This window comes from Pezoporus wallicus, unplaced genomic scaffold, assembly GCF_028554395.1.
Source record: "Pezoporus wallicus isolate ANWC-B61680 ecotype Strahan unplaced genomic scaffold, APGP_CSIRO_Pwel_v1 contig_7099, whole genome shotgun sequence".
Classification (NCBI taxonomy): Eukaryota; Metazoa; Chordata; class Aves; order Psittaciformes; family Psittacidae; genus Pezoporus; species Pezoporus wallicus.
Genome location: NW_026634982.1, coordinates 222796 through 294884, shown reverse-complemented (window position 1 = coordinate 294884; position 72089 = coordinate 222796). Strand labels below are relative to the sequence as shown.

The window sequence follows — 72089 nt, the reverse complement described above, 5'->3', positions numbered from 1 at the left end:
TATTGAAGAACTTTTCTTCATAAACATACACAGGTAAGGAATGACTACTAGCTTAAAACAGATATTTACATTATTTACTAACATATATCTTTGAATTATTAATTTCTTTTGGAAGTCTATAAAGCTTTATAACAAGACTACTTAACTAAATCTTTTAGCTGTGACCTCAGGCAGAACTTGTTCCAAAGACCATCCTTCCGCTGATGAAGCCTGAAATCAGAACCTCAGTTCTTCCTGGTACTGTAACACTCTTCTAGAGTATGTGAAGAAATTTTTTACTCATTAGCATACTTTTTCATTCGGTTTCTGAAAGGAAAAGTCTCCTTTGCACATGAGATGCAAGAAAACAAAAGCGACAAAAGCTAATTTTTAAAATGCTTCACAAAGCAATTTCACCCAAAGCTATTCTTCCCACACTACATGCACTGAATGGCAATTGCCTGCCAGGCTTAAGCTGTGGTTCAGTCTGTATAACAACATTACATTAGGAAACTGCTTATAGGGCTAACTACAAGATTATAAAGAACAAGCTTTAAAAAAAAAAAAAATCACTGAAGTTAAGCAACAAAAGGATTCTAATTACTCCAGTTGAATAGCTTGATTTTACTTTTACTTGATCATAGTACATATTGTTAGTCTTCAGTGTCTGAACATTTTATTTAGCAAGTAAGACAAAAAGTAACAGAAAAGGGCTTTTGTTTTATCAGTAGCACTATAAAAACAAATTATGCCTTGAGCAGACACAAATAACCATGGCACTCAAATGGGAGGCATGCAATACCACTGCTTCCCCCAAGTAAAACTTCTCTGATACAAGAAATTCATAGTATAAAGATCATTGTAGCAGAACTGGAAAAGTACTTGCTCTTTTCCCCAAATAATCTTGCTTCTAATGATTTGGCAAGTTGACTAAGCAGCTAGGCACCAAAACTCCTACCATCCTGACAAAGAGCTAAGATGATCTTTCTTATTTCTAAGAGAAAATGAGCATGAGCAGGCCGTGTGCGCTTGCAGCCCAGAAAGCCAACCATATCCTGGGCTGCATCAAAAGGAGCATGACCAGCAGGGCAAAGGAGGTGATCCTGCCCTTCTACTCTGCTCTCATGAGACCTCACTTGCAGTATTGTGTGCAGTTCTGGTGTCCTCAACTTAAAAAGGATATGGAACTGTTGGAACAAGTCCAGAGAAGGGCCACGAGGATGATCAGGGGACTGGAGCACCTCCCCTATGAAGACAGGCTGAGGAAGTTGGGGCTGTTCAGCCTGGAGAAGAGAAGGCTGTGTGGAGACCTCATAGCAGCCTTCCAGTATCTGAAGGGGGCCAATAGGGATGCTGGGGAGGGACTCTTCATTAGAGACTGTAGTGATAGGACAAGGGGTAACGGCTTCAAACTTAAACAGGGGAAGTTTAGATTGGATATAAGGAGGAAATTCTTTCCTGTTAGGGTGATGAGGCACTGGAATGGGTTGCTCAGGGAGGCTGTGAATGCTCCATCCCTGGCAGTGTTCAAAGCCAGGTTGGACAAGGCCTTGGGTGATATGGTTTAGTGTGAGGTGTCCCTGCCCATGGCAGGGGGGTTGGAACTTGATGACCTTAATGTCCTTTCCAACCCTAACTATTCTATGGTTCTATGCTCTCTTCACGTCTTCACAGGCTCCCTTCTGAAACCACAATAAAAAAGTGATAATCCCAAGTGCTCCTAAAAACTTTCATGGGACAGGCAAAACCGTGTCTTAAAACCACTAAACTTCTGTAACACAAACCCACAAAACTACACTTATTACAAGCCAAAAATCAGTTACTTGGAAGAGGTTTGCTTAGAAAGCACTGCAATTTAATGCATTAGAAATGGTCTAATGAAAACATAAAAGTGCTCCAAGAGAACACCATCCAATGAAAGTGTTTGCATTGCCTTTGGTGTAAGTTGATCAGAACATGCCATCATTTTCTGCACCCACATTACTCATTTTTAAAGAGGACCTTGTACATGCTCACAAGAAAGTTAAGCCTGACTATATATGCATACAAAATACTGAATTACAACAAAATACAAGTGTCAGTCAGCTTCCAAGTATCCCAAGCATCAGTCTCCTTTTTGATCACTACAGGTTTTCATACGCAAGAAAAACAGAGGACAGGCCTTCTTTTCATGCTGAGAGCTTAACAAAGAGCTACTGGGACTTACCAGAGGACTGCAGAAGTGATAGAGAAATTCAGAGACAACAACCTAGATCAGCAAAACAAAAACTGCAGTAACTAAAGGACAAATAGCTCTTCTTTCACATACTCCATACTTTCACTCTGGCAATGTTCAAGGCCAGGTTGGACAGGGTCTTGAGCAGCTCCGTCTAGTGTGAGGTGTCCCTGCCCATGGCCCGGGGGGTTGGAATTAGACTATTTTAAGATCCTTTCCAACCCAAACCATTTTGTGATTCTATGATACTATAAATGCTGGTTCATTTTGGTTCAGTGTTTTGTTGTTTGTTGGGATTTTTTTTTTAAATTCTGGAAGCCACCTTTCCAATTTGAAAAAATAAGAGTTATGATAGCAGTTAAAAAAGCAACACACAAAGCCACACTGCTTACAGACACCCTCAGTGTCATGCTTTTACTAACGCTTCTCATGGGATTTTTTCCCCAAGAATAGACTGTAATTTCTGTAAAATTTTCAGACTCAGACAATTTGAGTATTCTATGGCAGACAGTTAATACCGTAAGAGGCAGAAGAACTGGACTGTGATCTGTTTTCCAAGAAACCACAGCATATTAAAAAAGTTGTAGGCAGAGTTCAAGCAAAACATTGTATTAGAGACTTGTGATACCAACCAAAGCAGCGTGCTTTGCAACAGTGTCAGTGCTATAATAGTCTGTATTTTTTAAAAAGCAAAGTACTGCTTTACTTCAAAAGTACTCAATCCCATTATTAAAAAACAAACAACCCAAACAAAGCCTTAAAAATAAGGAACTGCTTTTCAGACATCCAGCATCATCTTTTTAGACATGTGCCTAAATGGAATTTGAGCTTCCTCTGCTCTTACACGGATAAAATTATAATTAACTTCACTTTTTGCCTAAGAGACTCTGATGAAGAAATAAAACAGTCGCTAAGTCAGATGCATATTTAGTATATGAATTATTAGAACAGGACTAAATCACTGTGCAAACATCACCATTTCCATGCACAGATGCAAGTTTATAAAGCTTGACCTTTCCTTTAGCACAGTTTCTGAAGTCCCAGGTCAAAAATATAGGTCAAGTTCCATACTGTCTGCAAACCTTCTCAAGGTCAGCTTGAACAGTGCAAGTCTGACCCATTTTAAGTAGGCCTTTCAAAACTAAATAAACACATGAACCAGGTGCTGCATCACTTTTCATAATACATCCTTTCTGCATTAATGGTCCTGCATGCTAAAATTATTAGCATTTGAAGTCCACACCCTGAAGAACATATTGTTGTGAAGAACTCGCATGCATCTTGAGGCTGATTAGCTAGCTCAAGGTCTATTAGTTCTGTGCTTTATTTAATAATCCTTACATAAAGAGTGTTAATATAAAGGTCAAGTACAATGGAAAAATCATTACTTTTTCTGACCACAATGCATTAATTCTACTGAAGAAAATAAACATCAAAAATCAGAAAATATAACGTTACTGATATAATATTATTACTAAACTGCTTCCTTTTTTTGGTAAACTAAGGAATGACAACTCCCATTCTACTATCTTCTTTCATGATTATTTAAAAGAGAAGCACGGAAAGGATTAGGATATGGTTGTGGACAAACTCTTTCTAATTAGTAAAACTGACCTAAATACGATCCCACATGGCAACGTCAATTGGAAAATAAGCTTCTTGCAAATTTCATCCTAAACATTTCAGTCAGAACAAAAATATTTCTTCATTAAAAGTAACATTTTCTCAGGCATTTTTAAAAATACTATCATTCTGATTATAAAATAATTTTATTCTGAAAACCAGTTATCAGATATTGGGGGGAGGGGAGAAAATAAGCCCGCCTTAAATCCAAAGCAACTGTATTTTAGTGCAGTAGAAGGTAGTATATACTAGTTCTCTCCCTAAAAAATCCTGCTAATATATTTCAAAGTGTTATTTCAAGTAAAATAAGCTGAATTTCTTAATATACACAACACAGATTTTCTCTCAGGATAACTATTATGAGAAATTCAGAATTCCACTAATAAGAAGAGCTGCTCAGGTAAAAGGACTTTCATAGCCTGAGAACTGCTATCTATAATCTTGGCTCTTTGATCTCTCAGAATACAAACAAATGCTATATCTGGGGTGTAGCTCATTATTAATAAATTTAAATATCTTTAAATGGAGCAGCTTTGAAGATCACTTCCAATATCAATAGCTTGCATTTATAAGACTTTCATTTTCAAGGACAATGGTACAGGGTCCTTGAATCTGATATACATATGTGTGTATATATAAGCTTCCATTTGCATTCAAACACATTATTAAGATTATAAATATGTATCCGTTCATAAATATAAATGAATAATCTATCAGCCTAACTATAGACTTCAATACATAAGGCTGGATGATAGGCCAAAATATAATCACAGACATCAGTGGAATTATACCAATTAATTGTGGACAACCTCATTCAGTGCTCTGCAGAAAAAGTTACAGCAGAAGGCTTTTGTGCAGAGGATAAACAGAATAACTTTCATTTGTTTTCTGAAACAAGATACCTCTTACAGAGGAAGCTTGGATAAAACACTGTTTGCACTATTTCACTTTGTGCAAAACAGACATTTCAGTCAAATCAGGTTTTCAGAAAGACTTCTGTTGAAAACTCTCTTTCAAGCTCTTAGAAGTTTCTACCAGGTTATCTTTAAATGAGGGACTCAGGTCAGAGACTTTGTATCAGGCAAAACAAACAAACATATATTAAAATAAAAAATGTTTTGTTCAAACATTTCTTATTTAGCAAGCAGCACTAGTTCACCTTCACTGAAATCAATTATGCTTGATATGCAATATTTGAAGGGTACATTGTATTGTAATTTACCTCTTTCACTTCCCTTACACTTCCCTATATTCCCCAGTTGCACAGAATGAATTGATCAGAACATCTAAGGAAGGAAGCTGAGACATAAAACAATTTAAAAAAATACATTTCTAAGCGAGCATAGGTTAACCTTTTCCTGAACACCAGCTCATGACCTCAAACAGGGAGGACAAAATCCCCCTTCCACTGAAGCCAAAAGCAAACTTTAATAACAATTTCAAGAAGGTTGGATACCGTCTGTCAAGCTAAGGAAAGATGTAAGGAGTTCAACTCATTACATATATAAATAGCTAATCTTTTACTAGGCTGTCCAATTTTTTTAAATACTATGAGATTCTTTTTCCATAATTACTGTAAAAGCCTTCCACAACCTAACATTTGCAGTATCTTCTGTACTGCATCCTATTTCCAAGTGTAATGACCCTCAAAATCCAAGATTGATTTCGGCTTCACTCTGATCAATACTAATCTCCAAGATATATTAGACTTTACATTGACCTAACCAAAAAAGTCATTATATGTATATTTGTCAATCTCCTAAACATTTATTAAATTTATTTCAGAGACCACAAAAGGTGTATTGTTACAACCGTTTCTATCTGGGACTTCTATCCATCATCCTTAGTGAGATTTACATGCAACTGATAATTCACATAATCACATAGTCACTAGTGGATTTCTGAAAATGTCTTGACCTGTCCTCTATTATTTTAAGATTAATCTTTTTGTGTGTATCTAATCGGATGAATAACACCGTATTTTACAGTTACTGGACTATGAGAATCCAATCTTACACATATTAAAGTCAATGGGAGCATATATTGCCCCTTGAGTGCCAGAACTGAACTCTTAAAGCCTGAAGACGGGAATAGGGGGGGGAAGGGGGGTGTGTCTGAAATACTACATTAGACTATAAGTCTGCCTAAAAGTAAAGTGAGAGAAGCTTTTCAACCAAAGGACTTTGATCAGCATATTTTTAAAAGAAGAATCACACCACCCAGATGTATATTTATATAAGGACTATAAAACCTATGCATGCATTAAGAGGATAACATTACAGAAAAATTGTTACTGGCTGATCTGATGTAGGCTTCTCAACATTTTTATTCTCTTTCCTCAAACAAAGAAACAAAACCAAGTCTCAAGCTTAGCAAAAACACAAAGAGAAAAATCAATAAATATGTAATTCACCGTTTTTAGAATTAAAATTCTTAAGTTCATTGAATGCCTTTTTGTTCTTACTACAAAATGTAGTATTGCCTCTCCATGACGTTATAGATTTAAAAAAACCTATTTGCATTTCACATAGATAATACAATTTACTCTTTGCATAGTAAAGACCCCATATAGTAAATTATTTAAGGCAATAATCATGTGTTTATTCTCTCCCTCAGGCCATTTGTCCTAAATTAAATGGTTTTACAACCTAGCTGAAATTTTGTTAAACAAAAGCAGTACTAAGGACTGCATGAAATTTCTGTCTAGAAGTCTTAACATAATAAACAACAATATAACACCTTCCATAACAGACTTTTTACTTTGCAAGGTACCCACAGACACTTAAAAACAACACTAGTAAACCCTATATACTTACAAATTTGATACATCAGCAGCATTTGCTTAAAAACTTCAAACTTTCTATTGCCTTAGCTCTGGGAATGCAGATACTAAAAGACACAGGAGCAGGCAGAATAAAGTGATCAGTAACCAAACAAGAGGAGAAGCTGCTTAAAAAAAAAAAAAAGAAAAACTAAAAATGTGAACAGCACTCAAGAGTCAGGACATAAAAAAGCCAGAGAGGAGGCAAATCATTTCATAAGCATAGCGTGATGTTTAAAAAAATACCTCATCCAAGTTTTCTAGCAATGGTTTAGACATGTCTCTCACAGCTCTTTCCATGCTGACCAGAGAGATGATGACAATGCTTCAAACTCAACTGCCTGGTGCCTTTTGGATTTCCACTTCCCATAACACCACAGCCACCACTGATCTTCTAATGCACCAGGGAAGAGGGGGGACTCCATTTGGAATCCATGACATCTGAAACTACTCATGTAATGTATCTTTCTACTAAATAATGTTATACTAGAAGTAAACTCATTTCTGCCCGAAGGGACAGGCAAGTACTCCCAAAGTATATGGGCTCCCTAAGTATCCTCCAAGCGACAGCGCGGTATTTCTCAAACTGCACTGACTTTAAGAGGACACACTGTACACTTTAAACTACAGCATATCCTCTGCAATGGATTCCTCCAAAAGATATATGCAAGGAACAACTGAGAGCTAAACAGAAGCCTGTGCTGTTACCTGAAAGTAGTAATGAGTAGTTCTGCTGAAGATGCTGGCTTGCCACACAAAAGCAAGCTGGAGTTTTCTTGTGCACTACACAAAGACAGAGAGAACACGATTTCCCGAACTAAAGCTCTTCTAAACTTGTCTTCCTTTTTACTTTCAAATTCTCCATCACTGTTAGCACAGTTTCAGCTCAATTATTGCAGACACTTTCTTTGCTGCCCTTGCTATTTTAGGGTGAAAGAAGAATGTCAAAAAATGTTTACATTGCCCATTTTTTCATATTCCTTTTATGAAAGGGTCATGATTGGAAACCATTTTGAATATTACATGTTTTCAGGAGGAATTTACAAGAGGGTGTCAGGCCATACAGAGGGGCAGCCAGTCCAAAGGACCGACTGAGGAATGAGACAAGGGAGTTCTCTCCTGAAGAGAACCTCTCACCTCAGGCAGTCCTGAGGGCTGATGAAGGAAAGGCAAAAGAAACAAGAATAGAGAGACAGGCTGCACACAATGCAGCTTTAAACTGCTAAGGTGCAGACAAGCAGCTCAAACCTGATGTAGAAGAGAAGTCACTTGAGAGGCGCTAAACATTGGCAAGCACCAAAAAAGAATGGCTTCTGAAGCTGCATTTTAAACTGACTCAAGGGGAACTGGACTGGAACATTGAGAGGCATGACATTTAAAGCTTTGACAGAAGTTAAATGCAAACATTTCCCTGGGCCCATGCCACTGTTCAGCATATAATCCCTTCTGGAATATAAACAAGCTCCATCTCAAAACCTCTCCAGTATTTCCCCACCCCTCTCTGTGCCACTGGGTGTTTCAGAACCCACATACTCTAACAGCAGGATGGTTCTCCAAATTTCTGCAAGAAAATTTTATTGGTGTAGTAGATACTCAGTTGCTCTCGTGCCATCAAGGTCCTTTATCACAAGCTTCTGCTTCGCTTCCACTGGTCCCCTTCTGAGTTTGCAGATGGAGTACATACCTACGTAGCTTTCATTTCACTTGACTGGTCAAAGCAGGATCTCCTTTATCTCTGACAAGGCAGGCTCACTGTACATTCAGACCACCCTGTTAGCTCTTCTCAGCACCTCATGCAATTTCAGTTACTTCTGCTTCAAGATGAGTGATGAGGACATTTCAACTCATCATAACTTGTTGTGAGATGACACTAATATTTTCATTAGATCTTTCAGAACCCTCTCCACTTAGGCATCGTAAGGTTAGGTTTTACTTTTTCCACTGCTACATTACTTTGGCAGTCCAGGTGAATATTTCCTTTATTTCCCCCCGAGTTATGAGAACAAATCTTGCATACATTATGTGTGAATATGAGGATTAATTAATTAATTAAAATATCATTCCAAAGCCTCAATTGCATCAATTTGCAATACCAACATTTTTGCCGAATACAGAACAGAGGGGAAAAGGGCAGCTGTGGAAAGAGAGACTGGGTTTCCATTCATGCAAATTTCAAGAAAGCTGCTACACATCCACACAACACCATCAACCATCTGAAAGTTAAAGTGGATTCTCAAATTTTACAATAGTAATTTTCAGTCTGTGATATGCAAATAACTTCCAAGAGGTCTAACATACATAATTAAGAAAAATGGGCCTACTGACAGCCTACTGAAAAATGATTCCACTGAAAAATTATTAGTGGTCTGCAAATTGAAATAAAATTGAGACTCACTTCTTGCCTTATTTGGGTATCTTACTTGCATGTGGTACTTTGAGGACAGGGCACAGTTCTGATAAGCACTCTACTTATGATAAGTAAAACTATCAGCTCAATGAAGTTACTGAATATGTTTAGCTCATGAATAGTTCTACTTTTGGAAGAAAGAGAGTAACTTTTACATCACAACAACCCAGAACAGCAGACCAAAACCTGTAATGTATGTGCATAGTAGCATTCTAGCTCACCTTTTCCTGCATCTCCTTCACCACACATCTAATCCTGGTTTCAAATGCTGCCAGGTAAAAGTCACAAGCGAGGACAGTAATGAAGGAGAGATGTTTTTTTTCATGTTATTTGTCGTGGTTTAAACCCAGCCAGACAACTTGTTCACTCACTTCCCCCCCTTCTTGCCCTCCCCCTACTCCCAGAGGGGCGGACAGGAGAATCGAAAAGAATGCAGCTCCCCCAGGTTGAGATAGGAACAGTTTAGTAACTAAGGTATAACACAAATCACTACTGCTACCACCAGTAATAACAATGATAAAGGAAATAACAAGGGAAGAGAATACAACACCTCACCACCAGCCGACCAATAACTTGCCCCCCCCCCCCCCCCCCCAGCCCAACCAAGCACCGACCCATACCTCCTCCAACCCTGCAGTCTCCCAGCCCTTCCGGGTAACTCCCAGTTACATCCTGGGCATGACATGCTGTGGTATGGAATACCTCTTTGGTCAGTTTGGGTCAGGTGTCCTGTCTCTGCTTCCTCCTGGCTTCCCCTCCTCCCTGGCAGAGCATGAGGCTCACAAAGTCCTTGGCCAAACCAAAACATCTCTATCAGCTCTGTTCCCGAGCCGAAAGTCAAAACACTGCACTGCACCAGCTACCAAGAAGGAGAAAAATGACTGCTACTGCTGAACCCAGGACATTATTAAAGAAAAAAATCCCAGGATATCTCTCTTATATTATCTTCATGTTGTCTTTTCACTCTAAAGAAATAGAGCTGGAGCAGTTAGACTATGCTATGGATAAGAATAATACAGTTTTGAAGCTGTCAAGACAAAAACTAAACTGCTTTCTCTTTCTGATTACATTCTGAATAAATTTTTGATACACTGTTTAAGTTCCACAAAGCAGTGACCTGCACCTTTAGAATTTAGAGCGGTCAAGGAAAAATAAGTGACATTTCACCCCACTCACACTGAGTAGTTACTAAAGGAACTACTAAGAATGGAAAGCATGGGACTGGTCTACTTCAGTTGAATTCATTAATTCAGTAAGATTTTTAGTATCAAGTGAAAACTAAACATTAAAATTATCCCTTTCTCCTCTGACCACATTAATGCTTCAGGATCTAAATAAAAATGTGGCTGTTCTCATGCGGATCTGAAGGAGGGCCTAACTGAGGCAATTCTAGTTCCCTTCCCCCTCCTCCCATGGCTGCTGGGACAATACACTACCTACGACCACTGTAATATATGGTACACTGGCATGATGTATAGCCTACAGAATCACTATGTCAGAATATTACCACTTTGTCAGCTTCCCACTCCTCCCTCTAGTCATAAAATGCACAGTGTGGGAAGATAAATGCAGATCCAAGTGCCTAACCACAACTGGAATTCCTGGTATGCTGTACTGCCCAATAAAATGAATTATAAAACATCAGGAATAAAGAGATATTTAGTTGCTAAAGATATTAGCAACTAAATTCCTCAGTTTACAAAGACTAGTCATGGACAACATTAAGCCTCAATCCATTCCAAGGGGCAAAGTAGAGAGCATGTCATCTCACCAGAAAACCTGCATTACTGCAGACTGGTGCCATAAAAACAGTGAAACTTCTGATAACTTCAGGTAAGAAAAATAAACATCTCTATAGTCCTGCTGAATCTCAAGTCAGAACAGGTCAAATAAAATTAACCAGTCACATAAATCTTGATTTTAGAAAAGAAGTCATAAATTATACAGGAGGATGAAGCCAGGAGGGGTCTGGTCTCTACTCCCAAACTGCCTCAAGCTGCACCAGGGGAGGTTTAGATGGAGATGAGGTGCAGTTTCTTCACCAAAGGATGCTCAGGCATTGGAAAAGGCTGCCCAGGGCAGTGCTGGCTGGAGTCACCATCCCTGGAAGTGTTCACACACTGTGTAGACCAGGCCCTCAGTGCCATGGCTTAGTAGTGGCCTTGGCAGTGCTGGGGTAAGGGTTGGACTTGATGATCTAAGAGGTCTCTTCCAACCTGGTTGATTCTATGATTATATGATTATTATCTAGTATTATACCAGTGACCTTAACCAAAAAAGGTCACTCCAAAATAAAGCCAATACTAGGGCCAAAACAGTAACACATTATGGACAAGGTGTTCCTAAAAAACACCTGCTCCCAAAGCACAGCATGCTGTGCTCAAGCAACTTTGGTAACATTCGTCCCTCACTGTCTTCCAGATGCCCTCCAAGAGACCTTTCAGGATAAAAAGCTTTCTCAACAGGATCTTTGGAAAAGAGGAGTATAGTTATGAAAGGACAGGACAGGTCCTGTGACTTACACGTAAGTGGGAAATAATTTTCATCAGTTTTCTGACAAGCACTAAAACTAAAGATGACCTGATAAAGTGGGCATTTTTAATGAAATACCAGTCTGTTAGAAGAGCTTTTGACAGTGCAGCTCCAAACTCAGCTCTGATTTATAAGCTGATAAATGTAGCCACGTCAGAATTTTAACCCAGAATTAAGCATCCCAACCTGTGTTACACATTAAAATAGCACTTACTACACACAAAACCACATCCATAACCCAGAACTAATTTTTGTCTCCGTATTACCACAGATTTACATTCGACTTCAGTTATTAGAAGAAAACAGCATCAATTTGAATTTAACTTTATGCCAACAGCACTGATTTATTTAGTTAGTTTAATTATACCTTTTTCTTTACTTTCCTTTTGGCTGTTTTAGAGTCCCCCAGAACTCCCAACATATGCGATATAAGCCTGCCCCATCTCCTCTGCTCTCTTCACATGCCTTTTTGCTTCTCTCGCAGCATCTACCCCAGTCCTATTACAAGCCCCCGTAACGGTGTGAGGATCCGTACTGAACGCTCCCAGGCACAGAGTTGTACTTCTGGCAATATATAAAGGCAGCGACTGCATCCCAACTCCTGAAACACGCACAGATTACCCTGACAAACGAGACTTTTTTTAAATCTGATGTCTTTCGGAGACAGCAGTTAATTTGCTTTCACGAAGGAACTTGACAGCTTCACTCCCGAAGCGAACCGTCCGTCAGGGCAGCCTGGCAAACAAACCCTCTCCTGACGGCTTCTCTGCGCCCAGCCTAGTCTTTGCTTTTTATAGACATGGCTTCATGTCATTCTAGTTTGCTTCACCCCTCCACCCCAAGAGTGTAACCGCAGCTAAGCAGCGGCTGTTAAACTCTCCACAACAGCAAGAAAATTCCCGAGCACTTTTCCCAGCTCAACACCCGATTCCCCCTGCACTCCACTGCATTACAAACCCCACCGACTTACAGAGCAAGCCAACTCCGGGCTCGCTCGCACCCCGGACCCTCACTGCCGCCTGGCACCGCTCCGAGCGCCGGGGAGAGGAAGAAGCACACGGAAGCGTAGGTGAGAGCCCGGCTCCGGGACCGCCCGCAAGTTCGGCTCACTGCTGCGCAGTCCTGTGTTCTTCCGCGCCCGCGTAGGGTGAACCCGAGGCAGATGCTCCGCAGAGCGGAACGGCAGCTCCCGCGTTACCCCGACCGCACTCACCGCTCTGCTCCGCTCCTCTCCGCTCCGCTCCTCTCCCCTCCCCGCGCCGGGCCGCAGGGCAGCACCTCCCTCCTTCTATGCCTCGCTCCTTCCCGTTGCGGGGCGGAGGCTCCGCGCCCGCCGGTGCCCCGCACCGCCCCCCCCCCCCCCCCCCAGCATCACGCGGCCTCCCGGCCGCCCCTCCCCAACAGCCAGCGGCTCCATCCGCAATGCAGCTGCGGCCGCGGCTCCTCTTACTCCTCCTCCCGGCCCGAGCGGGCACCTTGCCCCCCCGGATCCCAATTTACCCACGGGCGGACGGAGGGTGAAGAGGCAGCGCGCCTAGGCGCACGGCCAGAGTGTGGTCAGGGAGCTCCTAGCGCTGACTTCTGTTAGGGGTGTGAAACAAGGAAAAGGGATGGGGGGGGGGGGGGAAGTCAAAGAGAAGGAAAAGAAAAAGGAAAAAATAATAATAATAAAAAAGGACAAAAAGGGCGTTATTCCCAAAAGGACTTTCGCGGGCTGCTTCTCTCCCCAAACCTATTACTGCGGCGGACCCATGGGACCCGGCGAGATTAATTGTGATCCGTTATGAAGAAAATGATAGATGCCGTTAATCAGGGAAGTTGTAAGTCATCCGCATTCGTAGATGGAATTCGGAGATTAGCTGGGACAGATGGCAGGCAAACAGAACGCTCTCCAGGTCTGGCGTAAATCACTCAACTTCTGGAATTATTAAAGAACCAGTGACAGAATCTCATGCATTTTCTTAAAGAGAAGTGTTTCTTAGGAAGATGAATATTCACTCTGTATTATGAAAGAGCATTTCCAATCACTGGTACAGTTCTCTTTCTCAATGATGAAAGTACAGGTTTATTTTTCCTGGATGTCAGAAACTTCAAACATGAAAAAGAAACAAAATTTTTCACAGAGATATATTTCAGCCAGGTAAACTACACAAGTACACAAATCACTGCTTTAATGCCCTTTCTGAAATACACATGCAAAGTTGCAAGTTAATAGGTGCATCGTGATATCTCCAGTACATTTATCTTTACTTGCAGCAAATACTGCAGCAAAATATTTATTTTTCAGTTTTATTTTCATGTACATTGAGGGAAGCAGTGAATCAGCACCACTTTTAGTCACTGCTTCTGAAAGAACATTAGACATTCTGCAGGATCTAAATGCTCCAAGTGGAGAGTAGACCTCTTTTCATTAGTCTTCACTAAGTTTTTTTCACACAGCAAAAATGAGTTATGATATGGGCAACTTGAGTCAATCTTTCATGGTATCACATTGATTAATACGTCAAGTGCTTGTCTAAATATAAGCTTAGCACCAATATCTATGACTGAGTAATTGTGAGCTTGATTGCATGCCTGCAATAATGTGATCAATCTAGAGTGACATTCACAGTTTTGCAGAAACCTGCTCTATAAATTCAATAATAGCACCTATTCTAGCACATGAAAGTGTCCACAGTCCAAAACATAATTTACAATAGTTATTAAAAAAATAGTCAAATGTTAACCTCATATGTGTAAACTGTTTACTATGCTAACCAGTTTAATTTTAATAATTAAAAACTTATTTAGGAAAAATCATGTTATTTTTATTCGTTTTAAGAAAAGCAATGTACAAAATATCAAAAGTGCTGCTTTTTTGTTCTTATTGTTTAAATTACTGTCAGCATTTGGATTTGCTGAGGGCTGTACCTTTAGTCATCTTCAAACTCCTTCAGTATCTGATGCAGAAGCAGTCTCGCACACAAGTATGATCTTTTCTAACTTTGGTGGAAAATCAGGCTTAAATTATTTATTTTTAAAATCAAAAGGTCAAAATAACACTTCAAGCGGAGAACCAGGCCATTGTTATGACTTAGAGATATCATGATATACAATCAGAATAATTTAGCTTGGGGAAGACCTGTAGAGATGATCTATTTCAACCCCCTGCTCGAGGCTACACAACTTCAAAGTCAGATCAGCTTCCTCGGCATCTTGTCCAGCCAAGTGTCAAAAATCCCCAGAATGGAGATTCCAAATTTTCTAGAGAAACTGGTCCATTTTGACTACTGCTTATTGTAGAGAATGCTTTGGGTTTTCCTAATAAGAATTTCCCTATCCCTTTTCAATAAATCTCGCTGAATTTAATATTATGAAGTATTATAAAGTAAAACTTATTCTCCATTTCTCCATTACATAAATTCTGTGCTCTTTCTCTCTACATACTGAGATATATATAGGATGTATATATCCTAATAAAAATACATATATACCTTTTAAAGTATATAGTCTTAAGCAGTCATGTTTTAAGGAATGCCCATTTCACACCAGGAACAAGCAGGCAGGTATATCTGAAATCTAATATTTGGCTATAATGAAAAAATCACCATCACATTCTAAACAAATCTAGCAGCCTTGCAAGATGTGTTTGTAATTTGGTTTGTGTGGGCTTTTTCAGGCCCTTTACAGGAAATCAAGGATGAGAATTGAACTTGGCTTCAGTGTTCCAGGAGTGTTTAAGAAACAGGCAAAAAAAAAAATTCTCCTTAAATCTGTGAAGAACTTGTGAAAACTTTCAGAGGTTTTGTAATGATTCAAGAGATACAAGGGAAAAAATCTCCCCTCAGAGAAAATACATGTTCATAGTGAAGGAATTAAACCATTCAACAAATTGGAGTGGGATAAGGGAAGTTTTTGCCTCAGTTCAGCAAAGCTGTGATAAATTGACTGAGTTGTTACTATTTTACATATTCTATGCCTTATGTGACATTAATTAGCTATTTCAGTGGACAGAAATCTACCAAAGAAAGCACCAGCACAGCAGACCCTAATTGGCATTCCAGTTCACAGTCTGTGTAGAAAGCCTTAATTTTCCAGCACTGCGTGACCATGGACAGCACACACAACTATACCATTGATTACAATGAAGCTTTTAAGGCAAAAATGATGGAAGTGCAGATATTGCCCTCACCTATGATGCAACACAGAGCTTATCTGCTGTTTTCCAAACCACAGTCTTCTAGGTTTCCCTTAAAATAAGAAAGAAGTTCTAATTATTTTTCCTTCCTTATTTGAAATGTTATTCCCAAGACAAAGTAAAAGAAAATTAGTAACTTTTTAATTCAAGGACTATTACTTACAACAATAAGCAATAGAGCAGTTTGAAGACATTGCCTTGATACTTTGGCCACACATTCTAGAGCAGAAGAAACACAAAAGAATACCTAATTTTCTATCTATTTAGGGATAACTCTGGTTTTGCAACAGAAACAAAACTCTCTTGTGTCACACCTGAGATATCCAGATTATAATGCCTTCCTCTTGTTAGCTCTCCCAACAGATTTACATCCTTGAAAAGGCTATTGCTGAAGACTTTTCCTAGAACATCAGTTGAACTGTTAACAGTTCATTTGATCTACTAGAAATAGATTATAAAAAATATGCTTGAATGGAAGCCTTTGTACATTCCCGTTCAAATACATTTTTCTGTGTATCCCCTAAAAACCGAACACTTGAAAGTACTGGAATATAAATTTCTCATTGAGGAAAGTTCTACCATACCGTAAAGGATTACTTTTTGTAGAGATACCATCATATTTTATCTCTACCACTAACTCCAGCAATACTATGAAGTTCAAAGCAATAAATATTTCCAGTGGTCAAGAGTTAGAAATCTGGAAAGCTTTGTAGGAACAGGAGGAAATACTGGATTGCACCTGGAGGGAAAGGGGCAAAGAAGAGCCTGAAATCATGTTGCCCAAGAAAGGGGTGGACAGAAGGGCAGAACAGTGATGGGGTGTGCAAAGTAGCTGCTGGAAGCTGAGAATTATATGCATGTAACTAAAGCAAGAAAGTGTTTTCAGGGCAGAACTAGCTAACTTTTTATTTTTTTTAATCCACATGGGGATTCAGCTTCTCAGGTAAATTTATTTTGCCTAAGGCCTGCACGCTCTGCACTTAAAAGCTCTGTTCAACAAGCAGTGAAAATTTTATTCAGATCAATGAGGTTAATAGGACCATTCTAACACTTCATGCTTTAAGAAATTGAAAGAGGAAATAAAGTTATGAGCATCCACTTCAATTTATACCTGTGTTCCTCTGTGCTTGCCATACCAATAAGCACATGTGGTCTCTTAAAGGAAATCTTAGTATTATAGAATCATTGAATGGTTTGGGTTGGAAAGGACCTTAAGATCATCAAGTTCCATCCCCCCTGCCGTGGGCAGGGACACCTCACACTGAACCATGTCACCCAAGGATTTGTCCAACCTGGCCTTGAACGCTGCCAGGGATGGAGCATTCACAACCTCCCTGGGCAGCCCATTCCAGTGCCTCACCACCCTCACAGGAAAGAATTTCCTCCTTATATCCAATCTAAACTTCCCCTGTTTAAGTTTGAACCTGTTACCCCTTGTCCTATCACTACAGTCCCTAATGAAGAGTCCACTGTCACTCATAATATTTTGGATACTTTCCTATGAACAGGACAGGACAACATACAGCTATTGCAGCAGGCCTGTAGGAATATCAATTTTTAGTCATGAGATAGGACAGGTCAAAGTCTACCCTACCTTTTAGGGGTAGGGTACATGGAGCATTGAAATCACAATGCAGAAGACTGCATTGTTGCAGTATAGCATATTGTCCATTCATTCCTCTCTCTGAGATCTCCAAGTTGTAGCTAATCTAGGTGTACCTAAGGAGAGTCACTGAATCTTTTTTCTTTTTTCATGTATAGTATTTTATTAGAAATTACTTTCGAAACATCAGAGCTCTTGTGTGTATACACATTTTTAGGCAATGTACATAGTTCTTTATGAAATATGAATTACTGTCAAATTTGTTAAACTATTAATGTTATTACTTTCATGAAAAACTTGATGCATTTTTACAAAGGGATATATATCCCTGATCATCTATAGAAAATATATTGTTTCATCCCAAGCGAATGTCAGTATTTTAACCCATCTCTCCCCTGCTTTTAGCACAAGGTGCACACTTTAGCACAAGTGTGAGAGGAACATTCCAGTCCTGGATTCACACCCCTGGAACACCCCCTGCACTGGACTCTCTGCTTTATCTGTTACAAATACTTACCTGGAAAGTCAGAACTTTTTCACTGCTCATCCAATATAGACCAAACAAAAGCATGTCAGCTTTAGCATTATAAAAGCTGATTTATGAAAACAAGAACCTTTATTGGACACCCTTATTACACTTGTAATGCCTGTATGGAACCCCAGTTGGATATTACCTTTATTAATGATAATGAACCTTTTTAACATTAGTTAACTAGAGTATTTTCTTGCCAGTTATGATGTTTACACTAGAATTAAACTGACAAAAGATCATTTACTGAAACATTCTTTTTTTTTTTTTTCTTTTTTTTTTCCCCCAATATAGTTTGGAAACAAGAGAAACTCCAGGGACCTGGCAATTCCAAACACAAAGGTCAGTTTCTGTTAATGAAAGCAGAATATACAAAGAAGGAAAGATCTTTCATGAAAAGCTGGCCCACTGTGGACTAGTAGCTCATTACTCTCATCATCCCTTCGGAAACGTAGATAATCCTACTTCAAGACATACAGTGGCCTTGGGAGTAGAAGCAGCATGGTGAGAAAAGATCTTTCGGGCTTTCAATTGTTTCAATTTTTAGCCATGAAGTTGTACTGAGTTATTTCAAGTGGAACAAATGCATGGTATCTATGCAGACACTATATAAGTAGCATATGTTTTACACAATAGATTTATAGGATCTGGTTAAACATAAAGTTTTATGGGGTCTTTTCATTCACAAAAACAGGTACCAGTTCATCCTGTGACTAGCACACACAAACTGACCTTGATCACTAAAAGTAGTCTTTTTTAATGTACTACAATCTAAACAATATAATTTTCAATTTTAAAGTTCATATGTCCTTTTCTGTGTTGGATTGCTCAGGTATGGCAAAACACAGGCTGCATCTCACTGTGATTTTGGCTCGGATAAATGGAAACATCACTGTTCCAAAGGACAGGCTCAAGAGACGCTGCGCCTGTCAAACATAGGAATTTTTTCTCACAGTGAGTTTTCTTTTTGCTCTTTATCATCAATTTCACTGTGTTAATTTTTTTTTTTTTTTTTTTTTTTACAAAAGAGGACAGTTTTCTACTTGTCTGGAACATTGCTTAGCGTACACAAATACTAATTTCATAATATTTCAATACAGCATTATTCTAATACAACATGAAAAGATGTCATGTTGCCTAAACTGACTTGACCAGTGATACAGCATGAACTCCATAAGATATAGAATGGTCTACATAGGGTTATTTTGGATACATTTGGATATAAAGTATTTAGCACATTTTTAGAGTATGTAGAATAGAAAACTATTTTGTTGTGGAAGTCTTCAAAGACACTTTACTATTGTCATGGTTTAAACCCAGTCAGGTAACTTGTTCACTCACTCCCAGTGAGTGGTGCCAAGCTGACAACAACCGAGGTCCGTGTCCGCCCCCCACCGGGATTCTCCCCCACTCCCGGAGGAACGGGGAGGAGGATCGAAAAAATGCAACTCCCACGGGTTGAGACAAGAACAGTCCAGCAACCAATGTACACAAATCACCACCGCTACTATCAACTACAACGATGATAAGGGAAAATAACAAGGGAAGAGAATACGATACCACCGGCCAAGAAAACGAGTTCCACCCGGAAGCCCCTGTCCTTCCGGGTAACTCCCAGTCACCCCCCACCCCGGCCATGACATGCTGTGGTATGGAATACCTCCCCGGCTAGCCCAGGTCAGGCGCCCCATCTCTGCTTCCTCCCGGCTTCCCCTCCTCCCTGGCAGAGCATGAGCCTCACAAAGTCCTTGGTCAGGGTAAACATCACTTAGCAACAACTGAAAACATCGACTTCACCAACACTGTTCTCAGGCTGGAAGTCAAAACACAGCACTGCACCAGCTAGCACAAAGGAAAAAAAAAAACATGACTGCTACTGCTGAACCCAGGACATTATCCACCCCTTATTCCATACCATTCACGTCGTGCTCAGATCCCACATTTTCAATACACCATCGCTCTCCCATATATATACATCCATATACATACAGACCAAGAGGAAAAGATCATTTTCTTAGTGCATGGACCAATCCCTATAATGCTGCCGAGTCCATTCGGTCCATGATGTTCAAAGTTCGTTCTCTGTTGGGATGATGGCTGGAGGGAAGTCAGGGCCAGTCGCTGGTGACCTGGAGACATCTAGTTGATGGGCTATAAAAGCATTACACAGCAGGCAACAGTATACAATTGAGTTCACTGGCTGTTTTCCCCTAAAATCAAATCCCCTTGAGGTATACATCGGACTTCCCCATCTTCCCGCATTACCCACCAAGTATATCCAGGTCCCTGAGCAAAAGCAATCCCACGAGTGGGTTTGACTTTACCTGAAGCAGGAATTACCCAGACTGTCTTCCCCAGCAAATTCTTCATATGCACCACGGGAACTTTGTCCCCCTCTACAATATGTAAAAGTTCTGACTGGGCTGGGCCAGCCCTGTTGGCAGATCCTCTGGTGTTGACCAACCAGGTGGCCTTTGGTAAGTGTGTATCCATCCCAATGCTTGAAAGTTCCCCCACCCATTGCTCTCAGTGTAGTTTTTAACAGCCCATTGTACCGTTCGATTTTCCCAGAGGCTGGTGCATGGTAGGGGATGTGATATACCCACTCAATGCCATGCTCTTTGGCCCAAATATCTATAAGGTTATTCCGGAAATGAGTCCCATTGTCTGACTCAATTCTCTCTGGGGTGCCGTGTCGCCACAAAATCTGTTTCTCAAGGCCCAGGATAGTGTTCCGGGCAGTGGCATGGGGCACAGCGTGTGTTTCCAGCCACCCGGTGGTTGCTTCCACCATGGTAAGCACATGGCGCTTGCCTTGGCGGGTTGGTGGCAGTGTGATATAGTCAATCTGCCAGGCCTCCCCGTATTTATACTTCAACCATCGTCCTCCATACCAAAGAGCCTTTAACCGCTTGGCTTGTTTAATTGCAGCACATGTTTCACACTCATGAATAACCTGGGCAATAGTGTCCATTCTTAAGTCCACCCCTCGATCACGGGCCCATCTATATGTTGCATCTCTGTCCTGATGGCCTGAAGTGTCATGGGCCCACCGGGCCAAAAATAATTCACCTTTATGTTGCCAATCTAAGTCCATCTGAGCCACTTCAATCTTAGCCTCTTTATCCACTTGTTGGTTGTTCTGGTGTTCCTCAGTGGCCCGACTCTTGGGTACATGGGCATCTACATGACGTACCTTCACCACCAGGTTCTGCACCCGGGCAGCAATATCTTTCCACAGTGCAGCAGCCCAGATGGGTTTACCTCTGCGTTGCCAGTTGCTCTGCTTCCATTGCTTCAACCACCCCCACAGGGCATTTGCCACCATCCATGAGTCAGTATAGAGATAAAGTACTGGCCACTTTTCTCGTTCAGCAATGTCCAGGGCCAGCTGGATGGCTTTCACCTCGGCAAATTGACTCGATTCACCCTCTCCTTCAGCAGTTTCTGCAACTTGTCGTCCAGGACTCCATACAGCTGCCTTCCATCTCCGATGCTTTCCCACAATACGGCAAGACCCATCAGTAAACAAGGCATACTGCTTTTCACTTTCTGACAGTTTATTATATGGTGGGGCCTCTTCAGCACGCACCACCTCCTCCTCTGGTGACATTCCGAAATCTTTGCCCTCTGGCCAGTCCATGATGACTTCTAGAATGCCTGGACGACTGGGATTTCCTATTCGAGTTCATTGTGTAATTAGTGCAGCCCATTTACTCCATGTAGCATCAGTTGCATGATGTGTAGAGGAGACCCTGCCTTTGAACATCCAGCCCAGCACGGGCAGCCGGGGTGCCAGGAGGAGCTGTGCTTCAGTGCCAATCACTTCCGAAGCAGCTCGAACCCCTTCATAGGCTGCCAGTATCTCTTTCTCAGTTGGGGTATAGCTGGCCTCAGATCCTTTGTATCCCCGACTCCAAAAGCCGAGGGGTCGACCTCGAGTCTCCCCTGGAGCTTTCTGCCAGAGGCTCCAGGTAGGACCGTTCTCCCCAGCTGCAGTGTACAGCACATTTTTTACATCTGGCCCGGTCCGGACTGGTCCAAGGGCTACTGCATGAACTATCTCACGTTTAATTTGCTCAAAGGCTTGTTGCTGCTCAGGGCCCCATTTAAAATCATTCTTCTTCCGGGTCACATGATAGAGAGGGCTTACAATCGAACTGTAATTTGGGATGTGCATTCTCCAGAACCCCACTGCACCCAAGAAAGCTTGCGTTTCTTTCTTATTAGTTGGTGGAGACATTGCTGTTATCTTGTTGATCACATCTGTGGGGATCTGTCTACGTCCATCTTGCCATTTTATTCCCAAAAATTGAATCTCCTGTGCAGGTCCCTTGACCTTACTCCATTTTATGGCAAAACCGGCTTTCAGCAGGATTTGGATTATTTTCCTCACTTTCTCAAAGACTTCTTCCGCTGTATCGCCCCACACAATAATGTCATCAATGTATTGCAGGTGTTCTGGAGCTTGCCCCTGTTCCAGTGCAGTCTGGATCAGTCCGTGGCAAATGGTAGGGCTGTGTTTCCACCCCTGGGGCAGTCGGTTCCAAGTGAACTGGACACCCCTCCAAGTAAAAGCAAACTGTGGCCTGCACTCTGCTGCCAAAGGAATGGAGAAAAATGCATTGGCAATATCAATCGTGGCATACCACTTGGCTGCCTTTGACTCTAGCTCATACTGAAGTTCTAGCATGTCCGGTACGGCAGCACTCAATGGTGGTGTGACTTCATTCAGGCCACGATAGTCTACTGTTAGTCTCCATTCTCCATTAGACTTTCGCACTGGCCATATGGGGCTATTAAAGGGTGAGCGGGTCCTGCTGATCACTCCCAGACTCTCCAGTCTACAGATCAGCTGATGGATGGGAATCAGGGAGTCTCGGTTGGTGCAATATTGCCGCCGGTGCACTGTTGTGGTCGCAATTGGCACTTGTTGTTCTTCAACTTTCAGCAACCCCACAGCAGAGGGATCTTCTGAGAGACCAGGCAAGGTGGACAGCTGCTCAATTTCCTCAGTCTCCAAAGCAGCAATACCAAAAGCCCACCGGTACCCTTTTGGGTCTTTGAAGTACCCTCTCTTGAGGTAGTCTATGCCGAGGATGCATGGAGCCTCTGGACCAGTCACAATAGGGTGCTTTTGCCACTCCCTCCCAGTCAGGCTGATTTCAGCCTCCAGCACAGTCAACTCTTGGGATCCTCCTGTTACTCCAGAAATATAGATGGATTCCACCCCTTGACAGCTTGATGGCATCAGGGTACACTGTGCACCGGTATCTACTAGAGCCTTATACTTCTGTGGGACTGATGTGCCAGGCCATCTGATCCACACAGTCCAGTAAATCCGATTGTCCCCTACCTCCACCTGGCTGGAGGCAGGGCCCCTCTAATGGTCATCACAGCGTTGGACACTTAAGTCGTGGTGAGAGGGATTATTCTTCGTTATCACAGGAGCTGGAGTAAAATCAGCTCTTCCATTCCATCTGGGAAACTGCTCACCAGAGACTGAAGCCGTAGCTCTCATGGGACGATCAGTCTTGGCCCTTGCTCCCCTCTTCAGTTCACTCACCCGTTCCTCCAAAGCTGAAGTAGGTTTTCCATCCCACTTTGTCATGTCTTCTCCATGATCCAGCAGGTAAAACCATAGGGTACCCCGTGGCGTATACCTCCTGTATCTCCTCTCTTGAACAATAGGACGCCTTTTGTTAATAGCTGAGACGTGTGTTGGTACACGTGAGGAGCTGGATAAATCAGATAGATCATCCCTCAATTGTTCGAGGTCCTGGGACAGTTTTTTCACAGCTGAGATGATGGAAGGGGTGAGGTTGTCTTCGAACTCTCGGAGTTTATGAACCATTTCATCCACTGTTAGTGGTACTATGTCATTCCAGGTTACTGTTGCCAATGAATGGGCATATGATGACGGTGCATTCCGTGTAAGTTTTCGCCACATGGGTCGTGTACATTCAACTTCATCTGGATCTATAGGTGTATCCCCATTATTCGGCTTGATGTGATAGAGCATCTCTACGATGGCCGATTCCCTCAGAGACTGGATGCCTTTGTCTATAGTAGTCCACTTGGCCGAACGACTCGTAACATCGTCCTTGTATGGAAACCTTTCTTTCACAGCTGCCAAGAGCCGCCTCCAAAGGCTGAGGGACTTTTTCTCTCTTGCAATTGCTTTGTCAATTCCCCTTCTCTAGCAAGTGATCCCAGCTGCTTGGCTTCTGTACCTTCTAGTTCGTGACCATCGGCCCCATTGTCCCAGCATCGGAGTAACCAGGTGATGATGTGCTCCCCTGGTTGACGGGTAAAATCTTTTCACATATTCCGCAGCTCGGTTGAGGTCCGAGGTCGAGAAGTTACCTCTTCTTCTTCTTCTTCGTCATGTGATGATGACTCCTGATCAGATTCTGGACCAGGTGGTGAATTCATTGGTTCTTCATCTCGCTTCACCCTTTTTGCCTCCTTTTTACTTGTTCTCTTGCGTACAGGGGCAACCGATATTGGTACAAAGTGGTCCTCTGGTTTGGCTGCAGTGATTATCACTGTGGTTTGAGTAGCAACTGTACTTGTTGCTGGGGGTGGTGTAGCTGCTGTGCTTGGAGCTGGGGTAACCTCGCTGTCTGTTGCAGTTGAAGTTTGAGCAGCTGCTGTACTTGCCACTGGGGTAGCTGCTCTGTTCATTGAGGCCAAAGTTTGAGTAGCGACTGTTGCTTTGCCCTCAGATCCGCCGACATTCTTTTCCTTTTGAAGGTGCTGGATAGTGTTGAGCAAGGCCCTGTAAGCATAGGCCAAGCCCCAGCACGTTGCCATGATTTGTCCATCTCTGGTATGGCCAGAATGACCACACACCTCATTTAAGTGTTTTACTAATTCTTCTGAATTTTGCAGTTGTTCGGTAGTGAAATTCCAAAGTACTGGAGGGGCCCACTGACCTAGATACCTGCCCATACTATCCCACACACCCTGCCACTCATGGCTGTCCAGCCTCAGGGAAAATCTCTCGGTCCTCCTACATCGTCATTTGACCCCAGACAAGACCCAAACCTGACTCTGCTTAACTCTTGAAATCAGTAGTGGGCAAAACACACTCTGTATGCGTGTTAGCATGGTGATTCCCATCACCATCAGCAAACAAGTCTCAACAGCATTAAAATGCCATTCAAAAAATTCAAAACTCTCAAATGTAAATGGTCTGGGGGGACGACTGGGAGGGTAAAAGAATGTCTCCTTCACAGGTTGAGCACCTGAGAAGGAGAAAAAAGATGTGTAATTGCTAAGCACCTCCATCATATACCTCCCAAAGTATAAAGGTGGTGACCACACTGGGAACATAAGCCAGATCAGTTTCATGATCAATGATTCTATTGTATTACAAGTCATCACCATAAAGTACAATGGGACAAAAACCTTAGCTCAAGCCCCACACTTGAACAACACTAATACAGCAAATACCGGATGGACGTAAGATATGATATACTGAAACTGTGAGATCAAGATGAACAACCAGGTAACTTGTTCACTCACTCCCAGTGAGTGGTGCCGAGCTGACAACAATCGAGGTCCGTGTCCCCCCCCCACCGGGATTCTCCCCCACTCCCGGAGGAACGGGGAGGAGGATCGAAAGAATGCAACTCCCATGGGTTGAGACATGAACAGTCCAGCAACAAATGTACAACACAGATCACCACCGCTACTATCAACTACAACAATGATAAGGGAAAATAACAAGGGAAGAGAATACAATACCACCGGCCAAGAAGGCGAGTTCCACCCGGAAGCCCGTGTCCTTCCGGGTAACTCCCAGTCACCCCCCACCCCGGCCATGACGTGCTGTGCTATGGAATACCTCCCCGGCTAGCCCGGGTCAGGCGCCCCATCTCTGCTTCCTCCCGGCTTCCCCTCCTCCCTGGCAGAGCATGAGCCTCACAAAGTCCTTGGTCAGGGTAAACATCACTTAGCAACAACTGAAAACATCGACTTCACCAACACTGTTCTCAGGTTGGAAGTCAAAACACAGCACTGCACCAGCTACCACAAAGGAAAAAAAAAAAACCAAACATGACTGCTACTGCTGAACCCAGGACAACTATCACACAGAGCACTGTCGTTCTTTAAACTGGTATCACAGAAGCTTCACCAGAAGAAGATAAATCATAATAAAAACTGCACATCAGAAATAGTTGCAGAACTATGTATCTTCTAAAACCCCTTAGGAGGAAATGACTGTACATGTTTATTCATATGACTGGGTCTTCAGATACCTTAGGGATTTTCCTTTCCTTGCTATCGAAACATTTGGTGGGGTTTTATTTTTAAGATTTTATTCAGCTCAGAGTTTAATGTTTTTGTTTGTTTGTTTTTAAATGAAGCAATAAAGTCTCAGCATCTAATGAAAGGATAGGTGTAGCTAAGAGGAAAGATGGGAGTAACTGGCTCTCTTACACAAAATCCTGTCTGCAAGCGCTAGAGTTGAAATCAGTAGCATTATCTGAACTTGAGGAAAAGGGTCAAAAAGGGAATTTATAAAACCGAATAAAGAGCAAACAGCCCAATTCTTATCCTCGAGGTTGAAAGCAAAGTTTCCTGTAGCCTCAATGGGGATATTATTTCTTTGTTGCCATGTCTGATGTAATTTACATATTTAAAGCCAGAGAACCTAATATGCCACAAACATGTTTATAAAGGAATTAATAATATAAATTTTATTTTTATGCAGCTAAACTCTGCATTGAGAAACCAAATTATTTTTCAGCATAAATTTCTAGAACTTAAAAAACGAGGGGGGGGGGGGGGTGTAGTTTTGGATTTTTCTAGCTGATTTAAAAATCAAAGGAAAACAAAACCAAACCAAAAGCAGAGTTGAGGAATGAAGAGTTGGGTACTCAGCTGCTTTTTAAGGCTAAAAAGGCTGAATCCTTTCGACTGCAAGACCTCGAGGCTGTAGGTTGCCTGAGCCAAGCTTTGTTTTCTCCACGGCTTCTAAGTGCCCACAGTAACAGTTATCACTTTCCCAGATAAAGAAAAAGAGACTTGTTTGAAAGCTACATTGGATGAAAGTAGAACGTTCTGAGAGCAGCTGGGATTTGGAATTTCAGTTACAGCGTTTTTATTTTTCTTGCACTGGACACAGAGTACCTGCTGACAAGACTGACTACCATGATTGACTTGCACTGTCTACAGCCTCTGAGGTACGCAGAGAATTATGCAACGATTTTTTACTATAAAGTGAAGGCAATATTGGAAGTTCTATATCCCAAATAAAATACATTAAAACTTCTATTCAACTTTGATGTGGTGAATAAAGGTACTAGAGTTATGGCTTAAAAGTTACCAACATGCTATTGGCTAGAAAGTAACAACTTTCAACTTCATATGTTGCTTTTTATTATTGTTCCTCTCTTATAATTGCCTCAGAGCATAGAAAGCTGTTTTATGAGCATGGACAAAACTGACATCATCCCTACAAAGCAGACAAAATCCTCATGCAAGAGGCAGAAAGAAATGTTAAATGAGAGATATCTGGAATCCTATCATCTATTCCACAAAGTACAGTTCATTATATTTTAGGTTTGAATTTATTGTAAGAAGCCTTCAGGGCTAGCAGCTTGTCACTCTAGAGTTATTGTCCCATCACAATATGGAGAGAAGGTAAAAGAAAGGTTATAGAATCAAGCTTAAGTCCTACTTTCAAAAAGCACCTGTAATGGCTACCTGAAAACCCTTTGAAAAACCATACTTAGACCCTTCTGAAAATCAGAAAATTTTTGCGTTCTGTCTAGGCAATGGTTTGAATTTCCACAGAACTATTGGACCTAATCAGAAACTGTTGTTCCTATGCCCTTCCCTTTTCTATAGCTGTACAGTGAAGAGTATGCTTCACAAAGCCCCTAGTGGCACTAATGATGCTATCGCTCCTTTTTGCTGAGCTGTCATTTCTCCTAATTATCATTTATATTATGTTCTGCTACCTTCTAATATTAATATTGCCACATATATACTTTGTTAGGCAACACTGTGCAGTGCTTATTCATGAGAGAATTTCAGCCCCATTCAACTTCCCTGAAGCTTTGAAATGTTGATGAATGTTTTTAAGATGGTCCCTGCTTAATGTTCATTACTAGGGGAAGAGTTAGCTGTCCATAAAACCTTTGATTTGATACATGCAAATGTTCATTGTTTGCACAAAATGGATAATTGATTACCTCATTGGTGAATATCTGCTAGCACACACAATTAGCCAATTTGCAGGAACAGATGCTAGCTTGTGAATATGGTGAAGCTATTTGTAGTGGCATGCAAGTTCCTTTCATAGGTGACTCCCTTTGACCTCTTAAGTTTCAAGATACTGTCCTTTTCCAGAGAAGAGGTGGGGAGGGAAAGGAATGACAGTATGTCAAGTATCCCTTTAGGATTTTATACTTGAAGATAACAGAAATAGAGTAACGGGTCTTAAAAAAAATCTCCAGAAATTCCCTTACCCTTAGATTAGACGCAAACCCTGTCTCCATTATGGTCACAGTGTGACTGGACCAAGTGCGGTTGCTCACTTTTTCTCCTCCATATCATTCTTAGTTAAATGGAAGGGCAGTTGATTTAGCTACTAAGTGCCAAGATCTACTCAAACTAATTCCAGGTTCTATCATACTATTTCAATAAATCCTACAGTATTTTATGGCTGCTTATTTAACCCAATAGGTCACCCTGTTACCATAGGTATAATTTAAGTGTTTCTTCCTCTGGAAGTGGGCTTAATTTGCTTTGTTTCAACCAGTTCATGCTTTACCAAGGAAGTTTGCTGACTATGCTTCCATAGCTTAATTTGATCAATCTCTTTATTTGCCTTCAAAAGAATTATCTTGGTTATTTCACAGAAGAAGATCCCTCTCCTTACTCAGGTATTAGAGTATCTTTACATAACAGATAGAAAGCTAAGGCAAAGAATGGAAGTTCTCCAAAATGTGAAAGCTAAGCCATCTGTCTGGGAAGTGTTATCTATCTCATAGACAAGGATCTGGCAATGCATAATTCTGGCACTTCAAACACAAGAGCCTGGTCCTACAGCTTTCTAGCACTCTTTACATTGCAATCAGACTAACACTTTATTGAAACGCAGAGAAAGGTGCCAGTTCAGGTCACCAGAAGAAATGCTGCACAGAAAGACTTACCCAGCAGGGTCACTGCTGTGAGGCAACCACTGATGTAAGCATCAGCAAAATCTTACTCTTTAGAAAAGGGAAACATACAAACTAGTGGTTTACCTTTGTAACAGTGAGGTGGAACTGTAATTAGAAAACATCCTAATCCTTGAAGAACTTCTGTGAGATGACAGAGCTTTCAAAAAATCTTCCCACTTCAGCTCATCTTAAGCCTTTGCAACAACTGGCTTCCTTACCTCATTGCAATGGATTTATTACTTATCCCTGCCAGAAGTGGGAAACATCTGCTGTATTTTGTAATTTCAAAAATATAATAAACACAATACGCACATCTTTGGAACAATTTGTTGTTGTTTAAAGTAGATTTTGTTTGTGAAGAGAGGTAAGGGGACAGATGCTCTGTTAATTAGTATGAAACAGAAGTAGAGCTTCCCATAACTTTAGGCAGTACTGACTCACTCATTCTACTAATACAAGCCTGATCAATTCTAATGCTGTTTTCTACAGAGATGAATTTGCTGATTACATTTGATTCGCTTGAAGACAACTAAGAACAATAAGTCAGTTTATAACATTACATTGAGGAACCTTTTGAGTTTCTAAAATTAATCTCTTTTTTTGCAAAGCTTAATTCTACCTTTGCTTTCTGATTTACTGAACTAAAAGTTACTCAAAGCAGTTTCCCAAATAGCTATCCTTCTACAATGCCACTCAATAGCCCAACTTGTAAAATAGAGATATTTGAAGACATATTTTGATTTAGTTCTATGTGATATGCTTGCTTAAAAGAAAAAAAAAAAAAGACGACATCTACAAACAAAGCACTGTGTTGCAATAATAAAAAAAGGGGGGGAAAGAAGAGCTGGAGACACAGAACATGATAACATGTTCCAGTTCACACTTACTTAAAACAAAAACAGGTAAAGAACACAGGCAGAGATGGTGCCTTGCAGTAACAGAGTGACTTGATGAATATTAGCCTCTCAGAACGGGGTAAAGCAGCAACACAGCTGCTTGCAACTGGAGAAAGCCATCAGACTGTTCAGCCAGTTAGGGGAGAAGAAGAGCACTTTACCCACCAGTTAGCAAGAGCTCTCAAAAAGTACTGTCAGCAGCCAGTAGGACACTGAAGAAAACCTGTAAATTAGTCAGCAAATGGAGCTGCTATCTCAGGAGGGATGAAATGGGGGTCTTCTAATGTTATCAAGTCAACTGCCCTCCCGGTGTGGAGCAGTGACGTACCTGTTTTGTGCTCAGGCACAGCAAGACCCTTCCCTCCCTATGGACCAAGCAGGTAGCCTGCATTAGAAGCAATTAATAAGGAGAGATGTGGTCTGAAATGGCCTTTTTCCACTTTTAGCTAATCTAGACAATTTATTGGTGATAGCATTAATTTACTGTAATTCATTACTCAGATTTTAGGGTGTTCATTATAATCTGAAGTTTTGACCTTAATGACAGTTTGTATTTTGAAAACAATACTCTTTCTTAAAACACAAAACTGTCACAAAAATCTTGAAAACTGTAGACATTAATCTTCAGTTTAAATTAGCTTCCAAGCATAAAAGGCTGTTTTGTCTCTTAAGAAACGGGATTGTACTACACTTGAGAAACAGCCTTTAGTGGATCTAAAGAGCTGCAAGTCAGTTATTTTCACTAGAAAGTCACCCTTTAACCACAAGCAAATGTATTCTTTATAAAGACAGCCTGCACTGCATCTGCTAAGAACCAATAACGCAATTGCTAGCTTTAGTATATCAAAGATGTTGCTATTTATGCAATCCACGTACATACACCTGTTAGCAAAAACCTTTTCATAGCTTAGCAAACAGTTTCAGTCATTTTATCAGTCATTTATCATCTGTTTTCATTGTCAGTCTTGATCACTTAATTTTAGCAAAGAATTTTAGCAGTGTGCTTTTAAGCCCTGGGAGCAAAATGGTCACCACGTTATTGGCAGTGTGCCAGAGCACTGCTAACATTCATGTGGCTTTCTACACTTTGCCTCCAGCTGATACCCAGCTCAACCATTTTACAGCTACATAAGGCCATAGTTTACTTGGCAAAGAGCAAGTAGAAAATTGTTGTGGGTGCAAAACTTTAACGAGAAAAAAACCCCAAGCAATTTTTTTTTATATAATATTTCAATGATCAGACTAATAAACAGGAAAATAAGCTAATTCACCAGGCTTCAGAATGTAGCTGAGTGCCCCTGAAGTTTTCAGTCATTTCCTCAGACTGCCCATAGCTGTCATTTCCATGTTGTAATTCTGGCCATTTCATTTAACTAGAGAGAAGACTCTCTGTGGATACATGAATGAATTTCTATACAGATTACCTGGTTAAAAAAGGGAAAAAGATCCTGAAGAAATGCCATTGAAAGCCTCTTTTCAAAAACCAGTCCAAAACTCCCATATTGAAACACTGAAAGCTATGCTTCAGTTATGCCCCAAAGGATGGTGCCTGACTCAAGGTGTGACATTGCTGGGAGACGGCTAATACATGGCTAAAGTTATGTTTTGAAGTGTTCATATGCACTACAGGAAAGTATTCATATTTACTTTTTCTGCAGGAAAATAGCTGTTTTCTGTCTGCTCCTTTCCTGTTTCCCACAACATAGGGAGAATGTGCCCTAATCTGCACTCTTACGGGTGTTACATCATGCAATGTATTACACAGAAGACAGACTACTTAGAAACTTTAATACCTGGAAGTCAAGAAAAGCCAGGATTTTATGGTGTTCTTGGAATCCTGACCCTGCTGTGAAGCAACATAAAATAATTTATGATTATGCCCTCCTCAGTCCCTCTACCCCCAGACTCCTCCTTTTCAAGTTAAGTTTGTGTTGAGAAGATTTGTAGGTATGTGCTGCCTCCACTGGGATCCCCACAATGGCTAGTGCATGTTCTCTTGAGTGAGTATTGGCAAACTGAAAAAAAAAAAAATCTATGGTTCTGTCCTTTTGATTCCTGTAAAACTTTGCCTATGCTAGGTCACCTTTCCTTCCAGTATCAGCTGTGGACTTCTAGACCTCCAAGAGTAATAGAACAGGAAAATTAAAATATAATTTAAATAAACCATGTTAACACTGTGACTAAAGGATTTAATTGCATTACAGAGGCTCAGATAGCATGAAATGAAAGTAGAAATACATCAAAAATTACTGTTTCACGCTGAAAAATCATAAAAGTGTGTAAGGGTACACAAGGTAATATTTATTTGGGAACAGATGACAGAGAACTTTATGAGACAGAGCTACAAGGCATGAAAGATATAAAGTGCAATAAAAAAAGAATAAACTCAGCAGGGCTGATAAAAGAAGAAATATACAAATATTAACCCACAAATAACTGACACACCTATTCTTTGTTCTTTCAAAAGTAAAGGATTTTATCTTCAAATTTTAAACCTCTGTGATGATGAAAAAATGAAACAGCCTGATATTAAAATTAAATATCATTTCCTGTATCCAAAGATGAAAATACTATCGGCACAATCTACTTCATCTTTCAATTCATCTTTTCAGAACATATTAGTGTTTTTAATAAAGCTCCAAAGAAAACACATTACAATAGATTTTATTTTGCATTTCTTTAAAGAAACTCATCTACTGATAACTTTCAAGACCCTCTCCTCATTTAAATCTCCAGCTATAAATGTATGCATAATGACCTAATAATATCAAAAGAAAGCACCATCTCCATCTGTGGGCTATTGAATCTAACTGCATCTCCAAACCTCTGAACTTTCTGCCGATGTTCTGAAAGATGGGCTGCTGATGTTACAGTACAAAGAACTGTGGTCAAGATAAAAATAGGTCAGATCATATTAACAGTTGTGCTTACCAATGGGGTGGTTTCTCAAGGGTGATTGACTACAACGATGCTATTCAAATCTATAAAGTATGTTTAGAATCATTTGCAGTATTGTGATCTGAGGTCAGTCTGCATACTATTTTGCAAAATATTAAAAGTCCCTTTGATTTATTCCTAATAGCCTTTTTTTAAATCCTCAAGACAGAAAGTTTCCTCCTAGTTACCACATGCCTTTAGTATCTGTAAAAGATACATAATTTAATTTGTCCAGATATTCAACAACTATTTTTTCTTCTTGTTTTTCCTTTTTGCTCAGATGTTCATTGTCTGTCCAAGACTAGTTTTAGTTTTCTTGAATGACCTTTGTAAACTGAAGACTGGATTTCAACTACAGCTTTTAAAGGAATTTAATTGGAAGGTAGGTCATTACATACCATACATGACTAGACAAGAAGGTAGCACTTGTTTATCCTCTAATGAGTCAGGGTCATTAGTTAGACTGCTGTTTACTGCGCAGGCAAGGAAAAAAGGATAATTGAGTCACACAGAAATAAACTTCAATCTTTTCGAGTCTCCTGGAACAAGAAGTAATGACATCTCATTAAATCAACAACTCATTCCTGCACTTACCTATATTAAATTATATATTCATTCACAATACCTATTCTGCTATAGCATCACCTTATCTCCATATTCATATTAAGCCAGATAATTTTATGGTTGTAACATTTGTATCTTTTAAGAGATGGGATAATCAAACCTCATGCTGCAGGCTGTAAAGGAATGGCCATGGGGATTCCCCCCCACTGCTTCAGTCAGTATCACACAGTGAGGTAGGTGCATCCTTCTGTTTCTGCACCATCTGCCATAAGCCACAGCAGGTGGCAAGATACATCATTTACTAGGCATTTAAGCACTCGAGATGCAGCATAATGTCACATTAGGACATACTTTTGGGATGACACCTGGAAACTGAGGGCTGGCAGAAAGAGAGAGACAGAGAGGGGGAAAGGAAAGAAAAAAAAGATAAAAAAAGAATAAAGAAAAGAAAAAAGGGAAAAGGAAGGGGAAAACAGCACAGGGTTTGCTCCAAAAATCCCTGCCTCAGAAGGATTTAGATGAACAGTGAGCAGGTGGTTGGAAAGAATAAATCCAACCCTAATGCTTTCTGAATTGTGGACATTCCACACTCATGTAACCTTGTGACCACTTCCATAACACTCCTGACCACAATAACATGGTACTTTCTAATTCATCCATTTTAGCCTTGCGCGGTACAGCTTCTCACTGCCATTGGGAAGTACAGCATTGCTTCCAATATATTCACATTCAAATTGCACTAAAACCACTTTCGGGACACTTTTTTCATGCTTGTGTTAAAGTATCATCATGCTGCATTGAGTTAAACCAGCATTATTTTTCAGTTTCTTCTCTTAATCTGGTCATTTGGATTCCAGCAGGCCTAGTCAGACCCTGTAGCTCCTTTGTGACAATTGTGACTCTAGAAAAGTGTACCAGCAGAGAGACAAGGGCCTGCTCCCAAAGAAGCACTAGGTTGATTAGAACAGGAATGAGCGCCTTCCAGGACTATGCAAACAATTCATTGAACAAAGAAGCTTGAAGCCCAGAAAATATCTACTGTCCAGCTCTTGTAACGTAAGATTTCTCTTGAACAAAAGGCATCTGGAGAGGCAAAAAAGCCCAAATTGCCTTATTCTTAACAATCTACAAGATGGAGAATATCCCATTAAGCTCAATGAAGGTCTTAGTTAGCAAGGTTACGCTGCTCACCCATAGAATCATAGAATAGTTAGGGATGGAAAGGAACTTAAGATCATCTAGTTCCAACCTCCCTGCCATGGGCAGGGACACCTCACACTAAACCATGTCACCCAAGGCTCTGTCCAACCCTGGTCTTGAATGCTGCCAGGGATGGAGCATTCACAGCTTCCCTGGGCAATCCATTCCAGTGCCTCACCACCCTCACAGTAAAGAACTTCTTCCCTGTATCCAATCTAAACTTCCCCTGTTTAAGTTTGAACCCATTACCCCTTGTCCTATCACTACAGTCCCTAATGAATAGTCGCTTCCCAGCATCCTTATAGCCCCCCTTCAGATACTGGAAGGCTGCTATGAGGTCTCCACGCAGCCTTCTCTTCTCCAGGCTGAACAGCCCCAACTTTCTCAGCCTAAAATCATAGTTTTGATTTATGGTGTCAGAAAGTAACCTGACATTACTCAGATAATTTGCATCACTTGAATTAGTTTGCCAAGACCAATAATCAAAATTCCTTTTTTGTTTTAGGGCACTTGGTGACCTTTGCTGCTCTACAGGCTGGCATAAAACACAACACCTGTGAGTATAAGCCCATTATTTGCCTGGCTTCAAACCCGATGCCTCAAAACTAGCCTAACAGTTTTGAAACGGATGTGACTGATGAATTGGAATTGTTAAGACACACAGCAATGACTGAAAGCATTTGAACTTTTATTGTGATAGAAACTGCACTTTTAACCTTGGCAGTGCTGCTGACTTACAATATTAAGAAAAACCTTAAATTTTGTAGGGGAAAGCCGTACAATTTGCTGCACACTGAACTCAGTAATTCAATCTCATTAGACTCATTAATTCGGGTATTATTATGATGAAGTAATGCACTAAAATGACTGTTCCTACATAATTACCCTTTCCAAATCGTTCTCCTGAAAAACAGGTTCTTACTTAGCAGCTAGATCCAAACAGCAGCCTCCTCCCACTTGATAAAACCTGCACAAGTGCCCTGCATAAGTACAGGAGTGGTATAAACTCTACACGCTTGTCTGCAGGAGCAGCTCATCCACCAAGTTGCCTTTAGCTAAATCTAGAAATGCTGATTTTAAGTCCAGTATCCTATTGTACACAGGAAAAAAGCCAAGAAATCACAGATTCATAGAATGATGTAGGTTGAAAGAGACCTTGAGGATCATTTAGTTCCAATCTTTTGCCGCAGGCAGGGACACCTTCCACTAGACCAGGGTGCTGAAAGCCCCATCCAGCCTGGCCTTGAACACTGCCAGGGATGGGGCAGCCACAGCCTCTCTGGGCAACCTGTGCCAGGGCCTCCTAACCCTCACAGTAGAAATGCTTCTTCCTAAGGTCTAATCTAAATCTCTTGCTCTTGTTTCCGACTCTGAGCAGATTATCTGGATGTTTTATGCTCCCTGCCGCTCCTCCCCAGGTTCAAAACCATCAGAGACTGCTCCTGGAAATAGCAGAGTTTGGCTCTAAGCAGCTCTTGCAGCTTCTGTGACAATTCTCTTTTACAAATTATAGATTAGGCAGAACATCCTCATAAAGAAAGCAGGCCAAAGTTCCCCACAAAAGAATAATTGTATTGTTAATATATTAATCACTGAGGTCAGTTTAACCTTTTTACTAACCTATATGTATTTTTTTGAGACTGAATTCATGTTTCTCTGCCTAGAGACTGCTGTTGGCTTGGCAGTGGTCATATGGCAGCCCATATGGTGAAGATGATCCTCTCAAATTCATGTTCCCTATGGTAGCGGGTTACCTCTGGAGAAGCTGAGGGACACAACAGCCGCAGCATTGAGGAAGGGAACTCGGAGTGCTCAGCTGCTTCTGCCTCTACCCTTACCACTTCTCTATGGGGGGTGGACCAAAAACCATAAGCCAGAAGAGCACCTCTAGTGCTCATCTCCTGTGTTCCTGGCTTCCTACCTCCTTACAGCTGAGGCTGGAAGTCCTGCAGCAGCTGACTCCCTCCTGACTTCCTTTCGCATGCCTGCTGGGGGTGCGAATGTAGGAAGTCCCTTTGAAAGGAGTTCCCAGGAACTCCCTTCCTGTTGTAAGGAGCTGGGATCATAGCTACATTATTAAATTCAATGCCATTACGCTAGCAGCTTAAAAATGCAATGAAATCATCTAGGCCATTGTATTTGTCTGAGGCCAGTGAAAAAGGAAAGGAGTGGCATGAGTAGTGCCAAGAAATTAGCATGTTAATGTTATTTTTAATGATAACACTTTAGCTTATTCATAAATGTAGCTAGAAGGAATACTAAGAAAAAGAAAAAGGAAATTTGGCAGCATCCTTTAAATTGGGGTGTCATCACCCAGGCCCACTGCAGGCTCTCCTGCCATCAAGTAAGCAACAGGAACATCCCTTACTGGAGAGCTGGTTTATGGATTTGAGACAGGCAATCTGGAAGCAGAAAAATTGTTAGGGATCAGAAGGACAATTCAGAGACTTTCATTATTTCATTTTGAATTTTGTGATTTTTAGATGCTTATTTGTAACATAAGGAGACCAAAGAGATTTATTTTTTTAAGGATAAGCAACCAGTAACATGAGTTAGTTTCCTATACAGCACTTTTACAATACGGCTTTCTTTCATAACTGTTCCCTTCTCCTTTTGTTCAGATACAACCCTGTCTTCTATAGTTTAAACCTTTGTTTGTGCACTAATGAATCTAACTAGGTGTCAGAGCAGGCTCTAATGAGCATCATTCGCTTTCATTTAACTCTACAGCTTGCTATTACACACTTTAGAAGATCTCTTGGTTTATTCACAGCAATCACTAGATATTCTTTTTCATTAGATAGATACTAGTTTTCCCTGTTGTGCCTTTCATTATTAAGGGAACTATGGAATGTTAATACTGGCCTCAAAACCCCGGGCAAAAAATGGCTGCAATCCTATTTGAAATGCAATTGCTTGTATTGTCAATGATCTTAAGATCTGAACACAAACAGCTTGAAATTTTCTGCATTTATTTATGAAAGAATGAGAGGGAGAAAAATCAAGAAGGTGGCTCTCTATAACCCACTTGTCCAATTTACCTTGTTAACTGGATTTCCTGCAGTTAATTTAAGCAGCAGGACTGCAGTTATAAAAGCATCCATAAACTATTAAGAACTGTCATATTCCCACCCAGGTTCTTAGCTCAGATTTTAAACCCAGAAATGCTTATTACACTTTTAGGAACTTAGCTCTGAATCAGTTTTGAAAGGGTTTTGCCCTATCTGTCTTTGCAAATACTTGACTCTGATGACAGGAGCATTGCAAAGCAGCCCAAAGGAGCCATGTTTTTTGAAGATTTTATTGCTACCATTGATGTCCAGGCCAGATGTTATAAGATTCAAAACATGCTTCAAAGGGAGAAGTCCTGAAAAGAGCTGAATTCCTTTTTTGTGCTCATGATACCAGTCAAATTTTTAACTAATTTTATAAGATGTGATGATATCTTGTAATTTTAGAGTTTTTAAGGAATGGATGTAACATTTAATTCTGGAATCCTTTCATTTTTTATTAAAATGTTTCCATGGTAAAAATTTCTTCACGTTTATTCCATAATATTGTAAATGACAGATTTTTAAATAGTTTATAGTTTTAATAGTTTAATAGACTTGATATCAAGCTTCCTTAAAAAAAAACCAAACAAACCAAAACAATTTGTATTTATTCACCTCTAGGTTTAGTAGAAATGTTTAGCTTCTGCTCTGATCAAATATAAAACTGGTATTTAAATAAGTACCACTTCAGACAACCACAAACCTTTCCAGAGTTTACAGAATAACCATTTTTGCAAACTAAATGTCAGTTTTCATACTATTTTATCTCATATCTGTACCTGATTTAGGGTGACCAGCCTCTAAATTAAGATAAATGTAGTCATTATTTGTATTTAAATTTCATTATTCTGTCACTCCCACACTGAAGACTGAAGAAGATGCATTTAATTTAGGTGACAGTCACATCATCCTTGTACATAATCTGCTACAGATACTGTATCCTAGAACATGCCCTAGAACATTAATCCACCTCTATTTTACTTTCTAGATTCCTCTAATAAATATTTGGTTGAACAATATTTGTGGTTTATTATGGTGCTTTAGTTCTACTACATAGCCATGCTCTGAGTACAAAGACTCTCAAAAGCACAAGAACCATTTTTATTAGGTTTTTCTCCTGTAATATTAGAGAATCTAAAGGGTAATGATGGAGATTATCTTCAGTTCTGTTTTAACAGCTGTTGAAATAAAGAAGAGAAATTCTTTCCATGCTTGACTCATAAGAGACAATCTCTCATTTCACTTCCAGCTATGTGGCCTTACTGGTATAGACAACCACAACTATTCCTGAAACTTTTCTCTTGTGCTTGCCTCAGTGAATATGAGCATAAAATATACTGAGTATCAGTACCCTATAGATAACTATTTGGAATAAATAACCAATGCCTTCTGTTGATTGGACCACCACAAAGATTAAGGACTCAAGGAGAAGGTGTAATACCCGAAGAACCAAATATAACTGGTAAAGCAAAACAATTGTTTATATCCTAGATCATCACAGCTGTGAAGTTTCTCACAGTGGGAATAAGCAGCAGGAAAGGAAATGCTTTGCATACAAGAAATGCAAGAATTAATCTCCATATCTATGAAATATTCCAGAAACACGTAACAACAGATTGGTGGGACCTTGAATGAAGCATTCCCCAGAAAATTCACACTCGTTCAGGGTTAAAAAAGTCAGCAGGTTTCTTAGGTATGCTAAAGAATTGAAAAGATCATCAGTAAAACCTCTCTCCAACTCACACGCAAAATGTTCTTTTCTGTTTGTTTTGACATCAGTATCTGATCTAAGATTACCTTTCATTCAGATGACTATTCAGTTCTTAAAAGTTCTTAAGATTTCTTAACTTACATAAATAACAACTTTCCACTTGGGTGGAAAAAGCCTCATACCATAGAAGCACCTGCTGACAGGAGGTTTGAGCATCCTTTTGCCAAAGCCAGACATCATGAATATCTCTGGAAAGCTTCCCTTTACAGCCTTCCTTCAGTTTTCTGTTCCTCTTTTTAAGCCTAATATCTATTCTATTCAAAAACCCTTGTCCAATTCATTTGTAATGAAAAAATAATTTCATTTCAGAGTAAAAAAGAGTAAGTATATTACAGGCTAGGAAGAAATTAGGAAAGAAAATACACTTGACTGATGAAGAATTGGTTATCTATATACTCTTTAACAGATAGTCTGTGTAAAGATTCTGGGGTCAAGTTATGGCACATCTAAAACTGAAGAAACTAAGAAGTCTCTTCCAATATTTAGTCTTGTTGTTTTGGTTGGACTTTTTACCTGAAGATGACTTCAGAATTAGAAAGCAACTTGGCAATTTCTGTACTTCCATCTTGTATACTACAGTGTAATAACTTGTTTGTTTCACATAAAACTGCTGAGTATCGGAAGACTCCATGTCTTTCACTGAGTTTTTCATTATCTCCATTCAATTTCTCTGTATTTTTCCCCTATAATAGCAATTACACTATTTTTTTCCCTGATAGCATGATTAGAAGCTAATTACTTTTTTCAGCTATACAAAAAAATGTCCCCAGAATGTTCCTTTCATATTGTCCATGCGTATATTTTGTTAGTGAAGCACAATGCCAATAATGTATGATAGATTCAATATGTGATAGATTCAATGTATGATAGATCCTTGTCTCTAAATTAGAGAGACATCAATTTGATAGGTGGACCACTCAGTGGATAAAGAACTGGCTGGATGGCCGCATGCAAAGAGTTGTGGTCAATGGCTCAATGTCCGTCTGGGGACCAGTAATGAGTGGTGTCCCTCAGGGATCGGTGTTGGGACCGGTCTTGTTCAACATCTTCGTCGCTGACATGGACAGTGGGATTGAGTGTGCCCTCAGCAAGTTTGCCGATGACACCAAGCTGTGTGGTTTGGTTGATACGCTGGAGGGAAGGAATGCCATCCAGAGGGACCTTGACACTCTTGAGAGGTGGGCTGATGCCAACCTCATGAAGTTTAACCATGCCAAGGGCAAGGTCCTACACCTGGGTCAGAGCAATCCCAGGCACAGCTACAGGTTGGGCAGAGAAGAGATTCAGAGCAGCCCTGCGGAGAAGGACTTGGTGGTGCTGGTTAATGAGAAAATGAACATGAGCCGGCTTCAGTGTGTGCTCGCAGCCCAGAAAGCCAACCGTATCCTGGGCTGCATCAAAAGGAGTGTGACCACCAGGTCGAAGGAGGTGATCCTGCCCCTCTACTCTGCTCTCCTGAGAACTCACCTGGAGTATTGTGTGCAGTTCTGGTGTCCTCAGCATAAAAAGGACATGGAACTGTTGGAACAAGTCCAGAGGAGAGCCACGAGGATGATCAGGGGACTGGAGCACCTCCTGTATGAAGACAGGCTGAGAAAGTTGGGGCTGTTCAGCCTGAAGAAGAGAAGGTTGCGTGGAGACATCATAGCAGCCTTCCAGTATCTGAAGGGGGCCTATAAGGATGCTGGGGAGGGACTCTTCATTAGGGACTCTAGTGATAGGACAAGGGATAACAGGTTCAAACTTAAACAGGGGAAGCTTAGACTGGGCATAAGGAAGAAGTTCTTTACTGTTAGGTGGTGAGGCACTGGAATGTGTTGCCCAGGGAGGTTGTGAATGCTCCATCCCTGGCAGTGTTCAAGGCCAGGTTGGACAGAGCCTTGGGTAGCAGGGTTTGGTGTGAGGTGTCCCTGCCCATGGCAGGGGGGTTGGAACTTGATGATCTTAAGTTCCTTTCCAACCCTAACTATTCTATGATTCTATGACTCAAGGTATCATAGATTCTTGCGAATTGTACTCAGTGTAGTTTATCTTTACAGGGAGCAGGGACTATCACATCTTTCCTGTGATAAATTACAAAGCAAAACTCAAAGAACTATAAAGAATACTAAAGAACAAATACTAAAATCAATCCACATAGTGTCACCTTACTGAGAGCACCAGTAGTTTTGAAAAACTTTAGCAGCATAATTTCAAATTTAAAATAAAGCTGTAAATGTTAAATCACCTTAATTATTCCAGAAAATTATTCATTTCTAATTTACATTAGCATGCTAATAAATCAAATTTGTCACCACCACCACCCCCCCCCCAACCACTTTCACATGTTAATTGCTAGTTTGCCCTTGGGCTCCTTTGCCTTAGGAAGGATTGGAGTTTGCATTTTAGTTTAAATGCAGAATGCCAACATTAAAGTGTCTTATCCATCCCATTGGAGTGGGTACTTAAAGACAGATAGAAAAAATATTCTTTATTGTATACAGAAAGTGTAGCATCTTGATTGAAAATATTTTTAAAGTTTCTTTGAACTATAAAGAATTAAAAATAAAATTAAATAGACAAATGTTTAGTGTATTACCTATTTCCTTCCTTTCACCACACTTTTATCTTCATCTATGCCCTCTTACTCTGTTTGCCCTGTGCTGAGGGAAAAGATCAGTGGATCAATGCAGAACAGTAGAAAAGCACTCTTACCAAACTAAGATGATGGTGCTGCAAGCACTCTTATTTTAAATAGATGCTGAGATTTTGATCATGATAACTCTGCTATTCCCCCTCCCCCAAGTCAGTTGCATAAGTCTAATGTAACTACAAAACAGCCTAATTACTGCATGCCTAAATTACTACTATCAAAAGAAAGTCTCCCTCCAGACAGAGCCACACAAGCACAACAAACCTGTCTTTGTCCTCCCACATATTGTCACTCACCCTGCCACACAGAATCCATCACACCTCAGGAGTTAGCCACTATTAGCATTCAAAGGTAAAATAACCAGTCTGGTAAAGGAAAGGGTGGGAGGGGAGAGATAAATCACCCACAGGCTTACACCTGTAATCTAAGCCCTTTTCTGCAGGTGGTGGTGTACACCAGGGGGCTAACATCTAATTAGACTTTCTGCTTATTTAGCGAGCAGCGTCCTGGACTCAGTGGTAACAGTGTTTAATTTTTCTCCTTCTTAGTAGCTGGTGCAGTGCTGTGCTTCCAACTTTAGTCTGAGAACAGTGGTGATAACACACCAATGTTTTTGGTTGTTGCTAAATAATGCTTAGCTGATCAAGGACTTTGTCTCATGCTCTGCCAGTGAGGAGGAGCACAAGAAGCTTGGAGGAAGCAGAGACAGGACACCTGACCCAAGCTAGCCAAAGGAGCTTTATACCACAGCATGTCATGCCCAGTATATAAACTGGGGGGAGTCACTTGGAAGGTGGAGATTGCTGTTTAGGTTAGCTGGTGGTGGGCAATTGTATTGTGCATCACTTATGTTTATTGGTGGTTTTTTTTCCTCCTCTTTTCAGTTTTATATTCTCTCTCCTTGTTATTTCCCTTATTGTTATTATTATTAGTGGTAGTTCTGTATTATACTTTACTGAGTTGTTCTTATCTCAACCTGTGGGATTTACATTTTTATTTTCCTCCCCATCCCACTGGCAGTGTCTGCGGGAAAGGGGGAAGTGAAAGAGCAGCTGTATGGTTCTGAGTTACTAGCTGGGCTTAAATCACGACAGAGGGTTAAAATGAAACAAGGTTTGTAATTTAACTAAATTGCATGTTTAAAATAGTATTTGTTCTCAGAGGAATAAACTGGAGGGTAGAAGTCACTTACTGGGCCTTCAGGGAGGAAAGGCCACACACATGCAAAAAATGGCTTTTTAGGTCTAAGGTCAGTTATACTTCGCATGTGAGGAAAACTGGTTGAACATAAGAGAATCTAAAAGCCTCTTTCAGAACAGTGAGAAACCTATGGCATGCTAACTCGGGCCAGAGGACAACATCAGTGAATTAGACCATGAAAATATTCAAGCATTAATTTAGTTCAATTATCTTCACTATGTGTTTCATGATAATGTATAGTAAAGGAATAGTACCTATAGACTGACTTTCAATTGAATTTTAAAAAAAGTATATAAAAAATAGAATTATTAGAAATTTTTTTTAAAAAGAAATGGGCCAATTAAGAGGTCAAATCCTGTTTCATCATTCAGACTGTGGATAAACTGTGGCTAATATGAAACATTACTCATTTACCAATGCAAAATGAGTTGTTGGTCTCAGGCCAGGTCCTGACAGACAGGTATGTACTGCACAAAACCATCTGTAGTAATTGCTCCCCTGAGCCCTGATCTTGCAGATGTCTGCACAGGTTTATGCACATAAGCAGTGTCACTGACTCAAAGACTTTCTGTATTTAGTCTTGTATTCACAGGAACACCTCATATTCATGCAGATCAGTACATGTGTCAGCATTTGCAGTGTCAGAATACAGGCTGACAGCCTTGGCAGAATTGTCAGAAATGGAAGGAAGATAAAAATTATACTAACCGTTCACCTCTGTGTATGGGACATCTGATTCTTAATGGAGGAGCACTGATGAGTCTGTGTCTGGCTGCAGCCTACCAGAGCACCATCCCTCTTCTGTGGATGAGATGTGGAGGATGTCTTTATGCTTTAAAACCAGATTATGTAAATTCTTATTTTTATTAAAAAAAGTTTATAAAACTATGAAGATTTTTCTGATTATAAAGGCTACATTGTCCAATGCAAGTTTTAATGTTTCGTCTCACCACACTGTTGCTCTCCTTTCCAAGACGTGACAGAAGCATTTACCATTTCATTAACTCATGAAGACTGTAATAAAGATGCCTCTTATCGAAGTCAGGTTGAGTGATAAATGAAAACTCCACACATATGTATGAATAATGATTAATGTCCATTATAGCAATGAACAGATTGCATTGCTCTGTGCAAGCCACAGGAACAAAAGGACCATTTTGACACCGTATCTGTGTGTATATGAACAGACGGAAGTTCATGTAAATGATCCTTGGGAGAATTACAGCATATTCTACTACAACTGTTCTGCTTTTGTATTTCATAGGAAGTCAGCTAGATCATACCAACTACAACCTCTGGGCAAATGAGAGAAGGTTGTGCCTTGCTAGTGTTAAAACAACAGTATTACTGCCAGATGTTTTGTTCTTTCCTTCTGCATATGGACATCTCTAAAAAAATTACACTGATGTAGTCAAAAAATGAAAGAACGATATTTAAAAAGAAACCTCTTACACAGCTCTCAAAAAGGTCTAAAGCTGTAATTCTCCATGGAAACATTTCTTCAAAGTCAAACACTTTTACATTAGAAGTTCTTTATATTGTGTGTCAGATTCTCATATCCTGCTGCAGAAACAAACCCACCTTTTTGACAACTATCTAGTTACAGTATCACAGTATCACACAGTATCACAGTATGCTAGAGATTGGAAGGGACCTCGAAAGATCATCTAGTCCAATCCCCCTGCCGGAGCAGGAACACCTAAATAATGTTACACAGGAATGTGTCCAGGCGGGTTTTGAATGTCTCCAGGGAAGGAGACTCCACAACCTCCCTGGGCAGCCTGTTCCAGTGTTCCGTCACCCTCACTGAGAAGAAGTTTCTTCTCAAGTCTAAGTGGAACCTCTTGTGTTCCAGTTTGTACCCATTACCCCTTGTCCTGTCATTGTTTGCCACTGAGTAGAGCCTGGCTCCGTCCTCGTGACACTCCCCCTTTATATATTTATATACACTAATAAGGTCACCCCTCAGTCTCCTCTTCTCCAAACTATAGAGACCCAGCTCCCTCAGTCTTTCCTCATAAGGGAGATGCTCCACTCCCTTAATCATCTTTGTTGCCCTGCGCTGGACTCTCTCCAGCAGCTCCCTGTCCTTCTTGAACTGAGGGCCCAGAACTGGACACAATATTCCAGATGGGGTCTCACCAGGGCAGAGTAGAGGGGAAGGAGGACCTCTCTCGTCCTACTAACCACCGCCCTTCTAATACACCCCAGGATGCCATTGGCCCTCTTGGCCACAAGGGCACAGTGTTGGCTCATGGTCATCCTGTCGTCCACTAGGACCCCCAGGTCCCTCTCCCCTACACTGCTCTCTAACAGGTCGTTCCCCAACCTATACTGGAACCTGGGGTTGTTCCTGCCCAGATGCAGGACTCTACACCTTCCCTTGTTATATTTCATCAAGTTACTCCCTGCCCAACTCTCCAGCCTGTCCAGGTCTCGCTGGATGGCAGCACAGCCTTCTGGCGTATCAGCCACTCCTCCCAGCTTAGTGTCATCAGCAAACTTGCTGATAGTACACTCAATTCCCTCATCTAAATCATTGATGAATATATTAAATAATACTGGTCCCAGTACTGACCCTTGAGGCACTCCACTAGATACAGGCCTCCAACTAGACTCAGCCCCATAGACTACAACTCTCTGGCTTCTCTCCTTCAGCCAGTTCACAGTCCACCTCACTACCTGATCATCCAGACCACACTTCCTCAATTTAGCCGTGAGGATGCTGTGGGAGACTGTGTCAAATGCTTTGCTGAAGTCAAGGTAGACCACATCCACCGCTCTGCCATCATCCATCCACCGTGTTATTTCCTCATAAAAGGCTAAGAGATTGGTCAAGCATGATTTCCCCTTGGTGAAGCCATGTTGACTGCCCCTCATAACCCTCTTATCCTTGATATGCCTTAAGATGGCACCAAGGATAAGGCGTTCCATCACTTTCCCAGGAATGGAGGTGAGGCTGACCGGTCTATAGTTAGCCGGGTCCTCCTTCTTGCCCTTTTTGAAGACTGGAGTGACATTTGCTTTCCTCCAGTCCTCAGGCACCTTTCCCGTTTCCCAAGACTTGGTAAAGATGATGGAGAGTGGTCTAGCAATGACTTCTGCCAGTTCCCTCAGCACCCGCGGGTGCATCCCATCTGGACCCATGGATTTATGGATGTCCAGATTGCTCAACTGGTCTCTAACCCATTCCTCATCGACTAAGGCAAACTGCTCCGTCGACCTGACTTCATCTAAGGTCTCAGGGGTACAGGGCTCTTCAGGACTGCCTGCAGCAGAGTAGACAGAGACAAAGAAGGCATTCAGTAACTCTGCCATCTCTGTATCTTCTGTCACCAGGGCACCCATCCCGTTCATCAGTGGGCCTACATTGCCTCTGATGTTAGTTTTGTCTGCCATGTATTTGAAAAAGCTCTTTTTGCTGTCCTTGACCCTTCTCGCCAGGTTTAATTCTAAGGAGGCCTTAGTCCTCCTAGCTGCCTTCCTACATCCTCTAGCAGCAGCCTTATATTCCTCCCAAGTGGCCAGCCCCTCCTTCCATGACCTGTAAACTCTCCTCTTCCACTTGAGCATACCCAGCAATTCCCTATTTAGCCACGCAGGTCTCCTGGCCCTCTTCCTTGACTTCCTACGTGTCGGGATGCTCCGATCTTGAGCTCGGAAAAAGCAATCCTTGAATGCCAACCAGCTATCTTGGGCCCCTTTACCTTCAAACAGCCTTGCCCATGGGATTTCCCCTAGCAATTGCTTGAAAAGTCCAAAGTTTGCCCTGCTAAAGTCCAGGGTTGCAATTCTACTTGGTATTCTACTAGTCCTACCACACAAGATCCTGAATTCCACCATCTCGTGGTCGCTGGTCGCTGGTCAAGGCAGCCCTCAACCCTTACTGCTTCGACCAGACCCTCCTTGTTAGTGAGGATGAGATCCAGCAGCGCTCCTCTCCTGGTTGGCTCATCCACCATTTGCATGAGGAAGTTATCATCCATACACTGGAGGAACCTCCTGGACTGTGGCTGGGTTGCTGAGTGGTCCTTCCAGCAAACATCAGGGAAGTTAAAATCCCCCACGACGACCACGGCCTGTGACTGTGAGGCCACTCTCAGCTGCCTGTAGAAGGCCTCGTCAACTTCCTCACCCTGATCTGGTGGTCTGTAACAGACACTTACAACAGTATCCCCCCTGCCAGCCTGCCCCTTAATTCTCACCCACAGACTCTCAACTCGCTCGTCATCTGTCCCTGGACAGAACTCGGTGCATTGTAGTTGCTCCCGCACATAAAGAGCGACCCCACCACCCTTCCTGGCTGGCCTGTCTTTTCTGAAAAGGACATAGCCCTCCATGACTATATTCCAGTCATGTGAGCTGTCCCACCACGTCTCTGTAATTGCCACCAGATCATAGTCTCCTGACTTAACACAGGTTTCCAACTCCTCCTGCTTATTTCCCATGCTGCGCGCACTGGTGTACAGACATTTCAGGGAGCGAGCTGAGCACACCGATTTCACCCTAGGATTATAGGAGGCCTCCCAGTCTTCATCAATTCTGGAGTGCTGCCCCACTGGGGCAAGCCCAGCTACAACCCCATCCCCCTTCGAATCTAGTTTAAAGCTCTCCAAATGAGCCCTGCTAATTCGTGCCCCAGCACCCTTTTGCCTCTGTGAGATAAACCTTTCCCACTTGTCATTGTCCAGACTGGTGCCCTATAAAACCAGCTGCTATCAAAGAATCCAAAGCCCTGCCTGCAGCACCAGTCTCGAAGCCGATTGTTTATGAACTGAATCTTCCCATTCCTTCCCACATCATCAGTGGAAGATGGAAGGAGTGAGGAGAAGATCACTTGAGCCCCAGACTCTTTCACCATCCGCCCCAAGGCCCTGTAGTCTTTCTTCATCCCCCTCAGACTGCGGGAAGCAGCTTCCCCCTCACCTGTCTGGAAGACCAGCAGCAGGTAGTAGTCTGTCGGGTGCACCAGGTTGGGGAGCGCCCTGGTGATATCCCTGATCCGGGCTCCAGGCAGACTACACACTTCCCTATGATGAGGGTCAACTCTGCATATCGGGCCCTCTGTTCCCCTCAGAAGGGAATCGCCTACTACAATGACCCTTCTTTCTTTCTTATCAGAGGCAGTCTTAAGGTGCAAAGTTGACCGCCTTTTCCTATGTGGCCTTGGAGGCTGGCCTTGCACCACATTCTCACCAACCTCTCCTTCAAGATCCAGGGCCTCAAACCTATTACGGAGGGAGTATTAAAAAAAAAAAAAAAAGGATTTTCTTAAAATTTTAGCTCTTTTAAGAGTACCTGAAAGAAAAATTTGCAAAATCTGTGATGTTATGTGTGATTTCAACATTTTAACATGACTGCTTTATGTAGAGCGGCCCAGATACACTTTCATCAAGTCTGTCAGTGACTTCTTGCTTTACGTGTATTCAAGCTATGTGTGATATAGCCATGCAAATACTTAAAAAAACCCAAACCTGTATGGGGCCAGACTAAATGTTCCTTTAGTCTATAACCTGTCCCTAATAGTGGCTGAAGAGGGAACATATAGAGGGAAATGTAGAACATATGGTGGCAATTACCCAGTATACACACCCATTTGGCAGAGTCCTACAGCAAAGGACTTCCTCAACCGGAAAGAGTGGATTTGTAAACAGCTTGTAAATCAGACTACAGGCTAATGACATTTGGTACTGATGTACTTCTACAAAGGCTTCTCACTGGAATAATCCCTTTGAGGTTGTAAACACCATCATGGACCACTGCAACACTTCTTTACCCGAGAGCATAAAATCAGAACAGCTTAAAGGTGCACAAACTGTTCCTTCTGAAATCTCAATGTAAATTTACTCCATGCATACAATTGTTGATGGATTTTTCTTCAGTGAATGTGTTGAACTGTTTCTGTACCTGTGTAAACTTCTGGCATCCCTAAAAATCTATACAAATTATTTTCTTAGAGTAATTTCTACTTTGCAATGAAACACCTTTTTCTATTTGTTTTTAACTTATCACTTGACAATTTCATTTCTTAGTTATATGGAATAATCATTACTTTCCTATTTATCATTACCATGTTACTCATAATTTATATACCACTACTACCCAGCTGTCTTTTTCTAAGGCTAAGGAGTCCTACCCTGCTTAGTTGCTTCTCATATATCTTTCAACAGACTCACTGCTCTTTTCTTCACCCTTTCTAGTTAATATATTAATGTGTCGATTTTTTTTTAGCTGGTGTAATATTACTGATTTTAATTATTGCCTGCTTGTATCTATGATTTTGACCTTTGAATTTTCTTGAAGAGGCAACTTTAGTTGGTGTCATATTACTGATTTTAATTATTGGCTGATCCTATGTATGATTTTGACCTTTGAATTTTCTTGAAGAGGCAGCATTATATTTTATGTTTACATATTCAGAGTAGGATGAGTGAAAACCCCAAGCATTTGTACTCCCAAGATCAAAAAAAAACAAAACTCGCAGAGATGAACTCTGATGAACTGCGTAGCATGAGTCATACTGCAATGAAAAAAAGATCAGATGATGCATGTGCTTCTTTCCTAGATGCAAAAATAAGTCTCTCATCTTAATCACATGATAATTTATGATTCAGTTTTGAGTGGAACTTGTGTTTTTATTCTTCCATGTTTTGTACGTGTTCACAGCATTTTGCTGATTGTGTCAGAAAGTAGGGCTATCCCTTGAGAGACAGACACATTGCACAAGCCACCAAATGATGAACCAAGTATTTTGGTTTAGCTTCCCTTTTGATTGAATTTAGAGAAATTGCTGTTTTGAGGACTCAGCTGTCTGGCTGATCTGTAACATCATTACTGACTCTTCAGCATGCTGGGCCTTGCAACCTGGGCAGTGGAGTCCAGCATCCCACTACAGAAGCACAAAACAGCACAATTCAGTAATGCATTAACAGAAATGCAGAACATAGCATTTACATGGCATGATCTCAGACACAATGTGTCAAGTTTTCTGATATATAAAATATCTAACATGTCTGCTGAAATGAGTGTGTTTTTCCACTGTGATGGCAATACAGTTAAAGAAAATTCATAAAACACCATGAATATTGCAATTAATAAAAATAGCAATAATAATAATTATTTCACTAATTATGAAGACATTTATTAGAAGTCATTTAAGAAAATCAAGGCATGGGGAAGGACAGCGTTAGCAAGAGAAAACATAGCACGTTTGAAATTATAGAAAAAAAGTCAGCAAAAATTGGTGATTCTCTGGTTCCTCTGTAGCATATTGGAGATTGTCCCTTGGCTTGCACAGGATCAGAAATTCATCCAGTGAAACTAAGAAAAACTTGAGAAATGCATAAAACATCCACACCACTGCATGAGAGCTTTGGAATTTTAGAGGACAGGTTTATCCTCCTTCAAACTATTCTGGTTTTATGCCCTTAGGGACAGATGGGTTATAGTGATCTAAGACGGCATTTGCAATATCAAAGTGATTTATTCCATTAAGAAACATTAAGAAGTACATCAGTAAAAAAATTCATAGCCTTTGAGTTACAGCTGTAACTAAATAAAATACTAAATAAAATCCACAGAAATGGGATAAAACCTAGTCTGAAATTAACTATCTATCTTCTGTTTACTGAACATGAAAGAGGCACACGTTTATTAGGAGGTTCACACAAAGTGTAACCACTGTTCTTGTGCTTTCATTATAACACTTTCTTATTATGTCCCTTTAGAAATGGAAACACATTTTTAAATGTCTTTTTTGACAAAGACTCTTTTATGTGAGCAGCCTCTCATTATTTGCGAAGTTAACATCAGCAAACTTGAGTTGTATTTTACCAGCACCTTTATTGATTGCTGCAATTAGGCTTGGCAGTGTGATACCTTGTTGTCTCATCCCCTATCGGCCAAAATTAAAAAGATCTCTGGTGGCAATTGCCTTCTGGAACTTGTTTAATCTCTCTGTTCTCTGCCTCTCATCTGCTAAAGTATTTTCTTCAGTAGAAGACTGATCTACCAGCTAGCAACACAATCACTGTATAAATGAATATTTGATGCCAAGCATTAATTTGGGAGGTCATTAGTAGAAGCTGCAAATAGTACTGAAATCAAGTAACTGGATGTCCTGAGAAATTATGAATAGTATTAGACAGAAATAGACCAGTTAAGATGCAATTCTTTCCATGTATGTGATAATTTATCAAGGGTTACACTTGGAGAGTATATTTTCATCAAAAGCATTGGACATATTTTTAACATATGTCACTACAATATAGGGAAACCAAACAAACAAAAGAAAAAAAAATCTGTATTTTCACTTTTCATATTTCTGTCTTTTGTACACTTTGCAATACAGTGTGAAATTACCCCTATACAGTTTTGCTGATGGCTAATCACATCTTCTGTTTGAGCAGCAACATCAATTCATTAGGAAAAAAAAAATTTAATAATTTATTCTTTTATTAGGATAGACCCTAAAAAAATCTTCATCAAAGTTTGGTCCCCTCTGTTTTAATCACTGTATTCTCACTCATACAGAGGTAAAAAAAGTATGTACATGATCTTCCCCAAATTCTGAATAAGTTCATTTATAAGTAATGGAAACTGATTGCATTTTATCATAGCATAGCATTTTATCTCTATTTTATTCTTCATTATAATAAGGCCTTTGTAACAAATTGTAAACAACATTTCCATAATCCCATGCATTTATGCTCAGGCTCAGCTTTGTTATATCTGATCTGGAGAACTGCTGGGTAAGTGCTTTATTATCAGACCATGATTTGCATGTTTTCTGTATTCATGGTGCATGGCCATAAGTAAAAGTTAACCTATGTGCCTGATGCTTTTAAACTCTCAGCCTGGAGTTAAACTGATGCAGGTTAAGTAACTTTATAGGCCTCTAAATTATAAACAAATACAGAGTAAGAACTGGCACTAATCTAGCAAGAAAGCAGAATAAGGAGGCAAAGAAATTTAGCAGGAGGACTTTCCCCTAAAAGACTGAATTTTGACTGCTGTTGTCTATTTTATTGCTCTTCTACTGCACTTAGGTAAAGTAAAAGCACTAAATAATATGTGGGTTAATATGAGTCAGAATCATACAATTAAGGAACAGGGAACTTTGAGATAGGCAATTTAAGACTGATGAGCAGGGTGTGAGCAAGTGCTGACTGTGCACCCTGACCTGGAATACAGAACAGGTTAATTTCTGCAGCAGTCCAGCTGGGTTGCAATTAACTAGTCCAAAGACATGAGCAAAGCCATCTTACTGATGATCCAGATGAATTCCAGCAGAATTTACTAGATCAGGCACAGTACGATTCTATGATTCTATGTGGCACACAGATGACCACTTAACGTGCTGCAACTCCTTGGGATCCCTCTTTCTAAGAGAATACACGAGTTCAACTCCAGAGCAGACCAAAACTGGTTTTGCACCCTGCCAGTAAACCTGCTGGAACCAAATGCATTCAGAATGCAATACAGAACTCCTTTATAATGCCTTGTCAGAACTGATGAATCCTGATAAACTGGCTTTTAGGCGTACCTGGAGTGCAAGCATTACATCCAACAATCCATCTAAGTTTTTGCATACTCTGGGATATTATATACTTCTGTTACTTCAGCTAATGAAAGCTGACTGCTAGCCATACCTATCTGGAGGTAAAAATATTACCCCTAAGCATGCAGAGTTAGGCTATGTACTTTCTGCACCACTGATTAGCTATGCTCTTCATAGTTCTAATCAATAAACTAATTTGATATGTGATGAAACTGATCTGTGTTAAACTGACCTTTTTATATTGAAATTGCATATTAACAACAGAAAACATATTTCTTAATGAAGAGGCAGAAAGCAAGAGGAAATAGCTCTTTGCTCCAAGAGCTCTTGTCCAGGAATTAAGAAAGTATTTGAAGAAAGAACATTAAGATTATTCCCTATCTCAATACACTCAGGCATACTGAGCTTAGGCAAAGCTTCCAAATAAAGGGCAAAAATGGTGAGATTACAAAACCTGATGTTCCCTACAGTGCTTCATGAACCAAAGGCACAGTGTACTGGGAGTGTGATCACTGCATAGCATAGCATACTTCCCACATGTGAAGGATAACTTTGAGGACAATTCCCTACACTGCAGAGCAACCTTTATGACAAGTGCACTTTGTAAAATTGACTGAAAAAGTAAAATTTATCTTATGAATGACAGGAGTCAAAATGACTGTTTTAAACACCAGCAAAACACTCTGTTTCTGTTCTGCCATTTTTCAGTCCCATCCTTTCTCTAGGCACATTCCAACAGCTGAAACCAAAGATAGCAGCTATGTATCTAACCTCACAGAAAAAAAAAAACCTCAAGCCCCACAAATAAAATCTTCCTCTACATACCAAAGCTAAATTTTACTGTTCTTCTCCTCTAGGAAAAAAACTCATCTCAAGGTGGCAGGGCTCTTGAGTGTATCCCTTACCTTTAGGGGTTTGGCTGCCCAGGCTGAGGACCAGCTTAGAGACAGTGCCACTGATGACCATGAAGAGAGCTCTTCCAGTCAGGCTGTGGGGATGCCTCCAACCTACCAGCTGGAATGCCAGCCTCACCTTAGCCCATCTGTACCCCTGTAGTCCTGCACCGCCATCCTGGGGCTGTGGCTGACTTTAGTTATTGTCTCTGGACCTCCTCCTCCTGCCTTTAATTCTTATTCTGGAAGGACTGTTATTGCAAGTACAACGGAATTACCTCATTTGAACGAATGAACAGAACCAAGGTTTGTAAAAGTGGGGAAAAAAAAACCCAGAGGGTGAATATTAAAGGATTAAGGCAATTGTCTCAAGTGAGGGGATATATAGAGAGTCAAAGCTGCTGTCCTAGTACAGGGGCAAGCGAAGGGTGAGCACCCTCACCAATTCAGTGCTATGAGAGGGACATCTGCCTGGGACACCAAAACTGGCAGTCACCTGCTAAGCTTGGAAGACTTACAAGTCTACATTAAAAATATATTTTAAAAGGCAGCATTGAAGTTGGTTGAGTGATTCAGGTTTTAAGCAATTAAGTGACTGGACTTTTTTCCATCAAGAAGATGAGATTTCATTGTGCACTGGCCATTGGATAAACAAGGAAAATCTGTTTCACATATCTTAAAAGCATAAGTGGAAAGAGCATTTCTAGTGTATGAGCCAAAGTTCCCATCACGCATTTTAACTTAATCATGATAGTATCACAAAAAATGGCACCTTCCTGGAACTATGCAGTTGTCTAGAGGATTGTTTGAAATAAAGCAAAATCTTGAAATGATCACATTATTGTAGATTAATGTGTGATGAGTTAGTCATTTATTAGGAATAAAAATTTATACAGGCAATGCAGATGCACCAGCAGATAATGAGTTCAGGGAGTATTGACTGTTTGCTCCTAAGAGGAAAAAGTGCTGGTCTTAACAGCTCTGTATATTCACTGCTGTCTTGCAGTGTAAGGTAAGGCTGAAATCAACACACAGGAAACCTAGCCACAGAACTGGCAAGGGGTAAGAAAGAAGGGGCTGTATCTTCAGTAAGGCTGGGGAAAAAACAGCTGTGAGCTATTTTCAGTATTTTGAAGTGAAACCCCTTGTGTTTTCATTCACTGGTATTTCTGAACTGTTGTGAACTGTGGAGGCCATTATGATGCACCTTAATGTTCCCTGAAGCACAGCTTCAGTACACCTGACAAGAATTTACTATTATCTAGATACCCTCAAGAGGCAAATACCATGATGTCCATTCTGTAAGATGATATTTCAGTTGATATTTAGCTCATCTAAGTCCATTACCTAAGGAGCTTCTGTTTCAGTAGGTGAATTCAATTTCTCTCAAAGTACAAATCTCTGCTTCAATCAATAGGATCATTATATTTGCATCATTCTTCATTGTTAGGTTCATGCTGCTTGTAGTTGATAAAAGGTGAAATAACTGGTAGCAGCCAAACCTAAGTAAATAAATACAGAACAAATTTGAACTGGCAGTCACATGTACATTTAATTGACATGTATTGATTTACAATTGCTAGTAGGCTTTAAAATGTTGTCCAAAGCTATAACCAGACTACAAAGAAACGTGTTATCTTTACATGTGTAACACAGTTTACTGAAGCTTTTTGTTACCCAAAAGCAAACAAAAATCACATTTAAACAACTTACAGTGAGATAGTTAAAGAATATATTGTTTCTTAAGCCTTAAAAGCTCGCAGAAACAAAGAATAAAAGAAAGATAAATTTTCCATGTAAGTTCAGTCTGAGGTATTAGTAACAAGAAGCCACCAAAGCACTAAGCTGGAAGAAGATCACAAGTGCTAACCGATGCCACCAAAGGGATACTCAAGACACAGCACTTCTTGAGGATTCTCCCATCTGCTGAGGTTGACCTAACCCCAGGGCAGCAGTATTCTGCTATTCCTTAGCCTGCACTTCTACAGGGCAGGTGGCAGAGTTAGTGAATGCAAAGGGGAAGGATCATATTGTAAAAATACAAGTCTGTTGACTCTTTATTATTAAAAGTTTATATACAAGCCTGAAAGACAGAAAAAGCTGACTCAGCCTTTCATCCTTACATTAATATACTCAAACCTAAAAAACAGACTTCAGATTGCAATCTGAATCTCCCCATGCTTGCTTAGCATCTCTTCAAATCTTTAAGACAAAGTTAAACTATGAATTTAAGAGGTGCCTAGAATATCAGCCAGATCCAAAAGAAGATTTAGGCTTCATAATGCACTTCATGTTCACATCTATGAAGACCCTTGAGCAGCACACCAGTCACTGCAGTTCTATGTGAACTCCAAGCTACCCTTCTTGGGAGCAGCATCTGCCCTTCCTTGTAAGCCAGAGTGAAACCTAGAAAGAGAACAAAATAACTTAAACTTGAACCTAACAACAGATGTGTGCACAGCACAGCTTGCACCCAGCTGCAAAGCTGAACCTTTCATAAAATACTGTAGCAGTTGCTTTAAAACATGGCTGTAAAACAGTATTATTCACACAGCGCAATTGATACCATTCCAATGGGATCATAAAATGTATCCTGACCTATACTCTAGAGAGCGAAACAATACTGCTTCTCTTTCCTAAGTAAAAATGGAAAAAAGCTGTCCTACTGAACCAAAGCAAGCCTTTTCCTGACACTGTGATTGACTTTGATCCCTGTTTAAACATTCTTCAATGAAACAAACTATTTAGTGTACTTTTACATCTCTTTCTGCTGAAACCTGCTTATTGATCTGTTCTGGGGAGTAATGGCATATGGTCTTTCCTCTGATTCCTGACATGAGGCAGAATTAGCAGAAGTAGGATTAATGTCCAGATGGAGATCACTGACAAGTGGTGTCCCTCAGGGGTCCATACTGGGACCAGTATTGTTTAATATCTTCATCAACGACATAGTGGGATGAGTGCACCCTCAGCAAGTTTGCCAATGACACCATGCTGTGTGGTGTGGCTGACACACCTGAGTGGCAGGATGCTATCCAGAGGCACCTGGACAAGCTTGAAAAGTGGGCCTGTGTGAACCTCATGAAGTTCAACAAGGCCTAGTGCAAGGTCCTGCATCTGAGTCAGGACAAGCCCCTGTATCAGTAAGGGCTGGAGATGAAAGGATGGAGAGCAGCCCTGAGGAGAGAGTCTTGGGAATACTGGTGGATGGAAACCTGGACAAGAGCTGGAAGTGTGCACTCACAGCCCAGAAAGCCAACCATATGCTAGTCTGCATCAAAAGGAGAGTGACCAGCAGGTCAAGGAAAGTGATTCTCCCTCTTTACTCCCCCCTTGTGAGAGCTCACCTGCAGTACTCCATCCAGGTCTGAGGCCCCCAGCACAAGAAGGACACGGATCTGCTTGAACAAGTCCAGAGGAGGGCCACAAAGATGATCAGAGGGCTGGAGCACCTCTCCTATGAAGACAGACTGAGAGAGTTGGGCTTATTCAGCCTGGAGAAGAAAAGGCTCCAGGGGAACCTTATAGCAGCCTTTCAGTATATAAAGATGGCTTATATGAAAGATAGGGAGAAACTGTAATAGGGCCTATTATGATAGGACAAAGGGTAATGGTTTTGAACTGAAAGAGAATAGTTTTAGACTAGATATAAGGAAGAATTTTTTTACAGTGTGGGTGGTGAAACATTGGATCAGGTGCCCATCACTGAAAACATTCAAGGCCAGGCTAGAAGGGTCTCTGAGCAACCTGTTCTAGCTGAAGATTTCCCTGCTCATTGGGGCGGGGGTGGACTAGACAACCCTTCCAACCCAAACTATTCTGTGATTGCATGATTCTGTGAAATTTGGCTTCTTTGAAAGGCCTTCTGACCTTCTGCCATGAAAAATCCTTTCAGTGGCTGGAAATTGCTTTCACACATTATGGAAAATTTCTTAATTCAATGAGGTTGAAATAGCCTTTTCCATACTCTCAGATTTCATTCTACAAAGTGCAAGTGTGGCTAATCTCAAATCGTATTTAGCAGACCAGATACTCGTGCCTGAAATCATGTATTTGTCTTTTCTTCTAAGCCTCATATTCCTCTTTACATTTTTAGTGGTTATCAGTTACATATTGATATATGTATATAGTATAATACGTATATATTTGTATGTACATATTATACTATAACCTCTGACACATCTTTTGTTTTATGAGAAGAAGGCAGCTCATTCTCATCCAAACTCCAGTCTGACCACTACCAGAACTGTTAAAATCGTTGTCTGTATATGCTCACACATAGCAGTTGCATTATGCTTTTCCAAACCTTCAAAGCCACCTTCCTTCTTTTTTAAAGATATGCAAAACATACTTATTGTCATCAAGAAAACTACTGATTTACAACAAATTGATTTTAAACAGACATATGTTTGGTATAGTAAGTCAGGGTGCAGGAACTTCAATTCTCCTTCTCCCTAAAACTAAACAAAAAAAAAACCCAAAAAAACCAAACTGGTAAATTCTGTTTTCATTTCAATAATTTTGCAAGCAAATATAGGAAAAAGAAGCCTATCTTTGTTGCTTATTTGCCTCTTCTCCTAGTGCAGTACTGAACAATCCAGAAGCCTTCTGGGAAAGACTTTGACACGTTTATTCACGTGTTTTTCCTTTTCCCTTTTTCCTTCCCTTCCCTCAGCAACAGGGACACAGGAGTTGCTATGAAATACAGAAATAACAATTCTGGTTTCTATATCCTTCAAAAGAAAGGGAAAGAGATGAAAAACATATACCAGGTAGTTTAAAAGCTAACTTCCTCTGTGTCAAAACTCAAGTAATTTTCCACTTCACTTCAGTATTTTTTTCTATATGACACTATACACATGCTGATGATTTTCACATTTGATGTCAGAGAGTACGGTATGTTTGAGAGATTATAGCCAGCTCATTCTGCCTGGCCCTCTGCTGCTTAACTTCTGAGCTATATATCAGCTTTGAGGTGTCAGCTATCACAAATCAAGTGTCAAAAGTGTACATTTGGGAATAAAAATGAAGACAGAAAAGCAACTTTTCAGGCCAATCATATTGATGGCAAAAGCTATGTCATTCCCAGAGATCCACGAGGTGGACTTGAAATATGTTATTGAATCAATGTGCTACTATAATATATGAATACGGCTCCTACAAACACACCTACATTTCAGATAGCCATTTCTGAATTCTCTGCTTCACTTGCACATTAGCTTCAGTTATTCTCTAGGAAATTTTAAAATCCCGGGGCACAGGTATGTTTACAAAATCATATCACCACCACTTGAGAATGTACTATAAAGCAACACTATAAATTACTGACATTCAGACTTCATACAGACAATTGCTTCCTACAGTTCCCAACACCCAGCTCTTACGCTTGTATATGGACACTGTGTAGATACACTGCAGGCTAAAAGGCAGACCATATAGCCATGGTACTGGCTGTTAAGGTAAGATAAATCCGGTAGGCTGTAAGACCCCAGACCTTTTTCCTCAGGCCATTCCCAAGTCCAGCCAGCAGTCTGGCTAGGCAGGTAGCTCAGAGATGCATATACACTCATCCGGCAGCACAGAGCAATCCAGGGAGAGGGCCTTCAGCAGCGCCTGCACGCCCACAGGTTTACACCAAAAGTATTTATGTAACATGAACAATCCTAATGGCCGGGTTGTGTTTGTACTTTCTGGTTAATCAGGCTCAAAACTTGCTAGTATGCATTCACATGGGGCTCTCTGGCAACTGGTCCAGGTCTATGCTCCTCCAGTATCTATCAGACTCCACTCCTCCACTATCAGGCTCATAGTCTGCTTGCCCAACTCACCAGCTACTTTAGCTGAGCTGCAGTCACATAGACAAATGGGCCCCTCTGGCAGCTGACCCATCTCTCCAATCACTGTCCCCTAAACCTATGGGTCCTTTGGGTCCTTTTGACCCATGGCCTCTACATACAGGTGCTGGCACCCTGGCCTCTCTTCCCAGCCACCAGCTAGTCTGTCATGAAGCAAACTGCTGGCCAGGCAAATCCACATGGGAAAAGAGTTGGGAAGAGACCTTAATAGCTAGTTTGTCTACAGTGAGGCAATCAAGTCCAAGCCTTAGCCAGAGAAGCATACTGGTCAGCAGCTTGTTTTAGACATGACCAACCCCTCTTTTCTCCTGTTTCCACTAATTCTTCTCTGATCCACTTCCATCTCTTCCTTTTCCCTGCATTTGGACCCTTTCCTAAATAAGCCATAATAAATTTTGTTCATTCCCACAATGCCCATAAAAGAGCCTTAGAAGTTTTACAAAACTTCTCAAGTCCCCTCAAATTTTGCATTAAAAGTTTGCATCTTCCCATGAGATCTATCATAAACTTGCTTCTCTCTTATAAGTGACAAAGTTCTGGTTGAACCTCTTCAAGGCCATGATTCAGAGGTTCCTCTAGTGGCCCATCAATTAACGCCTTAAGGATCCCTGTATTTGTTACTGTCTTCTTGTCTCCTGTTCCTTAGTGTTTACAGTATCAGAGTGTTTAATTGACTTCTCTTGATTCTTCCTTGTGTTTTAAGGTGACTAGCTGTTAGCCAGATATCCTAGCAAACCAGATATCCTTGCATTCCACCCACCCTTATGCTGCTGGTGTGCTCTCCCTGGAGAACAGCATTCTTCTCACAGAACATGAAATTAAATGAAAAGAAATCAAAACAGCAGTCTGGGAAAATGTAACCCAGTCTTTTCCATATGTTTAATTCCAATTGAGAGATAAAATATTCTTGGTCTTCACACCCACTGACAGAAATGTCCAAACACTCTACTTTGCACATAAACACTCTCAGAAACAGAGATTTCAGTGACTGTATTTCATCAGTGAAATGTTCACACTTTCAGAACAAGCTGTGAAGTACTCAATTAAAAAAAATCTGTCCTTCGAGCATTTCTTTTTTCCCACTATTCAAGCAACCTAAGCAGCAATTTTATATGGTTTTAAACATGTTCATCTCTAAATACTATTTCCTCAAGGTCTAACTTAGGGCAATTGATGTCATCCACTCTACCGTTTGCCTTATACATGAGCATAAATGTGGTTGCACATTCTGCTTTGAATGTTCAGGCTACCTGTATTACAACTCTGTGCTTAACTTGAAACAAGTTAGCTATAAACTGAATTACTTATAATCTTACAATTAGTCAAAAGGGCATTTTTACCTCTGTTAAACACTTCTTCAGATACTATACAAATGTTATACAAATGCCTTCTCATTCACAACTAGCTGCAAATTATTTTAGATTTTCAGTTTCAGGGGCACTATTTAGGATATGCATACATATGGGAAAGCAAGTGTTAAAAGATTACAGGAATGCATATAACAGACTAAACACCTAAAAAGGGAAGTATAATCATTGCTTTACCCGAGACACGGATCTTTTAACTGCAGATATATAACCCTATTAGCAGGTGCCTTACTGAGGCAATAGGTAAGATCAACCAAGGCTCTGTGAAGGTAAAATCAGCAGATGCAAGATAAAATGGGAATTCTATAAAGTAATCCATTTACTGTCATTGTGTAAAAACACTATTCTGCAGGAACACACTCTGTGTAAAAGGTCCATCCAAGCCAAACTACTTTTGCAGTAAGAGATCAGACAGTAGTAGGTTCATTAAATTTGCAGTAAAGTATTTTGATGCAGTTGTCATGACAGTAATGACAAGAACGAAAAACATTTTAATGGGATTCTATTTCAAAGAAGTGTTAAAGTGGACAAAAAAATCGGACATAACAGGTTATACTCATTAAGATAATTGCCATGCAATTATATGGTAACATTTTCAATGATAAATTATTTTTCTGATGATGATAAGTTAAAATATTAATGTCTAATTCTATCTCTTTATGTATGTAACCACTAGAATTCTGCAGAATATATTACAACAGAAAGATAAACACTGTCTCTGGAAGCACTTTTTCAGAGAATATGCCAACAAAAAATGATTATTAAAATATTTTTCTGAAGAAAGAAAATGTACTTGCAAGTATAACCTTTGTCTGGGTAGTGACTTAAATCAGATTTATTTATTTTCATTTGCCTTTACAAACTATGATGCTGGTTTTTATAATAAAAAGGGTTTTCTAATATAAACCTCTAAGAGAGGGACATGGTGGGGGGAAGGAAGCTTTTGTTTATTAAATAAAACATTAAATCTAAAGAGTTAGCTGAGCATTCAAGAATGAAAAATAACTATCACCATTATGTGGAAGAGCCTGTTGAAAGGTGAGGGAATTCAGGGTGTTCCTTTTCTAGGACACTTAATAATTTTAATATCCCTTACAATACTTTTGACTCTGGTCTAGTCAGTAATAAGTAAAAATTATAATTGCTTGAAAGCCAAAGCTCTCAAAATGTAATCTGTGAGCTGGTTGCCTCTATCCATTTTCCAAGAAATAAAAAATTACATGTTCTGCCATATAACCTGGCAAACTTTCAGAAGAGGCTTAGACAAGGCTAGAAAGATGAGATCTTTACATGGTTACTGTTTTGAATAGTACTCCCAAACTATGTATATATTTGCAAGTAAGTTACATAACAGGCTAACACAAAGTTATTTTAAATGTTGGCCAAACTGTCTATCATTTTACTACAGGAGGTAGGTTATCAAAGATGTCTTGACATATGCTACTGATGAATATGGTATCTACTATGGTGATAAATACAATGAAAAAAACATTTAACCTAAAAAGACAGGAACAAGCTGGCTTCAGGCTGGATGTGAAATAATTTCCTCAATGTTATCTGTTCACACTGTTACTCCTGATGCTGCATCTTCTGTTAGCTCTTACTTATCTGTTATGGGTACCATGTCTCCTGTTTTAACAGTGGCTCAAAAAAGTACTTTATGCATCTGTTAGACTGGTGCCATAAATCAATTTCTATATGTAAATGATGGAATAAACTGTGCAGAAGATTGCACAGATTGACTCCTGAGTCTTATACCAAGAGAGTCCTAATAGAAAGAAGGAGAACATAGTACCAGATTTCCCCCAAGATGTTTTAGAAAAAAAAGGACTTTTTTTAAAGTACAAGTGGATTTTCTTGGTGCTGATCAATTTATATAATAATAAAGCAATAGAAAACCCCATTTATTTATTGCATTGGGACATACTAATTGTGTTGTGTTAGAGAAGTCAATGAGATAGTGAGTGATAGTGAGTCAATGAGATAGTGAGTCATCATCACTCACACAACTTTCCAAATGCAGGAAGCTAGATCTTCTCAGGGGTTTATACAACTTGCACACACATTACTTCTCCGAAATGTGTGTAGAAATGTATTCTTTTTTACAGTTAAACAAATTTGAAAGGCCAAATGTTCCATTGGTTGTTTGAGTCTCCCATTGGGGAGCTATGCAAGTTAAAAAGCCTCTCAATAGTAGGTTTAACCCTGCATATAGCCCACTTGATTAAAGCTAGTCAAGCCACACATTAGAAAAAATAAAGCTAGAATCTCCTTGCTTGTATTTTCCTCCATCAGAAACTGCAGCACAGATCATATGTAAATGAGATGAGTCTAAGATCAATGGGGCTATACAATAGGTATTATTCTATGTCCTCATGCATGGCTGAGGGCAGCCACAGCTGCCACCCACTGCCACTCCTCTAAGGTAAAGACAAATGATTCTGCATGTGATTTGTAAAAACCTTGCTCTAAAAGGAGCTATTCAAAAGCATTAAAGTATAATCACTAGGTCATTTGCCTAGTCAACCAGAAGATGTATTATTCTTTGTGGATTGTTGTCAGTTTTGGTTTCTCATCATCAATATTCAGCTGGGGGGGGGGGGGGGGGGGGGTTTGTTTGTTGTTTTTTTTCCAAAAGAAAGGTGAGAATATAAGAACAGGAGAAATAGGGGCTATTTTTTCCCAGAATGTACTCGAAGCATGTACTGCAGTGAGTGAGCCGCAGTACTTATATAGCATCAGAATTGTTGAGGTATGGGCAGAAATTATGTTCTCATACCATATCATCATCTCATTCATTTGACAACTAATGCGGAATTTAAGGTTTGTACACATGTAATGAACAAAGAGAAACTATAAAGTATACATTGCAGAAAACCGTGGAGTGTTGCAAGAATGACCATTGTCAGTAGCTGTGCAATGTATGAGAAAAATTCAGTTATAAAAGGCTGTTTATGTTTTATTCATGCAAAATAAACAAGCCCTGCCATCAGAAAATACATAGAAATTAAAGTATCTGTGACAAACTATATTCAAGTATTAAAAGTGTCTCAAAATATTTACTATAGAATACCATTAAGATCTGCAATTCTGAAATATGGAGAATACTTTACAGGGGGAAAAAGGATGTTTTGAAAATGAACTTTTTAAAAAATCCAAACAGACCAAATTCATACAGTGTGGTTTCTTGTGGGGTTGTTTTGTGTTTTTAAATGTATTTTTTTAGATCTTTACATTTAGTGCCACTCCTCAAAGCAGCACTATGACAAAGGCTAAAACACTAAAAGTGACCAGTATGTTCCTGGCCAAATATTAGGCTGGGTCTTTCTGTCCTGTGCCTGGAATAAGGTTGCCTCTGATTATGTACACCTAAATTGGAAATTCCTTGCAGAATTCCTATTTTTCTACAGGTCTTTGCTGGTTTGTTTTTGTTTGGGTAGTTTTGCCTGATTGTGACTTTAGCTACCCTTCAGTTATGAGACCGGGCACAAAGCACCACTGTAACCACTGTATAGCTCAGTCTAGTGCATCCTATGACTAGGAAAAAACAGGAGTATTGTCATTTTATTGGATCAAGGGCAAAATTCCTAAAAATTAGGATGTTCTTATTTTTATCAGGTTAACTTGTACCTCTTTTCCAAAGTTTCTCAAGAAGAAAATCATGTTTTAGGGAATCAACGTTTTCTTTTGGGTGTCCTCACAAACTAGTGATAGAGAGAAATTTAGAAAAATCATGATCTTTACAACATGGCAGCGCAACTATTCCCTGGGCTAATTATGTTGAAGGAGGAACGTAATCCACACAGACAACTCCTAATAGTTCGGCAAAGCCTGCTTTTCCTTATACATAAACTCCCCAGAAATGTAATGATGAGCCTAAAATAATTACAGGATTTCTTAAGTATCATTTCTCCCACCAGCAATAGATAAGTAGACACAGTTATAGCCTGGATTAGATGGGGATTATAGTTTTCACATTCTTTTTATTTGGTTTTATTGGAGGTTTTGTTGGTGGTGGAGGGTGACTGTTTTTCTGGACTGGGAGATAGCCTGAAGATAAAAACGGGTTCTGTACCTAGCTCAGCATTCAGACAGCATGCCATCCATTTTTTAGCCTGGTAGGCAGTATGAAAACAAGGTTTATGTAATCACCCCTGTCTCTCTGTCTGTGTCCAAAGTTGCGATAACTTTGAAGGTGTTAACCAGCTTCAGCAGAGTTTGAGAGAGAATAATATTTATACAGATTTCATAAAAAGAGAGAACCAGGCAAAGCAGACACTAGGGATCAAACATTTTTAGCCAGAACAAAACTTCCTAGCCAGTCAGTAAATTTCAACAGATTTCCATTTCTAAAAGTGGCAGCCCACATGTTGCTGCCAAAACGCCCCAGAGGAGAAGATGCTAGGTATATGCAGCTGTAACAGAAAATACTATTATAATTCAGGTAAATAGTCAGCCAACCAAGAGGGAAATCCATATTAAACCAGGCTTCATTACCTTTGGTGTTCACAGAACTAGCAGCTTTTATTTATGAAGGATGAAATAAATGTGGGCAGTCTGAAGTTTCTTCAGATAACCAATGTTAGTGGATTGCTACTCACTGTTGGGTGGAAATTAGAAGTAAATATAATTCTTCACTGATCCTTCTAAGGTCTATGTCTCTTGCAGGTGCTCACAGGGCCTGTGAGGCTTCACACTGGCACAGCTGGCTGCTACAGATTGCTAACTCTAGCCCTTTCAAGGACCTCACTCACTCATCACTCACCCAGCCATAAAATTCAACTTCAAGCCAGATTCATCACTTGGATTTCTTTACTGTTGTACTATCGAAAGTATAAACTGCACCTGGTTAGTGATCTATGAGAACTAGGAGCTCATATTACTTGCAGCTGCCCCATAACTCAGTCCAAAGGTGATGATCTCAGCTTCTCTCTCTCTGCTGTTTCTATTTCATAGGCTCCTACTAGCACTAGTATTGCATACCATCCCTCTGCTATGCATTTCTGAACCGATTTATGTCTGTGTCTGAGCATGCAATCCTCATCTAGACATAATCTATTCAGTTCATGAACCAGCAATATTGGATATTGTGCAGCCTATACCTCCTTACTGCAAAATACCCTTTCCATAATCACAGGAACCGTGTCTTGATGAATCCAAGCTCAGCAGCCCATTTCAGTAACACTTTTAAGCACCTCATCACACATTTAAGCACTTCTAATATGCTTCTAATGGGTACATCTTGTTACTACGTATTTTTCATGTTTTTCAAGCCTGCACAGTCAGTATGACATTTTATATTATTTTTTATTTTCAGTTTACGTTGCATTACTTTAGCTTATAACAAATAAATTCTATTTAAGGTAAGCTTGAGGATTTATGGATGAGCTTGAGGCCACGAATAGGTGAGACAGATCCTTCCAGTGTTTCAATTTCTCTTTCTAAAATGATACCTTTAACACATACTTCCTAAGTGAAATAACACAAAGAAAACAGATATCCAGAGATACATCCTCCTCCATCATGACAGCTAGAAAGAGGAAAAAAACCCAAACAACTCTGTGTCAAAGCTACAGAGGAAAAGCTACGGCTTTTCACTTTAATAGGAAACACCTATTTTGATTACAGTAACACAGAACTATCTCTGAAGCTCATCGTGATTTCAATCGTTGCTTCTATCATGGCAAGGGAAATACTCTCTGGTAACCTTGTAAAATCCTTATCTGCACAGGGCCTTATAGATTAGTTTGAAGGCTAGAAGTATTGGATAAAAACTGCTGCATGATTCTAATTTAATCAAAATCTCTATGCTAGGAATATTTCAATTGAACAGATCTGCATTGAGAGAATTTGTCAGACTGAGTAACTTTGAGTTGCCAGAACTCAGCGTGAACTCACAAAGCTGTTCCAAAACTCTTTTTGCTAGAACCTTTTTGGGCATGTCCTCAGTTGTGTGCTGATCCAGGTCAATGTGCCTAGCTGCCATTATTTAAAACAATGTAAAAGGCAAAGACTTAGTGTTCTCCCTTTCTGTTTGGATTATCTGAAAGCTATGACAATTTTTTACACTGTGCTTTGTGCTCCTTTGATCAATATAAAGCTGAGGAAGAACCAAAAACAACAGCTAGTGAAACTAATAGCCAGGCCTGAGACTACAGAATTCACATCATGTGATATTTGATAGTATTCTAAAGCAACATACAAATTCCACACAGGTCCTGAGCGTGCCAAGAATCTGTTCAAGGTATCTTACACACACCGTTTTATAGTTAGGATCCCACACAGTACTGTGGTCAATCTTGCTGCACTGAGAGCTTTGTATAGGCACCTTAGGAACCTTGCACAGTGATGAGCTGAAGATTCATATGAAGGTCTACCAGAGGGAGAAGGTACATGCCAGCTTTTGCCGATACTGCCAGGAGCTTGCTCATGCCTGACTAGAGGAGTAAAGCAGCCAGTGAGCAACATACAGGACTTGAACTGCATAATGAAGGCTAGGGACTATTGCTAGCCAAGACTTCTTAAACTCCCAGAAAACACCAAAAAGTTCCAAGGATAAAGGGAATAAATGTGCTGGTAAAGATATGTGCCTTTTTCTCAGATGCCTTTTTCCTCTGAGCATATGTTTTCACGGGGGAAGGTTATTTTCCATGCTGATCACTTGCTCGACCTGCAGCCAGGTGCTGGGCATGCTGCTGGCAGGGCTGTACTGCAGGTGATCTCACCTCTGCACCAGCTCTGGGTGGCTGCTGGAGGCAGCCTGTCTCCTCCCAGCCTCATGAGCAGCCGGGCACGCTGCCCCAGCCTCGTGATCCCTCCAAACTGCCGTAGGGATCTCACTTACTTCTCCTTTCCTCAAGCCCTGCCCCTGTGCTTGCTCTTTGATATGTAGAGTGAACCACAGGGTTTCATTCCTGATTCATTTCTGCAGCTGGGATGAGGCTCTCCAACCAGGTAGTTTGCCCTGGTCCCCAGCCTCCTTCATCTGAGCTGTGTCCCCTCTGTGCAGTTCTCCACCCTTTGGTGCACCCACATCCCCACAAAGGAGCAGTCTCCTGTGTTGCCATCCCTCTGAGCAGTGGTTTCCACAGACCGGAGGCAGGTACACGAAGAGCAACAATTCCAAGTCATACGCTTCCAGTGCACTTCATTTTGCCCTGGCAAATTGCTCAGCAGACATCGCACTTTCCTGTGCCCTGAATAACCACCAGCTGTACAAGCAGACTTATATAACTTGGCATAGAATCACAGAATCACAAAATCGTTTGGGTTGGAAGGGATGTTAAAGATCATCTAGTTCCACCCAACCTGCCATGGGCAGGGACACCTTCCACTAGCCCAGGTTGCTCAAAGCTCCGTCCAACATGGCCTTGAGCATTGCCAGGGATGGGGCAGCCACAGCATTTCTGGGCAGACTGTTCCACTGCCTCACTACCCTCATAATAAGAAATTTCTTCCAAATATCTAATCTGAACCTATCCTTTGTCAGTTTAAAGCCATTCCCCTTTGTCCTGTCACTATGTGCCCTTGTAAAAAACCCCTCTCCAGATTTCTTGTAGGCCGCCTTTAGGAGGGGATGAGATATAAAACTCAAGAGTTATAAAACAGGATTTTAGTGGTACTGTGCCTCACTTCCTACACCTTCTTTACTGACCTGCCATAGCTTCCCTCGAGCAGCTAGTTTCCCCGGCAGCAGTGTGACGAGTTACATCCTCCTGAGCTATCAAACAGGGAACAGAACGTAACTCATGGTGGTTAGGCGGTACCACGAACAAACTCAGTTGCGGAAAGAAAACCCCGCTTCTTCCCCTGTGACTACCGCAACGCGGAGCTGATGTGCAGGGGCGGGAGAGCTCATACCAGCGGGCAGCGGAGAGAAAAGCTGCGGACAGCGGAACTTAGTGAATGAACCCGCTGCGTGCCCCCCGGCCTTAGCTGCGGGCAGGAGCTGCGCCGCCACCTGATTTCCCCTCCCTTACCCCCTGGGGCCGGGGAGCACCCCAAACCCCTCACCCTGGGCACGGCCTCCCGCTCGCACACTGCTTCTGTGCCATACCCGCTTCAGCACAGCGGACGCGGCGCAAGCAAGCGGGACAGGGGAACAGCGAGAACCCCGTACCGCATACAGCGGGACCCAACCCCGCCCACTGCCGGCAGCGGCGGGACGCGGCTGGCGCGGGACCGCCTTCTGCCCTGCGCCTGCGCACCCCGCGGATCCGGGCCTTTAACATCAAGGCTGCGGTGTCGTACCGGAGGCTTTCAGTCTCGTCGTTTCCCGGTGCTCGGCTGGCCGCCAGCACCTGCGCTGCAGGTGGGGAAGGCGGCGGCGGCGGGTGGGGGGCCTGGGCTGAGAGCCGGGTCGAGTGCGGCCTGTGGCTGTAAAGCCCTAGCCGAGCCGGGAGCCGGGTGAGGGCCGCTGTCGCGGAGGTCTGTGGGCTTCAGCGGGGCCTGATCGCGCTCGCGGGAGGCTGCCTTCATTTCTCTGCCCCGAGACCGCCACCCGCCTGCCGGAGCATGGCCCGTCCGGGGCACCGGTAGCGGCGCCGAGCTTGCCGGGCCTTGTTCCACACCCGCCGGTGAAAACTTTGCCGTATTTGCGAAAGCGGCCGTCGCTTCGGCTGGGCATGCGAGGGAGCCCGTACATCTCCGGGGGTTGCTGACTCCTGTATTCTTGGCAGCGCCAGCCTTACCGAGCCGGCCGGGGACCGGGGCCTGAACGGGTCTTGAATGGCAGCGCTGGACGTGCCTCCCCCCCCCCCCCACCCCCGAGCAAGTTTGTGGCTGCTAAGTCATTGCCTTACCCTGCTGCGTCCTTTGTATTGGAGGAGCTGGTGAGGTTCGTGATTGAGACGCAGCTGGTGGGGAGAAGATGGTTGCAGTTTGCGACTCGTGACAGCATAGAAGTTGTCACGTACAAAGCAGATATATTAGAGCTCTTACTGTTCAGTACTTAAGTGCTGGATAAAAGAGCAAAGTGTTCTTGAGATTTGGTAATCTGTAATAAGGTTTAGTGCTTGATTGGGAGGGGAAGCATGTTGGAGGAACACCTTTCACTTGAAGGTGGCTAAATAGTTCTATTTGTGAATTGAGATGTTTCTCCTAAGTTTCTGGCAGTAGAACAGCACTATTCTAATTACTGAAGGTCAGGTACAGTTGATATTGGAGGCTATACTTGTATTAGTATTTTAATTCAAATAAAGGCTGTACTCTTGAAATGAGTTCCTAGTCATCCTTGCTTGCTGCATTTTCGTTGACATCCCAGTGTGATCTGGGAGAGTGCAAGCTCTTACCCTTTTGGAAGAGCCTAAAACTAGAAGGTGCACTTCAATTATGAGTGGGTGTTGTCAGTTATAGACAAGGGTATAGACAAGAGCTAGTATGAAATACAGTGTGGATGTTGAATCCTCAGTATTCATAGAATCATAGAATGGTTAGGGTTGGACAGGACCTTAAGATCAGCTAGTTCCAACCCCCTTGCTATGGGCAGGGGACACCTCGCACTAGACCATGTTGCCCAAGGCCATGTCCAGCCTGGCCTTGAACACTGTCAAGGATGGAGCATTTACTGCTTCTTTGGGCAGCCTGTGCCAGTGCCTCACTACCCTCACAGTAAAGGACTTACTTCTACAGAGTTGCTGCTTTTTCTGTATATAGTTGTTAATGTAGGCATAGCCTGAGCATATCAGTAGAGCAGGTAAGGTGAATACAGTTGTAGCTCAACAGGACTGGGGATTGATCCCTAAGCTTTCAGAGATATAACTGTGACAGCTATTGCCTAAGCTGCAAGAGTCAAAGTTTCATAGCTTAAAGGCTGTAGGTCAGCTACAAGGAGAACAGTAAGCAGAAACCCCATGTGGAATAATTGTCAATGCTGTCAACAGCCTTTCAGAAAATGTTTTTCAGTAGCTCAATAACTATAGTTTTCAGTTCAACCATTTCTGTTACTGAATGGCTCCTGACCTTAAGATGTTTAAAAAGTGCTGTAGAGGCATAAGGACAAATAGTTTTTCTTCTTGTAAGTGTTTCATAACTTATATTAAGAAAATAATGCTGCATGTTTGCTGGAACAGTAACTGTGACTTGTTGGCATTTTTTCCTTACTTTTCCTGTCTTAGATTCACCTAGCCTTTGTGGCAATATAATGAATTATTGTTGTACTTGTGTTACCGTCACTGTACCTGAGATCTTTCTGTTCTATCTTGAGTGGTTGGTTTAAAATATTCTGTCTTGTTTTGCTCTTTTGGTCTTCCACTTAGGACTTCCTTTCTTGATGAACCAGCATGATAATAGCTAGCAGCTGCTCTAAAAATGCCAGTTACAATGAAAAAAAAAAGTTTTGCATACTCTTTTTAAATCATCCTATTCCCCAAGATGTGGGTGAATGGAGCGGCTGGGTGTTAAGTTAAAATGGGTTCTGGGGATAAACAGGAGACCTGATTGCTGCTGCTTTATTTTTATCAACTTTGAATTTATTTTCCACCTGTTGCAATTTAGAAAAATTAGAAGGGTTTCTACTTGCATCACTTGATTACAGCCTTTAGTTTCATGTGTTCTGTGTTTTAAGGTAGCTTCAATGTCATGGCTGAAAAACTACAGTAAGGAGAATACTTGAAAATTTATGTAGGTTGCAAAAATGCTTTTGTGGTTAATACTGTTTTGGTTTTTTTTCGTTTTGTTCTTTTTTTTAAGAAGCCTTTAGAATGGCAGCACATTGCCAGCAGCTGTGTTAAAATAATTCCCATTTATCCCTTGACTGTCCTGTATCAGTCCTCATTTAGGTTAAAGGGATCATCACTTCAAACACCTGAAGATCTGTATTTCTAGCTTGGAAACTAGTAGCTGATGCCATGTTCTGAAGACGAGTCCAGCTTGAAAAGCTCATTTGACTTGGGTAGTGTGTGTAGAATCCACTGAAAATTGCAAACTTGCTTTCTACAGCTGTGTCTTGAAATCTTTTTTTTTTTTTATACAAAGATTGTATATTGTGAAAGTCTGTACAATAACAATCCTTTGAAAAGCACAGCTAGACTGTTGCAACCTTTGCCACCATTGTACTGTTCTAACTTAAATGCCTCTTGTTGACCTCTCTCCAACCT

General features: G+C 40.9%; 1 long non-coding RNA gene across 1 annotated transcript; it reads right to left on the bottom strand.

Annotated features, from left to right (window-relative positions):
* Positions 1–32009: 32009 nt before the first annotated feature.
* Positions 32010–57244, bottom strand: LOC130594610 (uncharacterized). The gene is made up of 3 exons (XR_008971174.1): positions 57119–57244; positions 55119–55273; positions 32010–32079 (listed from the first exon to the last, which is right to left on the bottom strand). It is a non-coding gene; the product is annotated as an uncharacterized LOC130594610 (long non-coding RNA).
* Between the last annotated feature and the right edge of the window lie 14845 nt (positions 57245–72089).